At 33.4% G+C, this 70,984-nt stretch overlaps 6 protein-coding genes and 1 non-coding gene across 8 annotated transcripts in view; 3 read left to right on the top strand and 4 right to left on the bottom strand.

The window, feature by feature from the left end:
• The first annotated feature begins 14,405 nt into the window (after nucleotides 1-14,405).
• On the top strand, nucleotides 14,406-17,037 carry LOC21403084 (peroxidase 3). The gene is made up of 4 exons (XM_024162370.1): nucleotides 14,406-14,615; nucleotides 15,337-15,528; nucleotides 15,702-15,867; nucleotides 16,631-17,037. The coding sequence occupies exons 1-4, from the start codon at nucleotides 14,406-14,408 to the stop codon at nucleotides 17,035-17,037; spliced, it is 975 nt and encodes a 324-aa protein (XP_024018138.1).
• Nucleotides 17,038-19,940: 2,903 nt separating this feature from the next.
• TRNAS-CGA lies at nucleotides 19,941-20,021 on the bottom strand. Its single transcript has one exon. It is a non-coding gene; the product is annotated as a tRNA-Ser (tRNA).
• Nucleotides 20,022-21,626: 1,605 nt separating this feature from the next.
• LOC21403081 (probable inorganic phosphate transporter 1-7) lies at nucleotides 21,627-36,450 on the top strand. Its single transcript, XM_024162342.1, has 12 exons — nucleotides 21,627-23,225; nucleotides 32,754-32,789; nucleotides 33,143-33,196; nucleotides 33,320-33,380; nucleotides 33,501-33,577; nucleotides 33,814-33,863; nucleotides 34,242-34,324; nucleotides 34,548-34,618; nucleotides 34,700-34,859; nucleotides 35,191-35,333; nucleotides 35,746-35,844; nucleotides 36,100-36,450. The coding sequence occupies exons 1-12, from the start codon at nucleotides 21,627-21,629 to the stop codon at nucleotides 36,172-36,174; spliced, it is 2,508 nt and encodes an 835-aa protein (XP_024018110.1). The 3' UTR covers nucleotides 36,175-36,450.
• On the top strand, nucleotides 26,295-30,983 carry LOC21403082 (NADH--cytochrome b5 reductase 1). The gene is made up of 9 exons (XM_010093070.2): nucleotides 26,295-26,605; nucleotides 27,363-27,504; nucleotides 27,661-27,751; nucleotides 27,877-27,954; nucleotides 28,618-28,698; nucleotides 28,806-28,895; nucleotides 29,067-29,132; nucleotides 30,141-30,227; nucleotides 30,449-30,983. Exons 1-9 carry the CDS (start codon nucleotides 26,497-26,499, stop codon nucleotides 30,539-30,541), a joined length of 837 nt encoding a protein of 278 aa, XP_010091372.1. The 5' UTR covers nucleotides 26,295-26,496; the 3' UTR covers nucleotides 30,542-30,983.
• A 353-nt stretch (nucleotides 36,451-36,803) lies between the features above and the next one.
• On the bottom strand, nucleotides 36,804-39,673 carry LOC21403080 (E3 ubiquitin-protein ligase RZF1). 2 transcript variants are annotated; one of them, XR_002901733.1, is made up of 3 exons: nucleotides 38,624-39,673; nucleotides 37,770-37,840; nucleotides 36,804-37,081 (listed from the first exon to the last, which is right to left on the bottom strand). XR_002901733.1 is itself a non-coding variant. In XM_010093068.2 (2 exons), exons 1-2 carry the CDS (start codon nucleotides 39,642-39,644, stop codon nucleotides 37,933-37,935), a joined length of 1,056 nt encoding a protein of 351 aa, XP_010091370.2. In that variant the 5' UTR covers nucleotides 39,645-39,673; the 3' UTR covers nucleotides 37,905-37,932. The 2 variants fall into 2 exon arrangements, 1 of the variants encoding a protein (XP_010091370.2); XM_010093068.2 differs by lacking the exons at nucleotides 36,804-37,081; nucleotides 37,770-37,840 and adding an exon at nucleotides 37,905-37,967.
• Nucleotides 39,674-57,825: 18,152 nt separating this feature from the next.
• On the bottom strand, nucleotides 57,826-60,531 carry LOC21403079 (MORN repeat-containing protein 1). The gene is made up of 3 exons (XM_010093067.2): nucleotides 59,379-60,531; nucleotides 58,385-58,613; nucleotides 57,826-58,214 (listed from the first exon to the last, which is right to left on the bottom strand). Exons 1-3 carry the CDS (start codon nucleotides 60,263-60,265, stop codon nucleotides 58,038-58,040), a joined length of 1,293 nt encoding a protein of 430 aa, XP_010091369.1. The 5' UTR covers nucleotides 60,266-60,531; the 3' UTR covers nucleotides 57,826-58,037.
• Nucleotides 60,532-70,428: 9,897 nt separating this feature from the next.
• Nucleotides 70,429-70,984, bottom strand: part of LOC21403077 (methionine aminotransferase) — a 3,834-nt gene continuing 3,278 nt past the window's right edge. The window contains exon 2 of the mRNA XM_010093065.2: nucleotides 70,429-70,984. This exon is cut by the window's right edge and continues 1,015 nt beyond it. Coding sequence (XP_010091367.1) covers nucleotides 70,845-70,984 — 140 coding nt within the window. The 3' untranslated portion in view covers nucleotides 70,429-70,844.

Raw genomic sequence — 70,984 nt, 5'->3', positions numbered from 1 at the left:
ATTGTCGGATGAATATTGGAATGGGTTATCTGCTTTTATTGACGTCGCCAAAAATTATGCAACTTCAATTAGCCATATCAGTTGCCCTTGTGTGAAATGTATAAACCATGAAATGCATCTAGTACAAACTGTGAGAGCGCATATACATCGATTTGGTTTTGATCCATTGTATAGTACATGGACTCACCATGGTGAAGTAGAAGCGGTTTCAGGTGTCGACTCAATAGTTAATCAACCAGTAGACGAGATGTTTGCAGTCTTAGAAGACGTTGTTGGGATTAATGATGACAATGAAATGTTGGATGAGACGCATGTGGATCTAGAAGATGCACAGTATGCTGAATTTAAGGATCTACTTTCTGAGCTCCAGGTGGGATTGTATCCGGATTGCACTAAGTATTCATCTTTAAATTTCTTAGTGAAATTGATGCATTTAAAAGTGTTATACAAGTGGCCTAATGAGTGTATGGATGCTCTGTTAAATCTATTGAAAGATGCATTCCCGGATGTGAAGTTACCTTCTTCTCATTATGAGTCGAAGAAGCTCATGAGTAAACTTGGACTGGGTTACGAAACAATTCATGTATGTAAGTACGATTGTGCTTTAGTTTGGAAGGAGAACGTTGATCTACAAATGTGTCTCGTATGTAAAACATCCCGTTGGAAGAAAAAAAGGACAAAATGTACTAAACAAGTGCCATGAAAAGTACTACGTTATTTCCCGTTAACAGATCGGTTGAAGCGTCTGTACGATTCTCGTCACATAGCTAAAGATATGACGTGGCACCAGTGTGGGCGTTCAAATTATGAGGATTTAATGCGTCATCCGGTCGATGGTAATGAATGGAAGGAGGTAGATGAAAAGTATCCTGAGTTTTCACGTGAGCCGAGAAATGTTCGCTTGGGGTTGGCCACTGATGGTTTCAATCCTTTTGGGAACATGAGCCTCTCATACAGTATGTGGCCCGTGGTTTTAACGACCTACAATTTACATCTGTGGTTATGCACTAAGGATCCTTATAAGATGTTGACACTGTTGATTCCTGGCCCAAATGCACCCGGAAAGGATATATATGTCTTTTTAAGGCCCCTTGTGGATAAGCTAAAAGATTTGTGGAATGAAGGAGTAATTGTACGTGACGCAGTTTTGAATACATCATTTCAGATGCAGGCTATGTTGCTAATGACAGTTAATGATTTTCCTACTCGTAGTAGTTAATTTGGATGGAGTGGTCAGGGCTATTTAGCATGCCCAACTTGCAACGATTCAACCTCTTCAAAGAGGATAACAAGTAAGACTTGTTTTGTTGGCCATCGGCAATGGCTTCCTATGAAACATGGGAAGACAAAAAATAAAAAGTTTGATGGTAAGGTTGAGAAACGACCTCCACCGGCTCAAAAATCTGTTCACCAAATCTTAGCTCAGTTACAAAATGTGTCCCTCAGATTGCCTGGTAAACATGAAAAGTATGGTGGTAAAAAGTGGAAAAGATATGCAAGCGAGCTTAATTGGACAAAGCAAAGTATATTTTGGGAGTTGCCTTATTGGAAGTCATTGTCGTTACGTCACAACTTAAATATCATGCATATTGAGAAGAATGTATGCGACAGCTTATTGGGCACAATTCTAGACATTGACGGAAAAAGTAAGGATACGGACAGGGCGAGAATCGATCTGTAACATATGGGGGTGCGCAAGGAATTGCATTTGTACAAAGACGGTGATCGTTGGATGAAATCACATGCATCTTATACACTATCTCCAGATGACGGTAAAAAGTTTTGTGACTTTTTAAAATCAGTAAGGTTTCCTGATGGATTTGCTTCAAATTTAAAGAAAAACGTGATCGAATGGAAGAATAAAATTACTGGCTAAAATCACATGACTGTCACATCATAATGCAGCGATTATTGCCAACAAGGATATGACCATTCATAAAGAAAGAGATCGTTGATGCAATAACAGAATTAAGTAATTTTTTCGAGTTAATATGCTCAAGGTCATTGCGAAAAAGTGATTTAGAGAAAGCTCAACAAGATATTGTGCTTATTTTATGCAAGTTAGAAATAATTTTTCCTCCTGCCTTTTTTGACATAATGGTACATTTAGTTATACACTTGCCTGAAGAAGCCATTAGAGGAGGACCAGTTCACTTAAGATGGATGTATCTGTTTGAACATTTTCTTAGATCGTTAAAGAAATATGTCAAGAATCGTGCACATCTTGAGGGTACGTACTACAGAACTGTCCAGAAATTCAGCAGTTCATTGAGTAAGTACTACTTTCAGTTTTGTTACTTAATTTTTCAATGATTGTGTCGCATTCAATCGTGTCCCTTACTTTCATTCTCTGTTAAACAGTGACCATAAGAGGGAGATTGATGACGGCGGTCGAACCATACCATTGGATGAAATTCAATCGAAAGAGTTTCCAAAATGGTTTAAGAATAAGGTACATTTATAATTAATTTGCATTAACATTGTTAAGTCATTAAAAAAATTTGTTATAAAAAGAATTCATGTCTCCTTACAGATTTTCAATATTCGACAGCAGAATGACCCAGAAGCGAATGATCAAATACTTTCACTTTCAAGTGGTTCAAGCTTCTCATGTCGAAGTTATCCTGGTTGTGTGGTGAACAGTGTCAAGTTTATGATACGCGATTGGGATATGAATCGAAGTACTCAAAATAGTGGTGTTTGTGTTCGTGGACCTGATAACCTAACGTATTATGGAGTTTTGGAGGATATTTATGAACTGTCCTACTTGAACGACAATTCTGTTATGCTTTTTAAATGTCTGTGGTTTGACACTCATCCGGGGAAGAAAAGGATTCAACACTACAAAAATAGAATAAGTGTTTTTGTTAAAGACATGTTGTACGAAAATAAACCTTTCATACTTGCATCTCAAGCAGAGCAAGTTTTTTACGTAGACGATTTATTTAACGGTCCAAACTGGAAGGTTGTAGAACACGTTAGACATCGACATATTTGGGACATTCTAGAAACTGACATTGATGACGTGATGATAGTCCAGGATAAGAGTCTACAAATATTGAGTTAGTAGTTGAACTACCAGAGATTGACTCATTTGTATTGAATTGATGTATCGTCTAATGTTGTCACCTCAGATGTTGATGCAATTATGAAAGATAAGTCTCCCGTAGTTGATGATTTTATTAATGACGAGGACGATGAAACTTTAGAGGAGTACGTTGAGGAGGAAGTCATCGAATCTGAAGATGATGACGACATAAATGATGATGGGGACAATCAACAATGTAACAGCGACGATGAGTAGAATTTAAGAATAGTAATCTTTGTCCTTTTTCTCAGCTTTCGTTTTAATATTATGATCTTTTGTGAATTTATAAATATTGTTATTAATATGAATTTGTTCACAGGCATTGATGGCTAGTCCGATAGCGACTTACGCTGGCTCTTCAGGGGTAGCGCAGCATCCTCCCGATCCTCACAGAGTCCCCGCATTCTGTGAGTCTGGTATATTATTCTGACTTTTTTCTTGTTCTATCATATAGTAAATAAATGTAGTAGTACATGTTGATTTGAAATGCTTACATATGTTTACAGCACCTGAACCTCGACAACGTAGAGGTCGAGGTGGGGCTAAAGGTTATGAAATCGCCTAAAAGGTCCTTCAAGACGGAAAAATCACAGTAGAATTTGATGAGGCGGGAGGTACTTGGAAAGTGCTTGGTAAATATGGTCCTTGGTTTGAAAGTGCAGTTGGTATTCATACTAGGGACATATGTGAGCCCTTCCACGATACTTGGAAGGACATTAGCGACATGGACAAGAAGACAATTCAGAACCGGATGCTGGTATTTTATTTTATGCAATAATTTGTATAGATTATACTAAAGTTAACAATGCATTTTAACGATGTGAAACTGTTTTGCAAGGACTGGTTTAACATGGATTACAACTATAAGAACGGTATTCTGAGGTCCGTTGTTGATAGGGAGGCAACAAAGTGCTACAAGGACTGGAATAGTTCCCTGTACCGCCACTTCAAACGCTATGGTAGAAAAAGTCTCCCGAGTAACATAAGAAATCAACTTTATTGGGATCGTTGTTGCGATAGGTTCTCCGGCGACAAATTTCAAGTAATTATAGATTTGTTAGAACTTGATGGTTTTTTATACATAATTTCAAGTAACTATTACTTATTATAGATCTAAGCTTACATGGTCGGGTATCGTACTCTCAGCATCGCAATAAGAAGGTTAGTACTTATTTTTTGACTTCATTATCGTATTTATATGTTTGTGATGATTGTTCTGGGTGGCACATCTTGCATCTATGGTGTGTCGAAATCTTTTAAAATTATTTTTTTATAGGTTTTGATTTTTGGATCATATGAAAATAAAGTCGTATGCTGCTGAAATTTAGTTAGAATTTAAGAATTTTAACAAATATAATTTATTTGACAGTTCAGTACGGAACCCCAAGAGCCGATGTCTGCCATAGACAATTGGGCGGGCATGCATCGTCGCAGGGCCTCTTGGGTTAATCTCCAAGCGGAACAGACTTTTGTAAGTATTTTTACTTTTCATATTAAATTTTTTTATACTGAAATAGTGGTTTTATAAGACGTAAAAACAATTATAATGTCTTATATTATGTAGAACACCCTGGAGGAGGAGAGACAAACGCAGAGAACACAGTCTACTTCAAGCTCGACTAGACCCGCCTTTGACGAGCATGGGATTTTAGAGCAAGTTCTTGGCATGCGTAGAGGACATAAGATAGGAGTGGGTCCGAGGCTCTCCCAAAAGTATTACTCCGGGGCTTCCCCTTCATCTGCTGGTTCATACTCGGATGCAACATCATCGGCTCAACCTGACCCACGTGTGAGTTATTATTTAAAGAAATCATACTAGGAACAAGTTAAGATTCACAACAATCAGGTGAAGGCGTTAGAGTTGGTGGCTAAATTGCAGCCACACATCCAATTACCTACGATTGATCGTCCAGAACCAGTTGACCTAGACGCTCTGCTGCATCCTTCAGATGATGACAATCCTGATGATGATTCAGCTGTTGGCGATGCTGCAAACTTAGACGATTAGTTCTGTTATATGTACTATTTTATTTTTCACTTTATTTAGACTTTTATATTTTTTAAAACATTATATATGCACTTCATGTAGTATTAATAATATATTTTATAAATTTATTTAGATTTACTGTTTTTAATATTAATTTATATTTCACTTTTAATGTATCTTAATAAATTATATTCAGTATGTAACATAATAATTTTTGGATTTGTCTCTGGTCAGGCACTTAGAAAGTGTCTGACCAGAACGATAATTGTATAATTCTACATAAATTGTGTATATTTATATGTAAATCGTGTATATTTACATATAAAGTCGTGTATATTTAACATGAAATACAATAAATAAGCTAATATACATATTTTCATGCTATGTATTCACTAATTGCTATAAAAAATACATGTTTTGAGGATTAATATATATTGTCGTTTCTTATAACTTAACATGTAAATATACACGACTTTATATGTAAATATACACGATTTACATGTAAATATGCACGATTTATGTAGAATTATACAACTGCCGTTCTGGTCAGGCACTTTCTAAGTGCCTGACCAGAGACCTTACCAATAAATTTTAATTAAAATTATTAAAAATTAATTAATTACCATTTTTTAAAAATTATAAAAAAAAAATTTATTTCGGTTTTTTACGACTTTTTTAGATTTGTCGTCGCAAAAAAGAGAGGTTATTTGCGACGACAATTTGAAATGTCATTGTAAAAAATTATAATATCACGAGAATTTTACAACGGCGTATTAGCGACGCCTGTCGTCGCAAAAACATTCTATCGTCGCAAATACGGTTGCGACGACACTATGTCGTCGCAAAAAAAGTTTTTGCGACTAATTATTTGTGACGATAAATCTGCGATGACACGTCGTCGTAAAAATCGTTATTTGCGACGACAGGCGAGTTTTTGCGATGACTTTTTGTCGTCGTAAAAACTCCTTTTTCTTGTTGTGTTCTGAGTTAGAATATTTTATCATACGTATAGAAAAGGGCTATTGTTTATGTAGGTAATATAAACCTTCACAAGTTTGAAGGAAAAAAAAAAAAAGAAATGTGGTCTTAACTTACTAGCTAGATTGGTATTTGGTGAGATAACAATAAAAATGTATTACTCGTATTGACGTTTGCGCTAATTAAGGGTCCGTTTAGTTCGCTGATTTGAGTTTTTAATTCGAGTTGAGATGTGACTTTATGTGAGAGTTTTTTACTGTAACAAAAAAGTTAGATGTGACTGTTTCTAAGAGTTTTTTACTGTAGCAAAACTTGAATTCTAAACTCGAATCAATGAAATGATCAACAATGCCTAATATAATAACTTGTAAAGATTGAAGATGCACCTTAGTCTTGCATGCATCACATCACGACCAAAAATTGAAATCTTTATAATTTGAATAATGCTAGAGACATCAATTATAATCTTAATCTTTTTACTAACTCACGTAGTATGTGATCATTTGTCATTCTTTTATTAATAGTAGTTTAAAAAATTATCACGTCAGTTAATAGTAAATGACTACATTTACTAATGTAAAAATGACAACTTTATGCCACATAAATTGGTATAAAAAAGTTGACATTAGAGTTGGTATTCTTAACACTACTCTTATAATTTATATATGACATTAAAAGCCAGCCAAAAATTACATTTGTACTAGGGAATTCTTATGTAAGCCAGAGAAAACCCTCACGGTGAATCTTTAAAATAGTTACATTTTTATCGCAGCTCATTAATTAAACGTGCATTTATACATACATACATATAATACATATATATATATATATATATGTGTGTGTGTGTGTGTGTTTATAAATCCCATAGCATACGTGCCTATTTTGTTAAATACATATGCTCAATCCTAATACAACGAGACAGCCAAATAATACTACTGATAGGAGTTGTCAACATATAAGAGACGCTTTGAACATGTACGATATTTGACCTATCGAATTCACAAAAGAACAAAAGTCGAATACGTCATTTTGTAGCCAAATTTGGTCAATCACTGTTCTATTCAGTCGAAGATCGCACATGATCTGTCATTGAGTGAAAACAAAAAAGACAAAAAAAACAAAAAAATTGGATCATGAAAGGGCATGGGGTCCCGTTCTCCTCTGCTTACCTCCATTGTATTTGGTCAAATTCTCATTCCATTATGGGCCATACTTATCTTTGAATATATATGCATTGCTTTTTAGTTTTTTCATAGACAAATTAATGGACTCACTACAAAGTACTGAGAAATGAGCACCCCTCTATTATAATTTACAATACGAAAATAGTAAAAAATAAGTCAATATAAAAAGTTTAAGAAAGTATATAGGTCAATTTTTAGTTATAGAAATTAATAGGTCATAACTTATCAAGTTATGGTTCATAATCAGATAAATTATGAACAAACTTATCAAGTTATAGTTCATAGTCAGACAAGTTATGGACAAAAACCGTGAATTATGGACAATAACTTGTCAAGTTATGGTTCATAACCAAACAAGTTATGAACAAAAATAGTAATTTAACCTATTTATTAACTTATGTAAATTATTGACCTATTAATTTTAATTCATCTCAAATTTTGACATATTTTCCTCTTTTTCCTTTTACAATATCAATTTTGGGCCTCATGATTCAGGACCCACATTCACTTTTCATGCAATTGTGGAAGATGGATAAACCTGCTAAATGACAATTCGCGTCACGTGATCTTTGAGTTTGAGCATCAATTAGTCCGGCGCTAATTTCATGCAATACATAAACTAATGGCCCTAGTTTTGTCTAATACGTACTTGAGTGGTCATTGTTTGGTTACCCAACAGCCTGCGACATTCTTATTATTGGAAATATTCCAATTGTTTCTTATTATATTAGTATACAATTTTTTTTATTTTTTCTGCGGTTTTTACAGTGAGACGCTCTCTTCAACAAAATATTTATAAATAAAAAACGTACATAATAGTCATTAAACGTAACATTATTCTTAAAGATTTGTAACACTAAGAATCTAGTCATACAAATACTTTATAATATATTACTTTCAATTAATGTCGTGTTACGTTTTCATTCTATTATGTATTATGTTAAAGAGATAAAAGGGATTGTAGACAAGAAATTTGTTTCACATGATCTTTGTCTAATACTTGTTGTAAATTGATATAATGTAATCTAAACCAATCTATTATATATTTGCCCACTAATGGTGTGATTTATTTTATCAGAATGCAACATATAGGAGAAATTAATAATGATAACTTCTTCTTTTAATTATTACTATCATTGTTATAAGAATTTTGAGGTTGGAAATGGAAACGATTCTTGTGGTCGATCATGTAAATACGCAATGTTTTTTTTTTTTTTTTTTTTTTTCATGGATATGTAATACATAGAATAGTTTATTAATTTATTTTGTTTTTCATGGTGCCCGATTTGACAGACTTGTGGAACTTGATCCGATCCAACAATGAGCATGCTTGGCATTATTACGACATACAAATATAAAAAACAACTTTGGCAATCTACGTGTGTGATGATTTAGCATGGGAAATTTTATGGGGTTAAAATGTTTAATAATTTTGAATTTCTTGATAAGAGTTTAAGGGGATGTTTGGTTTGAGGATTCAAACCATGATTTGAATAATGGTTCATGGTTCGCTACAGTGTTTTCTCTCACAAAAAATACACGTAAATCGAAAATAATTCTAATCACTTGATTCTAATCCATGAACCAAACGTCTCCTAAATAATCTATAAATGCAATAGAAGAAAAGGTGATATAGACAAAGGAGAAAAGAAAACTTGCAGACTCACGTATTTGGGCTTTATATAAAAAGTCCTAACACCTAAGAGGGAGTATGAGTGGCATCCAGCTTTGGATTTCTACCAGGTTTATTGAAGTTTTGAATTTTTGCCACGCTGGAGGACCGATAAAAGGTCAACCAAAAGTGTTTTGCCGAAATTGCTCCACCAGTCAAAGGTTATATACCAGTTTATTACAAGTAATCTACTAGGTTTTTGAAATCAACACCAATCGTTGTTGGTTACCGATCGTCGGTGCGAGTAGGCAATTTAATAAAAAAATAAAAAAAAATCAGTCATAATTTAGCAAAACAATTTTTGACTTTTTCAATAAATAGTACAGCTTCTTCGATGTCGATTGTTGGAGAGTAGTCTATTAGAATATCACTGGTAATATTCTATCAGGTATTTAGACTTTTTCTAAGAGCTTCTAAATAATCTCTAAGCACAATAGAGGAAAAAGTGATCTATCTAAGCTAAAAACAAAAAAAACCAAAACCAAAACAAAACAAAAAACAAAGAAGTACACTTATCATTTAATTTTTTTGGCAAATTATTTTAGTCCATTTAATTAACACACTAGATATGCCCCCCATCTAAAAACTGGAAAACGATCTTCTTTATTTTGTTTTCTTTTTCCTTTTTTCTATATATGCACATTTAGTTACGTTACGTATTTTTTGGAGACGATTGTTAAATGCGTCATTCTTTGGCTTACCAGGGCACCCACACACACATTAAACAACTTATAATTATCATCATCATATCTCTTAGATATATAATGATTCATGATTTCATGGTATTTTTTAAACATCATTAATTAGTCTTTTAATGATGTTTAGAAAACATTGTTTAACAACGTTTCATAAACATTGCCGTTTCCTCAATTTCTATATTAACAGTGCTACAAGGCACTGGTAGGATTGAGTACCATTTGTTAATAAAAAGTAGTTTCCGTACGAGACTCACAAGTTGGATCAACATTCTATTAATAATGGTGCTTAGTACTGGTAATGTTCCTAAGCATTTTTCTTTATGTATAGACTATATAAGATTAATAATGACACCAAAGTAAGCAATTGCGGTTGACGTTTGGTTAATGGATTCAGAATCATAATTCAGAACTATTCTTGATTTACGTGTGTTTTTTGTGAGAAAAAACACTGTAACGAACTACGAACCATAATTCGAATCATGATATGAATCCACTAACCAAACGCAGATCCAATACATTTTTTAAGGAAAGAGAATAAGAATCTTTTTGAACTAATACATTTTTTAAGGAAAGATAACACTAATTTGTGAAGTCAAACCATTCACAGAATTATGGAACGGAGTATTGTCAAACCAGTTTTTTTAAGCACATATGTAGAAATTGTCAAACTAATTAGGTTTTTTTTTTAAATATTGTCAGACTAGTGGAATTACTCGGACTTTGTCAAATTAGTGGCTTGTTCACACCCGTTATTACACATTCCCTTAGCAATTGGGTCTTAATTAAGTTGGTATCAACAGGCCGGTGAAGGCCATTAAAACTTATTCAGCATTTGTTTATCCAGAACCGGCCTATAATAAAGACCAAAAGAGCACAATATGCAATGAGGACTTCCTGAGAAGCTAATTAGTAGAGATGAATATTTTGTTTTATCCCTAATTAATGTGTCATTTACAAATGATCAATATTATAATTCATTTTTATCTTGATTTGTCTCTCTACGTGCGTTCTCATCAAGACCTCTGTATGCAAAGGAAAGAATTAGCTTCCCTGTCAAGACATGTACACAATTCATAGATTATATTGATACCATTCTTTTGTTTTTGAATGTGACTAATCATCATTAAGGTAACTTACGTTCCTTTTGTTTTAACTTGAATTGTTTGATCGGTTGGAAAACATAAGAGTGCATTTAGAATTGATTTTTGATTATTTTAAAAAACGAATCTGCATGTCTTTTGAGGCACGAAAAGAAAAATGGTATGCAAATCCTATTTGTTTAATAAATATTTTGAAAATAAAAAATAGTGAGAATGGTTTTTGTAAAGGAATTAGATAACAATTAAAAGTTATTTTTCTTTTTCTATTTTTATTTTCTAGTACTTATCTACAATATTATAATATATTAATTAATAATTATAATCAAATACAATTTCACTTTTTATTATACTCAAAACAATCTCTTAAAAAACTAACTAAATGTAATTTCAAAATTGATTTTAGAATAATTCTCAAAACAATCTCATTTTCACTTTTATATTAAAAATAAAATCATTTTAAAAATATTACTAAATGAGCCCAAACTTTCTTTTCTCTCCTTTTCTTTCACCTCTTAAAGAAAATAAATAAGTGAAACCAAACTGCTAGAGAGAACATTAAAGTCCTCTGCGAAAGTCTTGTTAGTGCGTTTATTTTTTTCCCTTAAATAAAATGGGAAAGTATCAGTAGTATGGTTCTGACTTCTGAGGGGCTTGCATTTATAGATGTAATTCGGATTATTTCATCTTAGGAGTCTTCTAAAAGTAGTATTGGGATTAGAAAAACGCACATGCTTAGTAATATCTTCATGCACGGTTCTAGCTCTCTTCTCAAGCTCAACCTGCCAAAAATTAGCAAATTGCTTTAGTTTTGAAGGAACCTGTTTCTCTTTGTTCATTTTTGCAAAACCATACTAGTGCTATTTGAGTAAGAAAGAGAGAAGAAAAACAGCAAATTAAAATAATAAGCAAATGTTTCAAGTGTATTCTTTGCAAAATAAGTTTAGCACATAGAGAAAGCTCATAATGAAAACCAGAAAAATATTCGCAGGCAATTAATTATCAGACAAAAATATAGAATATTTTCAAATAGGTCACTAATTGCAAATCCATGATCAAGTACTTAGACAGTTTCTGCTTTATAAAGTGCAACACAACTCGTGTATAATGGAACTTACAACAGGAATTTTGTTTAGCACACCACTTTCAATTTTTTCCTGCAAATCCTCACATTCTTCCTGCCAATAAAGCAGCGGGAAAGTATCAGTAGTATGGTTATATATATATATATATATATATATATGCGCTAAATATAGTTCAAAAAATAAGGGATAATATGCTTTCTTTAACTGTCAACTTTGTTTTAGGGAGAATATAATAAATGACAGATTATTTTAAAATTATTCAAATTAAATAATAATTTATCGTGTAAATATTTTATTTACCACGAATAAAAAGATTTTTTTCGTAAATAAAGATTTTTCATCATATAAATTGGTTTTTACCAGTATCATGACATTTAATTGACTGTTTGTTTTCAATCACGTTTTGTGCTAGGAAATTACGTAAGTTTCTATTGTAATCATTTTAAATTTGATGTCTATTTTTTTTTCATTTATTTTTATTATTAGAGATGAGGTCACTTGATTCCGTTTGATTGGATGGTGTGGTGGTGGAATTTTTGGAAGATGGTGATTAATCGTATGTTGGCGAGAACATGAACATTATCTTAATGCCTTTCGAAGACGTTCATGTTGGAAACTTGCCAAGCAATTTTTGATATCATCATTAAGATAATGATGTTTGCTATGCTTTTAAATTAGTACCAACAACCGGAAAAATCCAGTCGAGTAACTAATAAAGGATAAATATATATGTAAGGAACTTTTAATACCGCAAAATTTTTTTAAGAGATTTGATCTGTGCACCTTAAGATTAATATTGAATTAGTAATGTAATTACTCTTAGGTTATGTTTATAATTACAATATTTGTTTATTCTATGTTCTTAATTAAATGTGTGAGTTTATATAAGGAACACTCCTATTTAAATATACACTACGCATCTTAATAAATTTACTTTTTACGCACCCTATTGTTTTAAAATTAACCTTTAACTATTTCATTAGATTGTTAATACTTTAGTATTATCATTTTTTTTTTTTTGAAACTTTAGGCATGAAGCAGTTTCCCATACATGAAGAAAATTTAGTATCATATTTTTTTTGAAAAATAATAAAGAATATTACTGTAGAAAACGAGGAAACATTTGCACTTTTTTTAATTTTTCAAAATAATAAAGTCTATTTTGTTTTAATTTATGTGTTTCCCTTTATCAAGTAGTCAGTGACCCATAGGTGCTTCAAATCTTTTAAAAATCTAACATTTTATTTACGGAAGTACCAATGTTGCAACTTTTCATAAGCTCAAGGGCTAATTCTATGTCATTTTGAACAATAAAAACAAAGTGAGACAACTCCTATTTTTCGTGGGCTCAATTTGAAGTTAACCATGCACAAAAATTATTTATGTTTATAAAATAAGAATAAACCCTTGAATGGTTAAATTTGGATAAATACCAAGATTATCCTCATTAAAATTCATTGGTACATTTTAATCATTAAATATTATTCCAAACATTTATTAAAATAAATTAGCTAAAAAATATTAAGTAAAATAAAAAATTGTTTCAAAAATTTCTTTAAATAAACTGGTTAAAGAGAAATAAATCATCAATATTATTTTTTGTTTCAGTATTTGGTTTTTAAATAACTTTTAGACCATTTCCAAAAGCACGAAATAAACTTCATTTTTTTTTTTGAAGGAATGTGATATTTTAAGCACTTATATAATAAAAGAGGAAAAGTAGTATTTGACTAAACACATAGGGTATTTTTTAAACCCACATTTTAAGAAATTTTGTTGGCTCGGTTATACTTTCAAAACTATCATTATGTTGTGTTCATTATAAGTCCTAATTTTGCTATTAGTAAAATATTCTGAAATTTTTACTTTACTATTGTGATTTTTTGCTATATATGTCGAGATCATTCTGTCGTTAATTAATCTGAAATTTTTTATAAAACAAGTAAAGATCAGAGATAGAGATACATATTCAGCACCAACCCCACCTCCCGTGAACAAAAACACATTTGACCAATGACCAGGCAATAGTAATTAGCTGGATTATGACTGTCATATTGTAATATTATATACAAGTCAGATCTTATTACACGAACTACTAAATCGCATAAAACATGTTTTTAAATTTTTGTTAGGAACATGCAGGATTGGTATCAATTTTTTAACTGGTCATGTTGGCGCAATTCGCGTATAAGATAAGCACATTCATTAATATTTGAAGATAATAAAACACTCTAGCACTATGTTTTCCGATTCCACAAGTAATTATACATACATATTATATATACATACACACACAAAGTCAGTTCGGTTAGGTAGCAGTACGTGGACCAAAATAGAATTATCAACTAGTTGATCGCTAATTTATATGTGTAACCTAAAAATTGTGATGCTTTTTAACGATTTGGTGATTAAAAAAAATATGCGATGCTTGATTCGAGCAATATTCAACTATGTTAAGCATTCAAGAGTAGGTAGTATAAGAATGTATATGCCTATAAAAGGAGACAAGTTTGTGGAGCTTTGCTGTGAAGTACTACTAGATTATACATAAAATCCTGGCCATTTTTCTTGAACAGGCTAATTACACAGTATAATTATTTGGTTAATTATATAAGCATGAAACTTAAAGTTCTTATATTTGTCTGTTTAGTTCTGAGTAGCGTTGTGGGGTTTTCTCATGGGGGTAGCCTCGTAAAAAACTTCTACAAGAAAAGCTGTCGTCGTGCAGAAGCCATCGTAAAGGAGGTTACAGAGGAAAATGTGGCCAATAATCCCAATTTACCCGCAAAGTTGCTAAGAATGCATTTCCATGACTGCTTTGTTAGGGTACGTGTAAAGCCATTTTCAAGTATATGAAGTAGTTAATTTCATTTTATGCATATATATATATATATATATGTATGTATGTATGTATATGTGTGTATGTGTGTTTGCGTGTAGTTATTTTTTTCTACGTATGTTTGCACGTACGTGTTCTGTGTACGCACGAGTGCATAAATATGTATGTATATACACAAATTACTCAGGTACTCGTACGTTACGTGAGCACATACACCAATATATGTGTGTGTGTGTGATTACTAGCTTGTTCTGTTGATAAATATATTTTTTCTTAATTGAAAAACAAATTAAAGGGGACAATTACTAGCATCAAGAGTAAGAAGGAAGTAAATTCAACTTAGATTTAGCCTCCTCTAAATACCCTTCATCCGTTAAGCTCCCAATCAAATTAAATTAAAATACAAAATATACAAAATCCAGTCACTGCCCAAAAGCAAAGAAAAATTAAATAGAAGGAACACAACCTGAAAATAAAATTTTAATCTGTTCATATGTGTTTCGTGAAAGTATGAGAGTTATATATATTGAATATATGTTACATTACGCTTTTTAATTCTATATAAATGTTATGTGGAAATATGGTTGTTTCAAAAAGAACCGTAGATAAGTCCTATATATTATTTTTAAATAGCGATCTATTTGACCTTAAAAGGATCAAACGTGAAAACTAAACACCAAGACAAATGGTGAAAAACTATTTTTTCAGGGATGCGATGGATCGGTTCTGCTAAGCTCGACGGAGAGTAACACAGCGGAAAAGGACGCAGTTCCAAACCAATCATTGGCAGGTTTCGACGTGATTGATGCCATCAAAGAAAAGGTTGAGAAGGAATGTCCAGGAATCGTTTCTTGTGCTGATATTCTTGCCTTGGCAGCTAGAGACTCCGTTACCTACAAAGTAATTAATAATTATATGATTAGTCAATATATTAACCAAAAGTTCTATTGATGAGATTCCAAATTAATTAATTAGCAATACGTATGTAAGCAAGTACGTATTTATGATGATCTACTTTCCATTAATTAATTAATTAGCAAGTACGTATTTATTAATTAGTAATTAATTTTCAGTTTAAGAAACCCACGTGGGATGTGCTTACGGGAAGAAGAGATGGCACGGTATCACTAATCAGTGAGGCATTGCTCAATATTCCAAGTCCTTCCTCCAACTTCACCAAACTTAAAAACACTTTTGCCCGTAAAGGTCTCAATGTCCACCACCTTGTGGTACTATCAGGTATAGTGATATATTATGAATTTAGAGCATTAATGCTCGGGATACCATCGATATCCAGCACCAAACGTTAATAAAAAATGAGATTTATGAGACGTTTAGATAAAACTAATTCACGCTCTATTAGTTGTAATGCTCAGCATCAGTAGCGCGTTCTCAATTATTTTCCTTTAACTTGAGCTCCTTTATATAGTTTTCACTCTTTTCTTTTCTAATTTCTTTTGATAAAATGGACTGGTAAGCCAAATTACAAAACCATGAATTTTGTCCTTTTACTGTTTATCAAAAGACTAAATATATTGGGGAAAAAGAGTAATTGTAGCTTCCAGCAATGAGTATTTCTAAAAAGGTTAGCAGTAGTTAGATAGATTATTTACCGTTACACATGCAGTTATTCTTTCTAGTTGATTGATGTATATTCTAATATAATATGACATAGTCTAATATTTTAGAAACCTATCATCCGATTATTAGTCCCATTAATTAGAAACATGCAATACAACTACAATATTATATGCTAGCTCCTTTATATTTAAATCTCTGATGCTTATTCCATTTTTGACAATTTCCATGTCAATATCTTGACCAACAAATATTTTTGTATTTTTCTAATTCCCTTATCCCAACATATTGTTAAATCTAATGTACTTTAAAATGTCAACAAAAAAAGCAAAAGAAAAAAAAATTAGGGAATCAGATTTTCACTAGAAATCAAATTACGAAATAGAAAACTCACTTGAATAATTATATAACAATATTCGTATAGGAGGTCACACAATAGGAGTAGCGCATTGCAATTTCTTCAGCGACAGGCTCTACAACTTCACAGGAAAAGGCGATCAGGACCCTTCCTTGGACTCGAACTACGCGGAATTCTTGAAGAGCAAATGCTCTCCTAATGACGCAGGAGCGACAACCGTTGAAATAGACAATAACAGCTCCCTCGACTTCGACACCAACTTCTACAAGATCCTTAAAGAGAACAAGGGTCTATTCCAGTCCGACGCGGCGCTTCTAACAAACAAAGTCGCTCGCAACACCGTCGGGGAGTTGGTCGACCGCGACACCTTCTTCAAGGAGTTTGCTCAATCCATGAAGACGATGGGAGCTATTGAGGTCCTTACCGGCACGGCTGGTGAGATTAGGAACAAGTGTTCGGCTGTCAATTCTTGATCCAAGGAGTAGTAGCACTCTTTCTTGCGTTGTTGGGTTGTGATTTTCATGTAATCCGGTAATTTGGTGATATAAAAAAAAAAGTTTAATAGAAATCAGTTTGGTTCTTGTTTAAGCTTAACCGTTGTTGTGTTTGTTGTAGAAAAGAAAATCGGACGGAGATTTCTGGTACATGTGATGTATGGACTTTGTGGGCTTATTAATTATTATCTTAGAGAAAGATATATATATCCCTAATTTCCACAAGTTATCGCACGCTTTTGTCGATTTCAAAAAATAAATGGAAAATGGGCAAACCGTTATGGGCGCGTTTGAAATTCGTTCGAAAAAGATTTTATTTTTTGTATCAAAATAAAAATAAAAACGTTTTCATTCTCAAAGAGAAATTATTTTTAAAAATGCGTTTAGTAATTTTATCAAGATATTATTTTCAGTATAAAAAAACCTATTAATGTCTCTGTCTCTTTTTCTCTGCTCGAGAGATGAGAAAACGAAAATAAAAAATGAAAAATGATTAAAAGTCGTTTTCATTTCTCTCTCATTTTACACTAAACCAAATAATCATTTTCATTTCTGTTTTTTTGTTTTCACTGCGTCAAACGCCGTTTTGAAAACGTTTTCATTTTTTCTTTCTTGAAAAACGTGAAAAATAAAAACGAAATTAATTTCAAACACGGCCTATAATTTTCAGTTTTAAAAAAATTTCTAATACCGTGGAAAAAGAAATGAGGTAATTAGGTGGGATGCCACTACTTCTTGGTGTGGATTGATTTTTTGCCACAAGGATAAAAGGATCATTTTAGGATACTAGGCGGTTATTGATCGGCTATCAACGGTTGCGAAATTATTTATATTGCGGTGAGACAACTTGTTCTGGTAGGATAACGGTGGTATTGGGAGGCTGTTGCCCAATTGCCAAATTTTTAGTTTCACGGTAGAATACCTTTTAAGTATCATCATGGTAGGATATCCACAATAACTGAGTGGTTATCGCCACTCCTTTACTCCGACGATATCTAGGATTCTTCAAACAATGTGATATCACATATTGAGTAAATCCTTAACCCTTCTCTCTAATACTTAAAGACTATAAAATGTTCTTGTAAATTACGATCAATATCATGTATATAAGCAGCGATTTCAAATTTAGAGGCGTACACTGTCAGCTTAACGTAATGTATAGTTTTGTTTTTTTGAGAGTGATAGTGGAAAAGTTAGAGAAAAAAGTCACCATTACTGTTACTCTCTACAGAACTGTGAATGAGATTTTTCATCTCACATGTCTCCTTGTTCAATTAGTTTGAAGTCATTGGATCCTTTTCTTCGTTTGAGAAGCTTTTCCCTTCTTTCACTCCATTCTTGAAGAGTAATTAGGATAAATTATTTTCATTCATTATGAATGTGGGCTCTTATAATTCTTTATTTACTTTACTTTTTTGTTTTATTACTTTTCCCTCTTTTCTTTTCTATTTCCTTCCTTTCCATCATTCCTTAAGTGCTATAAGTTTGATCATGTAGAATTTAACTCATTTTCTCATTGAGCCAAAGGTACAAAATAAATCAGATTGATTGTTTTTTTTTTTTTTTTTTTATCAAAAGTACTCCCATATTTTTGTATTATATAATTACGGCTATATTTGGACGTATTTTTAATTTGGTGACAAGACATTCTCTTCAAGAATTTTTTTTAGAAATCTTGACAAATATTTTTTAAAGTGTATGGATTTTGATTTTTTACCCCTTTCATTTAATTAATACCTTTTTTAGTCAAGTGACTGTACTAATAAAAGGGTATTAACCAAAAGTAACGGATAAAAATTCATATCTATACACTTTAAGAGTAAGTTTAACAATTTTCTCTATTCTCAAAACCACCCTTATTTCTTTTCGTTACAAAAAAAACATTATTCCTCTTCCCCCACGAAAAATAAAGGCCATGTTTGGAATTGATTTTGTTTTTGTTTTTCACATTTTTTGAGAAAGAAAAAATGAAAACGTTTTCAAAACGGTATTTAGCACAATAAAGATAAAAAACAGAAAATGAAAATAATTTTTTGGTTTAGTGTAAAATGAGAGAGAAATGAAAAATGACTTTTAGTCGTTTTTCATTTTCTGTTTTCGTTTTCTCCTCTCTCAAACAGAGAAAGAAAGATAGACATTAATGAGTTTTTTTACACTGAAAATAATCTCTTGATAAAACTACCAAACGCATTTTCAAAAATAATTTTTGTTTGAGATTGAAAACTTTTGCATTTTCATTTTCATATAAAAAATAAAATTATTTTAAAACGAGTTCTAAACGTACCTAAAAATTTAAATCGCAATTTCACAATTGCACTACCGATCAAGTAGAGCAAGAGTAAAAAGTATGCCAAACAAAGGAAAAAAAAAACAACATGCATATCAGAGGAACAACCAATGCATTGCATTAATTCTCTTTAACTAATGAATGTACCCGTTTAATACTCTCTTCTTTTTGTTTTTTAGTTTCTTCCCCTTTAGAAGACGTTTGGTGAGGGGATTTATATTATGATTTGAATCATAATTCATGGTTCGCTACAGTATTTTCTCTCATAAAAAATACACGTAAATTAAAAATAATTTTAATCTCATAATTCTAATCCATAAACCAAACGTCTCTTTAGTGTTTTCTTTTAAAATTGCGTCCCTCTTAACTTAAAAAAAAAAAACCCCTGAGAACATCTTTTAACTTAGGTGACTAGCGATCGATTTGCTGATTCGAGTTGAGATGTGATTTTATGTGAGAGCTTTTTACTTTAGCAAAAAAGTTAGATGTGACTGTTTGTGAGAGATTTTTACTGTAGCAAAACTCAAATTCTAAACTTGAATCAGCGAAACGAACGAGGCCTTAGTCTGCAGCAAAACGAGGAAAAAGAAAAAGGCGTCGACAGCAGGATTCGAACCTGCGCAGCGAAGCCCAACAGATTTCGAGTCTGTCTCCTTAACCACTCGGACATATCGACTTTGATATGTGCAACTGATATCTATACCTTATATCAATTGAAGCCACTATGTTATAAGTTGTAACGAAATTTTGTAATGTATTCAACCATAAAAAACAAAGATTTTTGTAATTTACCTTGAACCCAAAAAAAAAAAAAAAAAAAAAAAACAGAGAGAGAGAGAGAGAGATTTACTTGGTCGAACTTATTTTTAAATGAGTAAATAAAACTTAATATAGTAGTAATATTCAACCTATAATGACAATAATAATATCAAGTTGTAATTATCCTCTAAAATGTATGTTAAAAAAAAATATATATATATATATATATATCCTCTTAAATGTCATGTTTCATCAATTCTTTTTTTAAAAAATAAAAATTATCCCTTTCTTCTTTTGATTTTTTTTTTCAAATTTTAATTCTTCTTGATAGGGCTGTACATAAACCCAAACAACCTGTAAACCCAACCCACCCACCCCAACCCAACTCAAAAAAAGCAATTTGTAGCATCATTTTTTATTTTTTGGCCCACTAAATGTCTAGCCCGATGTGTTTGGAGCAATTTATAAGTTGGGCTTATAATAGCCCGCATACCCCAACCCAACCCGCACAAACATGACCTCCTCTAATATCTAACCCTAGGCAACTCAGTTATACTCTCTTCACTCTTTAGCCGCAGTCTTTCCTCGACCAGAATGTTTTCACTCTTCAATCCTTCTTCAACCAGTCGACCTAGTCACCTAGACCTTTGAGCTCTCCGGCACCGGCGGCTTTTCTCTGCCTCTTCGCCTCTCCACTCGGCTCTCTATGCCTCTCCTCTCAGCTCTCTGCCTCTGCTCTCGGCTCTCTGATGATGAACTTTGAATGTTAGAGTTATTATTTTTATTTGATGATAAACTTTGAATGTTTGATTGAACTTTATTCTTTGAATGTTGAAACTGACCACCCAACCTACCTCGTACAACCCCAACCCAACTCAAATATCATTGGGTTTTGAAATTTTTTTAACATCATTAGGATTAAATATGTACAACTCACACTCTTTAGGACAGAGCAAAAAAAAATCATATACCGCACCAACATAACCCATGTACACAGCCTTGAAATTGCTACTTTAATTTAAGAAGCCGAGTATTACTAAGATATATAGTAAAGATATCTACGAAGTAGTCTTAGCACTCCATTCGAAATTGTAGAAAGCAAAAAATTATCAGAACAAACGAACGTGTAGGTTGTATATAGCTCTTTGAAAAAAAAAAACAAAAAAACAAAACAAAACAAAAGAAAGAAAAAGAAAGAAAAGTTGTAGCTCTTAGATAAAGATAAATGGTAACACTAATAATAGCCAATGAGATATAGATAATGGCATGTGCAACTGTATAAGTATCGCATTTAGTATCAATTTTAATTATTTTTTTAATTTTTGAAATTTTACCTTCATATACGTGTGTGTGTATATATATGTTATATGTATATGTGTGTGTTGGGAATATCCCACGCACAATTTAAGATCATGATAACTAATTGAAGTCTGCTTCACCATTTAGGACCCTTTTCTTTACAAACTCCGACTTCCGCAAGAAGTCAAGGACTTCCCTAAGAGAAAAGCAAGCGACGATAACAATGGCTTCCGAGCAAAATCAGGGCTTAAATTTCAACGCCATGGACGCTGCGAAACTGCAGTGGTACCACTTGAAGGCCGTGGTGGTCACCGGAATGGGCTTCTTCACCGACGCCTACGATCTTTTCTGCATCTCCCTCGTCACCAAACTCCTCGGCCGCATTTATTATCACGTCGACGGGTCACCGAAACCCGGAAGCCTTCCTCCCAACGTCGCCGCCGCCGTTAATGGCGTCGCTCTCTGCGGGACTCTGGCGGGGCAGCTCTTCTTCGGTTGGCTCGGCGATAAGCTCGGCCGTAAACGCGTCTATGGGGTCACTCTCCTCCTCATGGTCGCCGCCTCCATCGGCTCCGGCCTCTCGTTTGGTAAGACCCCCGAGACCGTCATGACCACTCTCTGTTTCTTCCGCTTCTGGCTCGGCTTCGGCATCGGCGGAGACTACCCTCTCTCCGCCACCATCATGGCCGAGTACTCCAGCAAAAGCTCCCGTGGCGCTTTCATAGCCGCGGTCTTCGCCATGCAGGGTTTTGGTATTCTCGCCGGTGGCGGGGTCGCCATTCTAGTCTCACATATTTTCCAGAGCGTTTTTCCAGCGCCGGCGTACTCTGTTAACCCAACTATGTCGACCGTTCCGCAAGCCGATTATGTTTGGAGGATTATTCTGATGGTTGGCGCTTTTCCGGCTGTGTTGACGTACTACTGGAGGATGACCTTGCCTGAGACTCCTCGGTACACGGCTTTGGTCGCCAACAACGCCAATAAAGCTTCTCAAGACATGTCCAGAGTTCTCAACGTTGAAATCCGTATCGATGATAATAATAATAATAATATCCCAAACGCAGTTGCGAACAATAAGAGTGATAATAATCATAGCTCTTCGTTTGGAATGTTCTCTAAGGAATTTCTTCGCCGTCATGGGCTTCACTTGCTGGGAACAGCGATGGCGTGGTTCTTCGTGGATGTCGCATACTACAGTCAAAATCTCTTCCAAAAAGACATATTCAGCGCCGTCGGATGGCTTCCAGCGGCGAACACCATGAGCGCTCTCGACGAGCTCTTCAAGATCGCTCGCGCACAGTTCTTGATAGCTCTCTGCGGGACAGTCCCAGGCTACTGGTTCACCGTCGCCCTCATCGACTACATCGGCCGCTTTGCCATTCAGATGCTTGGCTTCTTCTTCATGACCGTCTTCATGTTCGCCCTCGCCATTCCTTACCACCACTGGACAATGCCCGGAAACCACGTCGGCTTCGTTGTGATGTACGGACTCACATTCTTCTTCGCCAACTTCGGCCCCAATGCGACCACCTTCATCGTGCCGGCGGAGATATTTCCGGCGAGGTTCAGGTCGACATGTCACGGGATATCAGCGGCTGCAGGGAAGGCGGGAGCAATAGTGGGGGCATTGGGGTTTTTGTATGCAGCGCAGAATCAGAATCCGGCGAAGACGGACGCAGGTTATCCGGCGGGGATTGGAATGAAGAATTCACTGTTAGTGCTTGGAGTGATTAATCTGTTTGGATTGGTTTTCACGTTTCTTGTGCCGGAGTCCAAAGGGAAATCGCTGGAGGAGATGTCTGGGGATCAGATTCAACAAGATGCTGCTAATATTCATCATCAACAACAAACCGAAGCTGATTCGTCTACTATGATTTAAAATTAGAGCTTTAGTTTTTATTTCTATTTTTTATTTATTTGTCATGTTTTATTCTTTAGATAGATTCCGTTATAGGGTTCGTGGAAAAGGGAAAACTTCTTATTTTGTTTATGATATATTGATATGTTTAACTTCTTAGGTGATCATATATATATATATATATATATATATATTCTTCTTTTTTTATAATTAAATTCATACTATATATTTTCTTAATTCTACCAGTTATTTTCTTTTAAATAAAGACAACAATTTAATTCATCTGAATATAATATAACAAAAAAGCCGTTATAATTAGAAAAACAAATAATATAACACATTCTCATTTTAAATAGCGTATTTTTTAAATGATAGTAAATTATAGTATATTTTCATTTTACTTTTAAAATAGAAATTTTCATTTCTAATTTTACACTCTACCGATTCTCCCCCTCATATTTCTTTTCTTCCTCAATCTTCACGACAACAACTCAGTCATTACTTTTCTCTCTCCTCTATCTGCCCAGCCTTCTATCTCTCCTCGCGCCACCGGAGTTAGGCCAGAGAACGTTGCACAAACGCCGCGACAGATAGCTCTACTCCGGTACGAGTTCGAGTTCTGATCCGGCGCCAGCGAAGACGACGTGTCCTAAACCGGAGAAGACAATGAGGTGTGCCTGGGATCTCCAGATCTGAGATCGCGCGACGTGTGACGGCTCTCTCTCTCACCTTTCGGCCAAAAATCGCTGTTTGCCGCGTCTGACAACGGCGAAGTCACTTCGAGCACTGCGAATGCATGCCGAGGTCTGGTGGATCTGTTGTTGCAGGCTTTGCAGTGGCGATTACAGACGGTGACGGCGATGGCGATCGCCAAATCCGTTACCGGTCGTGGTTTTGCTTCTCCGCGCGACGATCAGAGTCCGTCGGCGTTTTGTGAAATAATTTTTCATCTGTATTTTTACAGATCTGATTTGTAGTTCTTGTTCTGAGATTTTGATTTTGTATGGATCTGATTTTTATAGTTTCAAAAATTTTTGTTCGCATTTGTTTATGTCTCGAGATTAGAAAAAAAAAAATTCTGAGGTTTGAGAATTTATGGATACAATATTTTTTTAGTAATTACGATATTCATAGATAAATACGGTATTTATCTCGCTTCAACGGTTAAATTTTGAGGGCTCGTTCATTTACGGATTCGAGTTTTTAATTTGAGTTGAGATGTGATATTTTTTTAGAGCTTTTCATTATAATAGAAAATTTTAATGTGACATTTTTTTTAGAGCTTTTTACTGTAAAAATTTAAAATTGAAAACTCAAATCGGTGAAATGAACGAGATATAATTACGATATTTTAAAGTAAATATTGTATTTTCTTATAAAAATAATATTTTTTTACTAAATTATGTGTAATCATGATATTCATAGATAAATATAATATTTTTTGATAAATAAATATGATATAATTTACTTATTTTTTTTATTTTTAAATATATATGCTATAATTTAGTAAGATAAAAAAATTATAACTTATTTATTTTAAAATAAGAGTGATAATTCGTGTCACCGTATTAGATTCATGTCGTGTTAGATTCCTTAGGTGGCATTATAAGTCTTGGCACAAATAAGATCTATTTAATAATGAGAAAATTACATAATTTATCTTTAAAGAGTGCATGAGTATGAGTCTGAATTTTTACTCCTCAATAAATACCTTTTTATTAGTATAATTATTTGACTAAAAAGTTTATGAGTTAAAAATAAATGGTAAAAATTTTAATTCATATTTTTAAAGATATTTGTCAAAATTACCCTTTAATAATAACGTCAAAATCTCAAACCCATCTAATTTGATAAATATTTTAATGAGCGATATTGTATTTAAAAAAGGAAATAAATAAAAATATAATATTTCCCTCATCCTGCATTCTATAATTGTTGCGGAATATGCGAGGCAGATTCGGAACCAACTATGGAACTAATGAAAAGTACTTCAAGTCTTAAGCTACTATAAAAAGGTCATATTCGTTGTTACTTTGACACCACCGAAAGCGCACAATCAATGGTCGCTGCTGCCCTAGCTATTTCCCCTAATATTCCCTTAGTTTTCACCTTCATATTTGAGAACTATCCCCAACTTAATTTTGTTTCCCCTCTCTAAATCGGTAGAAATATACTCAAAACAACTTTTTTTCTTTTGGTGTCAATACTCAATGGTGCAAGGATTTAATTTGTCGAAGAAGAATTATTCATTAGCAGGCTGAGTATATCACATCAGTAGAAGATACGACGAGTTCAATTCTCCTGACGTGGTATTCGCGGCCTACTAAAATAATTCTTCGGTCTCCTCAAGAGTTTTCCGATGATGACTGTTCAAAAAAGTAGAGATTGAAGATTGGATATGATGTTATGTATTAGTTTAAGATACGGTGGCATTACAGTATCAATATATATATATATATATATATATAAATTTTCATTTTTCAAATTACAAATTTTAATAATAAAGTTAACAGTCATGCTCTTTACGTAATGTGAGCCTGAGTTTTCTGCATATTTACACGCAGTTTTAAACTGGTATCAAATATTCAAATCCATAAAAAGGCAAACGCCAAACACCAACAACATCGGTCATGATTTTCTTCCTCCAACGACAATACTTTCCCAACACTTATAATTACCCTTGCGTGTACATTTCCGTCAAAATTTTTAAATGAAAGTTGACAAAATGTAATGAACTGCTAATTTTTTAATAAGAATTTGGAGATTATTAATTAATTGTAGAAAGAGACAGAGATAAAATTGTCACTCCAAAAATGTTTGAAAGCGAAAAACTTTTATAATTTTTTTTATAAAAAAAAGTAAAGTAGGTATACACAACACACCTAAGAAAAAGTGCTACAAATCCTTTTTTTTCCTAGGTGGGATAATATGGTATGGGGTAATTTGGTAATTATGTAGAATTATGGTTTAATACGACACCGTTTAAGGGTAGTAGGTACACACCTAACACCATATCCAGTAAAACCCATATTTCTCCCGTTTGTTGCGTTTTCTCTGTCTCTGTCGTGCCCATTGGTTTTGGTGAAACCGAGGAAAATATAGAACATAACCAAACCAAACCAATTTTCCTTAATTTTTGCTCTTCTTTCTATCTACCCAGCAACCCATTTCAATAGAGGTGAAAAAAAAAAAAAAAAAAAAAAAAAAAAAAAAAACCAACTTTTATTAGGATTTCATGGAGTTCTTAGAGTCAGTAGATCCGCAGATTCTTGTGGGTGCTGCTGTAGCTATTGTTGCTATTGGTGTTGGCGCTGCATTTCTCTTTTCATCAAGGAAGGCTAAAGGTTTGTGCTTGGTTTGGAAAATTAAGGTTTTGGGTCATTTGTATTTCTTTTCAAATGTTCCTTTACTTTTTGCTTATTGACAATTGATGATATATGTGTGTGAGCAGCTATCGTCGTGATATGTTATCTGGGCATGCCATCTTATGATTCTGTGTGTGTGTGTTGGTTTTTTTTTTATATATATTCTTTAATTTTTTAAATAATAATAACTGTGCTAAAATACATGTTGATTCTCCATGTATTCTTTGATTTGATTTTATTTTTTCTGGGCTAATACAGATATAGTTATTAAACTGAAATCCAATGATGAAAAAAGAATGTTCATGAATGAATCTGTGGTTTGTGAGAAAACTTGAAATAAGATTTGTCTGTAAAGATGTTTTTTATCAAGCTTTTGGTAAAATATAAAGCGGAAGCGTTATCCAAGTGCAATCTCTACACATTAATTTGGTCAATGCTTGTGTTTGATGGCTTCCTTGTAAGCCATGTTTGTTGTGCTACCAATTGTTTAATACTTGATTAGTTTCTTAGTCAAAAATTCTGCGCTGAACCAAGCTGAAGTTGCAATAGTTAGCACTCTAGCATTCGTTAAAATCTCTGTGTCGATAATCATCTATCATATAGATTTCTCGGAGATTATCTCACTTGTTTCATTATTCTTATTTTATTTGCCCGGTTTCTATAAATTGTGTTCTTGTTTTGCACTTTTTGATGTCAATAAATCTGTAATTTACATCATGTCTTGTTGTTTGAGTAGGATGCTTGGACCCTGAAAATTTCAAGGAGTTTAAACTCGTTAAGCGCACTCAACTCAGCCATAATGTGGCCAAGTTCACATTTGAACTCCCTACACCAACTTCAATTTTGGGACTTCCAATTGGGCAACACATAAGCTGCAGGTTCGATTCATTGTTTTGCACCTTGTTTCGTCTTCCCATGGTGGATATTTGAAATGGTCATTGTAGGCACAAATTCTATTAGATGATAATTAGTTTACTTTACCCCTTTTTTTGTGCATTGTTTGAACCATTGCCTCAAGCTACTTTCTTATATAGGGGCAAGGATAGCCAAGGTGAAGAAGTTATCAAGCCTTACACTCCTACTACTTTGGATTCGGATGTTGGACACTTTGAACTAGTTATAAAGGTACTGAATTCTTTGGGTAGTGTATGGAAACACATGGAAATGGGAAGCATATAGAATTTAATTTCATTATGCAGCATTTCTGGCTATATGGCATTGGACTAAATTTTGATTTTGAATTTCTATAGATGTATCCTCAAGGAAGGATGTCACATCATTTTCGTGAGATGCGTGTTGGTGACTATCTTGCTGTAAAGGGACCCAAGGTAAAGATTAATTATTTGATTTTTTATTTGTGTAGTTCCCTATAGTTCCATTTCCTTGAGCCTGCGAGCCTGATGTTAGATTTTGTTTTTGTTCCCACAAGTTGTTTCGAATCTTCCTACTGCTAAAACTGTTAATCCTTGCATTGTGGAATAGAATTATAGAAGTTGTTAAAAATGCAATATTGTGAAAGTGCACCTACAACTTAAGTAGAGAATTCTATCCATAGACTTAAATTTGTATAAGAGATTCAAAAACCAATGATGGCGGATGTTGTTTGATAGTTGAAGTGCCACATCTTTTGTTTCTGAATAATGTTTTGAGACATGATCTGTGCATTAAAAGTATAACTAGCGGTAGCAAAAGCGATGCAACATATCATTTACCAAGTATGATTTTCAAATGGGGAATATAAATTATTTTTTCCCCACTATGATTTTTAGTATTGGAGAATGGAAAGCAGCAATGATCATACAATTAAGTCTTAGCTTAGATAATTAACTCGTGAACCGAAACATGGGCTGGCTATATGCTATCTACCCTCTGAAGTTCTTTACTAATGCCTGAGAAAATATTTTCTGCAAGTATTTCTAGTACAATAATCTTGAATTTATACAATGAGATCATATCTTTTTAGTGTTGCTTTGACATGTTACTGCTACCAGGGCCGTTTCAGATATACACCTGGTCAAGTCAGAGCATTCGGGATGCTTGCTGGAGGCTCTGGCATTACTCCAATGTATCAAGTATGTACTTGGGGAACGTATTTTGATACATATGCATGATTTTGTCTCTTTTGAGATCTTAGCTTAATTGATTGACGATGTTTTCCTCATTTATGTTCCTGCTTTAGGTTGCTAGAGCAATTTTAGAAAATCCTAAGGACCAAACAAAGGTGCATCTTATTTATGCCAATGTTACGTATGAGGATATACTTTTGAAGGTAATTCCCCTGTGCTTTTTTCCTTAATTTCGTGGTGAAATTTTATAATATAATGACTAGACAAATAAGAAGTAAGAAGAATGTTTGGAGTAATTCGTATTTGAATATTCACTTTATGTAATTTGATCAGTTATCAAACTAATCCAATTTGGGGAAAAAAAAAATGTGCAGGAAGAGTTGGATGGTCTAGCTACTAACTACCCTGATCAATTTAAAGTGTACTTTGTCTTGAATCAGGTTCGTAACGTTTCCTTTTGCATCATTTACTGACTTATTTTTCTCTAAATACTTTTTATTGCCTTTCTCTTCATTGTTAGACACTTTTCTTTTTCTTTTTCCTGGAAAGTATCATATCGTTCCTTGAAAATTAAAATGTGATCAAATTTAAGTGTTCTTTACAACTTGAGAGGATCATTATGGATTAAAAATATCTGTCATTTAAGAATAGTAAATTGGTAATTAACAAGAAATTGATCACTAATATCCCCCGTCCATATTAGAGTATAAGATATGAAGGTCTTGAGACTTCACATAGAACATTAAAAGGTGAATGTTGACCAAGAAACGTGAATTTTAATTTCATCTGTGGAAACTGTTGAATGAAATTGAAAGTGGGGCTATAATCAAGGTGTTTTCCATGAGAATTACAACCGATAAATCACACAGGCAATACACTTTGGAAGTATTCTTCTAATTACTGCGTGAAAAATTCCGTAAGACAATCTCTCACTTAAAATGTTCCTGTAAAAAAGAAAAAGAAAAGACATTAAAATCTATTTGGACGTAAGCTCCCCACGTATATTTTACGAGTTTTTCCTTGTGCTATATCAAAAGTTTATATGCCGCTTTCTTATGTATATTCTGTTGTTGATAAAGGTTCAACTCTTGCATATTTTTCCAAATATTCTTCACACCATGGATGAATTCCCAAAGGAAGTTGTTTCTCCTGTATTGTGTTAGCAATGTTATCTTGCTAGATATTTCATCCGGATAGGTAACACTTAATTGTAAGGTTCTCTAGTGCTTTGAGCTGAAAAGGGCACAAGAAAATTTCTTCACTGCTACTTGCCTACTTCTCACATGTCATTAAACTGCTTAATCAGTGTCTGACTTGTTCTTTGTTGCTTCGCATTCATGTCGGGACGTATTGATCTTCCTTACCTTCACCTTTGTTTATGGTCACTGTTTTTTGTGGTCCGACACATCGAATGGAATGCTTACTTGTGTTATGTTTTCTTTACTCAGCCTCCAGAAGGATGGAATGGTGGTGTTGGCTTTGTATCAAAGGAAATTATTCAAACCCATTGTCCTGCACCAGCACCCGATGTTCAGGTATATTCTTTATTGGTCTGTTTGGTTCATAGGTTTGAACAAAAATGTTTAAACAAAAATTTGAATTTTACGATAGAAAACACTGTAGCAAAAAGGTTTGAACAGTAATTCGAACCTATGAAACAAACGGATGCTACATTTTTCACTTGTGAAAATGTATTATCCTGAATCTTGCCCACCGATTTCGTTGATTACTGATTTTGGTCTCGGTTTATCTGCAGGTTTTGAGGTGTGGTCCGCCGCCAATGAACAAGGCTATGGCCGGTCACCTCAATGACATTGGTTATGCTCCTGAGATGCAGTTCCAGTTCTGATCCTCTCGTCTACGCATACTTTCAGCACTTGACCAAGCTTTCTCTTTTCTCATTCCGAGCAAAGAACAAGTTGTCGTCTTTGTTAATTTCGTCTCATATTGAGCGCCATTAGACATTGGAGCCTACTTGAATAATAATTGTTGTACGATAATTTTACATGTAGTGCTACATCTTTGGTTGGACATCACCTTGAACTTCTATTTTCCTTAAATCTTGTGTAGCGAGGTGGGAAAAGAATTTTTCTTTTTTTCTTAGGCTGGCTTTGCATTTTCCTATTTTTTTGACTTCAAATGTGAGGAAGTAAAGCAAGCTAATACAGTTGATAGAAAAAGAGTAATAGATGCTTTCTGACTAGGAGATGCTTAAAAATATAAAAGTGCTTTTAGAGGAACCGTCGATATTAAACATCACAAGTAATAATAGAAGGAATGTTTCGTTTGCAGGATTCATATTTTTTATTAGTTTGTGGTGCTTAACAGATCACTTTTGTCGTCTAGCATTGTTTTACATACACAAATATAGCGATATCTGATATGGACATGATGATACAAAACTTAACATTACTAGTTCCCCAAATTTAAACTCTACCTTGCTATTTTTCTTTTTTCTTTGTATTCATTTATCTTTTATTTTAATTTGATTTGAATATTGGATTGTGGATTTTGACTATAAAAAAAAAATGAATAAACACGCATTTAAAGCTTTGACCATATGTCATATTTATTCTCTCTCCCCCAATATTTTTTTTTTTAAATTAAAAAAACTATCACCATAAAGGAGTTGAAAAACAATCCTAACTAGCCAAAATGATAAAAATGCTAAGAATGTTTTCAATAATAAACATCTAAGTATTATCAAGCACAAAATATTTCCCTTAAAAAAGCAGTTTTTTTTTTAAAGAAATAAAAATAATTTTAAGCTAAAAACAGAAAAAGAAAAAAAAACCAAATTGAAAAAAGCAAATATTACTAAAAAATGACAAGAAAAAGTAACACAAAAAGCTGTTTTAGTTTCTAATTGCTAAAAAGTTGAATAAAAAATTTTAAAACAAAAAAGAAAACACAGTTTTTTTTAAGTTTTTTTCTTTTAAATTTTAGGTTTTTTTTTATTCTCTTGCTTAATGTTGAAATAATAAATAATAACAATTATTGCAACTAATCTGGATACTTAAAATTTGACGTAAAACGTGGACACGATATTATTTTTAGCTTGTTAAAAAAAACACACGGGATAAATGTGGTACATTTAGGGAATGAGAAGGGGTAAAAGTGATATTTCGAGTAAAAATGAAGGGTGTTTAGGGTACTTAAAATGCTTATCATACTTAAATGGGAGAGGAGGGGTAAAAGTGAGATTTCGAGTAAAAATGAAAGGTGTTTAGGGTACATAAAACGCTTATCATACTTAAATGGGCCAAACTTACCGGGCCTCGGTCCGGTCCATAGAGAAATTCAGTCGCTCTAGAAAGGGAAGACCATCTGGCTTTTACGTCCCCAAGCTGTTTTCCGTTTCGCCAAAACCTTTCTTTCTTTCTTACTTGTTTGGATTTTCAGTTTTGCTTTTCGCTTCGCACTCCAAAACTCAACTGAATATGGGTGTTACCAAGGACCAGTTGCTCTCCCGTTTACAGGTTTGCCAAACAAACCTTTTTCAAATTCCCCAGTTCGTTTTGCTCACTGGGTTTTCTTTTTCTTTCTCTTTGGTAATCTGATTCCATGGAGTCTTTATTTCGCAATGTTCAATGTCATAACTAACGAAATTATGGTTCTTATTCTGCTTTAAATGTCCTTCATATTTTTGTTGTCAGACCTAGAAGAAGTGAATGAATAATTGTGAAAAATATTACAATTTTATGCTTTTTGTTCCGCCCATCAATTGAAATAGAATCGACTTCAAGAAGCAAATTCTTGTTTTATTCGGTGTACATTATTATTATTAATATTTATATATTTATTATTATTATTATTATTATTATTATTATTATTATTATTATTATTTCTGAGTTTCTTCAGTTTGAAGATATGATCATGTATGGATTAAGTTATGCCGGATTTTGTTGAAGCTTCTAGATTTTTTGTTGAGCATTAAATCCAAATGGAACTGATACGAAGTTATAATATCAGTGCATAGAATTTTTTTTTTTTTTCTATTTATTTGAAAAGTAATGTCTTTCCGTTTAACTATTTAGGAGCTTCAAATCGATTATTCAAAGTTTGAGCATCCTGTGGTTTTAACGGTTGAAGCTCAGGTAAGTGAGTGAAGCTCTGAAGATATGTATAGAGCGGACTGTTATATTACTATATGCGTTAGGCACTTACAGTCCGACCAAAGAACTCCGTTCCTGTTCGTGCTGTGTAATGTTTTTTCAGGAGTTGGATGATGGTAAAAAAAGATCTCAACCGTTCGAAATTTTCTGCGTCTGAGAGGAGCAGCCTCAATTTTAACGGCCCAGATTAATTTTTTCCATCATCCGGCGCCTAACAATTGCTTGCACAGTTCGACCAGAAAAAGGCTGGTCGTACGGTAGTTCTGGTCTATATTGTACTCTTTAACTAATTATCTGTTTTGTATTCTGATGTAAGAATCTGTCTTTTTAATCAGGCGGAACATGTTGGGGATTTGGGAGGTGGACTGAGTAAGAATTTATTCTTGAAGGTAAGGCGCCTCAAATCTTGAAAACCAGCTTTTCCATTTGAGAGCTACTAAACTTGATGTTTTACTTTTTCCTTATAATTCTCGTATGTCAATTGGGCAACACCAACTGTTGCTTTTATGTAGGATAAGAAAAGTAGATTCTACATTGTTTCTGTGTTGGCGGATACTAAAGTAGATCTAAAAGGTATGCACTTTTTGAAATATAAGCGATGTCAAAGCAACTACTTCTAAATGGTTTTCAGACATTTGTATCATCTTCTAATTTTTATGAGTGCTACGTGTGGCATTAAAAATGATCGAGCAGTATTATCGGCAAGGCTTGGTTTGGGAAAAGGGGGTCTGAGGATGGCTCCTGAAGAAGCGCTAGGAGAAATACTTCAGGTTTGTGTTTGCCGTGAATCCGCTTTTGTCTGAATGTATCATTTTGGACCATCTGGCATTGTAACATTTTCTTGAATGCGTATGCATATCGTATATTGGTATAAACTACTAAGTGCTTGTCTCAATTGTGATTTATGGCTCTTTATAAAAGATCCAATAAGAATAAACTTTATATGTGCAAACCGTGAGGAACCATGAATCATAATCTAATTGTTGGTTGGTCTTTTGTTTGCAAGGTTCCATTGGGTTGTGTTACACCATTCGCATTGGTGAATGAATCAGCACGGTAGTAATCTTTATTTCTGACATGAAACCATTGTTTATCGCTCATTTTGCTATTTCATTTGCACATATTGTTATTTTATTTTTATTTTTATTGTTTTAGTTTCAACTTAGAATTACATGTTTTCCCTCTTAGTGACTCAACTTCTTTCAGTTCTTTCTTACCTTGTCATTGACTAATAGACATTGTGCAGTGTATAAAATGGTATTATGATACTATTTGTACAAGTCTAATTTTCTGAATTACGATATCAATTTGCTCAGAAAAAGAAAAGGTTATGTATCTCCATGGGATATGTATCACCAAATAATGTGTATATACTTATTGTGCTCCTCTTCGTGAGTTCTCATCAGTTACTGTTTATCTTCTATTATTGTGTAGACATGTATCTCTATTGTTGGATCAGGGCTTTAAAAGTCAGGAGCGCTGTTTTTTCCACCCATTGTCAAATGACGTTACAATCTGTAAGTGTGAAGGTTCTGACTGTTTCTTTTGTACATTTTTTTACTTTCATTTACTCACTCTTCTCCTGAACTTTTTGGTGCTTTTTAACTGTCTGCTGCTGTAATCTACCGAGCCTTGTTTGCATTATGCAGAGTTTTCATATTCTTAATCTCGATGCTTTCAAACCTCTTTCACCTTTCTTATGAGTAGTCCCTGATCCAACATATCTATTGTTGCTTCTAGCTCTTAAGGCCTCTGATCTTGACAAGTTTCTTAAATCAATTGGGAGAGACCCTGCATACGTGGACTTGGAGGTGATTAAGATTTAAGAAGTCTCTTTGGTAAATTTAATTAGCACTGGAATATTTCTGGAAGTGTAATTTAGTTTCTTGCAGGCAAACCCTTCCGTGGGAAAGGATCAACCTCCTGATCTTGCTTCCTTTGTCCCCTCTGGTTCAATAGCTATTCCAGATCCTACAGAAAATTCAACTCCCTCAAAGGGCCCTTCTGAGAAGTCTGTTGCCTCTACAGATATCAAGTCCACAAAAATTACTGGTAAAACTCTGCCTGTTCAATAGTTAAATTGTTTTGACTCGGTGTTATCTAGTTAGATTTTAGAAGATAATAAAATGAACCCCAACACCAGTAGTGTTGTGGCCTAGTGGCATTAGGTTCCCTACAAAATGCAGGAGTTTAAAAGTCTCTGTTTATGTTTGGTGAGCAGGGATGGATTTTAGTAGAGAAGCGGCTTACCCGTTACTAAAGTTGGCAAACTTAGCACTTTTTTTTTTTTTTAGCATTTGCCATACTTTCTACTTGGTGCCCTCACTCTCTTTTGATAAGAGACGAATGAATTATTTAATTATCTTTTAATTTTCCATTGCAGCAAATGCATCAAAACCTTCATCTAGGGCACAAAATGCCAAGGATAAACCAGTCAAAGACGTCAATCCCTCTGGCTTAACAGCAAACGTTGAGAGATTTGTGGAAGAGATATTGGATAAAACATCCGCACTTTTGCTTTCACAGGTAGCTGATGCTTTGTTTGGTTTTGAGCACTTTACCTCCCTGAATGTTTCATGCTTTAACAAATCTTGAACTTTTAATTTTGGTACTTAACCTCCTCAACTTGTCAATCCCTGACCCAAATTGATTCGTCGTATTTACTGGTGATGGAAATCATTGCGTTTTTGGCACTTTACACCCCTGAACTTCTCTTTGCTTAGGCCTTGGACTTTTAAGTTTGGTAACTAGCCCCCTTCTTTATGTTACCAATTTATAGCCGGTATCAATTTTGGTTGCAGTTGTTTGACAAGATTTGGCGGTTTACTAAAATTTAAAAGTTCTGATGGCAATCTGCTATCAACCCTTGTTAATCCCGAGTCCAAATTAGTGTTGTTTCTATGTTTGGCTCACGGAATGTTTTTCTTTTTGGTCACAGATTACGGAAGAGACTATAAAGCAACACGGAGCACAGCTGGGGACGGTATTGTCAAATAGCATCAAGAGCTGTCTTAGCTCAGAGTTGAATAGCACCACTGTGAGTTTTTACTTCAAAATTCTTTAAGATGAAATCTTGCTCTATGAAGATGCAACAACTACTAATATTGTATGTTTCTCGTTTATTAATCTTGGAATTTATAAAAGAAAACTCTCCTTATTTTGACTACTTTTCTTTTGAAATGAGATCTCACCTTCAGTGAAATGGGTCCTATTATTACACCTTTGATTCTGAAACATTGCTGGTACAAAATCATCTTATAAACCGATAATTACAAATTCGTCTTCTTTGCAGATGACATTCAAGAACACGGCATACACCGAAGGATTTCATGCTGGTATTCACCATCATCCAAAGCCCAAATACTGATGACTGGTTTGGTTTTCTCTTTTCTGCCTCCTAAATAGAAGTGGGATAGGGAGTGAAAGGAAATTTTTTTTAAAAATGATGATCATTGTTCGTCCCATTTAAATAGATATAATGTGATAGGGTATGTCGTTTTTAAGACTGATCCTGTTCTCAATTATGCTGAGTGGGTTTATTTTGGTGTCGTCCGCTTTCTTAACAATGCTGCACAATGGCAACGCAACAACATTTGGATAGTGGATTTTGATAATTTTACTTGTTACCTTCTCATATATTTAACACGTGATTCCACCTTAAGATGAAAAGTTCGAATCCCTCCATCCCAAGTTCAAAAAGTATCACCATTCAGCCTTTAAAACAAAAATTGCATTGCATTTTCCATTTGAGTAATAATAAAGCGTCTTAAACTAGCGTACCTACTAGCTCTACTAAGCATAAAAAAAAAAAATCTTGGATTGATTTGTTTTTGGCCAGAGTTAAATTGCTTTTGTACGTAAGGAGATAATATATTTATCAATTAAAATTAACAACTGAATTAGAACATAAAATTTGGTAGATAAAACTCGAAACCTTTGCGCTATCTAACAGATACATTTGCAACCTTACTGGAGTCAACATTTGAATTTTATTTAACACCATTGCTTTCCAGAAACATATCTCGCAAGAATGTCTTATCTCTTTCTTACTTTCAGTTTCTTTTTGGATTAATTCAAGACTTATTGGCCTTTTAAGGGAACATATTTGCGTGTTTATTCATAATACATTGTAGATTAATGCAGAAGTCTCTCCACAATGGAAATAGGGCGTTTTTTGGCCAAATGTTATTTCTTACATAAACAGATGAGAAAAGCCACAGAAACTCTTTTTTTTTTTTTTCCATGTTATTTTTTACAGAACCAACCTATACATCCTGCAAAAGGCAAACATTGTGCATTCTAGTTAGTAGAGAATTCAAAATAAGATTCCCAAGTCCAAATAGATTTTTGAAAATTTGGTCAAGGCAAAATGATTTTCAATTATTGATGGCACAGTGTATAATAAATTTACTAAACTATCCAACTCTATTATGAATTGAGGATGTAATAATTTACTAAAAGAAAAAATATATATATTTCACGAATAACATTCTTAAGTTTTGATTATTTTTATTTTGCCACTGTCGTGTCAGATTATTCATAACCATAATAATGACATGCGGCGATTACTGTTTTGAGAATAACACAAAAGAAAATAATCAAAACTAACATTATCAATGAAATACTTTTTATTTTTATTCCTATATAAAAAATCGACCCTATAATTTAAAGTGACATATTTATTCAATTCTATGGGTGTGATTTTAATGGCTATTTTAATATTTATCCATCAATGGGTATTAATTTTTTAACTGTAAGATATTAATCCAACGGTTATAATAAATTAGACAGTTGACTGAAAAAAAATTTATGATAATTAATGGAATTGAATTCTTATCGCGTCAGGTTATTAAATTTTTATATTTAGTTGTGATCATCGATGGAAACGTAACTATTGAAAACTCGTTCATTTATTCTATAACTTGTTCAAGAAAATAGAAAGGGAAATTACACAGCACGTACCAAATTACTCCATACATCTGATTCCACAGCAATCCCCCATGGCGCCAGTTAGTTTACACACAGTTAAAATCCTATAGAGAGCAAAAGATTTTCAACAATAAAAAGTCCATGTGAAATGTCTTCCACCATATTAAATCAGCATCATGTATGGTGTAAGTGGTAATTAGAGAATGAAGCAAGAATGCCACCATGAGTTGGCTGTTGAAACAAACAAGAGCAATATAAATAACACAAAGCCTAATCAGTAGTAAACAACTATTTAATTTTCGAGCTTTTATACTTTTTTAAAAAAATAATAAAAATAAACTATAAACGTTTGGACAGTTAAATCCATAAATCTAGTTTGATGTTTAGTATCGCTTTAATCTGAAAATAGTATCACGTATCTCATTTTTAAATTCAATTTTTGTGACAAATTTAAATTTAATTACGCCCCCCTTATTTCTTTCACAATTTTTCTCGATCTATGTTCTCCATGGATTAAATTTTAAGCTCCAGCCCTGAATTTATATTATACAAAAATTAGTATTAAGCCATGGCCACCGCATGATTTTTCTCTTTTACTCTTTAATCTTAACAGAATTGGTTAGTTGTATTTCAACTTTTAATTGTGACAAATTAGAATATAATACCAAAGAGTACTCATAAACGAAATGAACGATATTAAAATCGCAATTTAAAATTCCAATCTCTTCTTTCAAATGAGCTCACGTGAGCGTTTATGTTCCAAATTTAAACAATCGTCGTCCATTTATTGCACTCTATAAAATTTTGTAAAATTTTATAAAAGAAAAATCTGCCAAAAATAAGCAAACAAACGAACAAGAGAATTAAAGCAATTTGTAAAAACTAACCAGGTCGAGAGGTGGAGTTATGATCGTCGTCACCCTCCGGAGCAATTTGTCGATATCTCGGCCGAAAAGGCCAAAGAGACAACAACCGATTCCACCGCGACCACCGCCGGTTTGCGCTTCGACCGCCGGAGCTAACCGGCAACTCCTTCCGACAAACGGGACAGGAGTTGTGAAGCCTCAGCCACGGCACAATGCAGTCCGAATGGTAGATATGCTTGCACGGCAGCTCCCTCGCCTCGCCGCCCACCTCGAACTCCTCCTTACAGACCGGGCAGTACTCCGAGTCGTTTTTCAAATGCGATTCCGTTATCTTCACCGTCGGAATCGCGCTTATCACCACCTCCGGCACCGGCGCAGGCCCCTGCCGGTCGTTCTGCGTCAGCTCCTCGATCAATTCGTTCAGCCCCGGCCCCCAAAAGTAGTCCCGGACATTGACCCTCGGCGGCGGCGCCGAATCATCCGATGACCGGAAAATCGGTGCAAACGGGCTGGCCGGGTCTAAAGGCCGGAGAATAATCCAAGTCCGGGACCCGTTTCTAGTTCCGTCAGCAGGCTCCGGTTCAGCGGAGATTTCGGTTCCGTCAAAGCTTCGGCTCCGGCGTTGTCGCCGTCTCGGATGAGTTTCCGATTCCGTGGGGTGCAAGGTATCGGACCGTTCTGGTACTTGGTGGATGCCGGGGAGTCGCCGGAGCCAGGGGAAGGTTTGGGGATCGGATTCATTCTGGTAGTGTGAATCGGGGTTGAAGCGGCGGATAGGCGGGTCGAGCATGAGGGAGAGAGCTTCGAGAAGACGGGCTCCCGGCGAGGGATCGAAGCCGGCGTAATCGATGAGGAGATTAGGCCTTTGGAGGTCGATTTCACGGACAAATTGCCCGAAACAACGCGGGCAGGCGATGTTGGAAGGGTTCGAGGAAGGCGCAATCCTGACCGTCCGCTGGCACTGGTAGCACCAGTAAGGCTGGTACGTTCTTTCGCCGCCATTGTTCCCGGCAATAGGTAGTGAAGTTAGATTTTCCGACATGGATTGATTCAAATGGTTTGGTTTTCGGAGTTTTGTCTCAATTTCTTTGTGTATTTATAAAGAAGAATTTTTTCCTTTTCGAGAAAAAAAAAAAGGGAAAGTGTTTGATTCAAAGATGAAGAAAAGGCAAGGATCTTTGTGTTTGGATTGAAGAGCTTTTGAGGTGGTTTTTATGGGTTTTGGAGTTTTTTGAGTTTTCGTTGTGAGGAAGGAAAGGATGAGTGGGGATTGGTGCAAAAGATTATTAATGAGAGAAGTTGTGTGAAAATTTGAATTTGGAGGGAATATTTGTATTAACGGCTAACTTTTCGGGGAAGTCAATGTTAGCATATCTTTAGTTTTCAGTTTTGCTTTTCCATAAAACAGAGAATGAGTATTGAGTAAACATGTTAGTTTTCGCTTGTTGTTAATAACAAATTTTGATTAAATCACGTTTGATTTTTCATTGAGCCACCATGCTAAGGGCCTGTTTAGTTCGCTGATTCGAGTTTTTAATTCGAGTTAAGATGTGATTTTATGTGAGAGCTTTTTACTGTAAAAAAAAAGTTAGATGTGATTGTTTGTGAGAGCTTTTTACTGTAGCAAAACTTAAATTCTAAACTCGAATCAGTGAAATGAACAGGGCCTAAGTTTTTAGGCTGTACTGAACCCTTTTTTTTTTTAATTAAATGATGAGAAAGGACGACCAACATTAACATGGTTAAAGACATTCCAACTATGTTAATACTCTTTTAACTACACATCATACCAAACTCTTGACTCTAATTTATTGTTTAAAAGAAAAAAAGAAGTCTTTTTTCCAAGCAAAAGCAAAACAAAAGAACACACAAGGATGTCGAAAATAAACAAACTTGTACACATGCAAGATAAAAAAAAAAAGAAAAAGAAAATAATAATAAACACTCAAGAATGCATTTTTATATAATAGACACTCAGTAATAATAATAAACACTCAAGTTGCGCCATCGATATTGATTTTAATCTAGTAATCTTAGAGGCCTCAGGAACACGACCTTTCAACTTGTAACTTCTAAAAATGGTTAATAAGAAAAATAATTGTCGTGTTTGGAATTGATCTCGTTTTTATTTTTCACGTTTTTTGAGAAAAAAATGAAAAATATTTTCAAAACGGCATTTGGCGTAATAAAGATAAAAAACGGAAATGAAAATGATTTTTTTCATTTTTTGTTTTCGTTTTCTCCTCTCTCGAGCAGAGAGAGACATTAATGAGTTTTTTTATACTGAAAACAATCTATTGATAAAACTACCAAACACATTTTCAAAAATAATTTCTATCTGAGATTGAAAAAATTTTCATTTTTATTTTCATACAAAAAATAAAATCATTTTGGAACGAGTTTCAAACGAGCCCATAAACACTCAAGAATGCATTTTTATATAATAGACACTCAAGAATGCAATTGTGTAATGTGTATTCGTATTTGTTAAAAAAAAAAAAAAACCAAAGTCATTTCATAAACTCATTTTCCGTTAATTAAGGTGATTAAATTTGTGTCGTTTTCGAGTTGTGTCGTCGTGTCGTGACCCATATTGTCGGCCCTAGTTAGTAGCGCACTTTTAAAAATTTTATAATTTTATTTTTCCTTTTCTCTATGAAGAAAATAAGGAACTTTAGACCTTTTAGTCTTCTGCAATTTTTTTATCTAGTATTTTGCATCTTAGTATTAAAAAAGAGAAAGTGAGTGCAAAAATCATGCAGTGTAGTGCTGAAAGAAGAGATAAATACTCATGCTCCCTTATTAAAGGGGCATTACTCAAAATTTTCCTCTTCATTTCACTTCGAAATTTTATAGCATCACCTGTTTTGTGCATCCAAATTAGAAGATGTCAAAATGATTAGGACTTGATGAAGCGGCACACCAAGTGGTAGTGTACTAACCGAGAAATTAATTAGTATGAAACCCTGATATAAATAAAAATTTATACAACCCGTTCACTTCACCGATTCGAGTTTAGAATTCGAGTTTTGCTACAGTAAAAAGCTCTCAGAAACAATCACATCTAACTTTTTTGCTACAGTAAAAAACTCTCATATAAAGTCACATCTCAACTCGAATTAAAAACTCGAATCAGCGAATTAAATTTTTGTTAAGCCAATTTAGTTGTGATTATGGTTTGGATTAAATAAATTGTATCACATCTTTGCTAAATTCTAATTTTAATGACAAAGTAAATGTTGAAAATTCTTCAAGATTTAAACGATGAATTCCTTGTAGCTGTTGAATTATGTCAGCAATATTTTATGAAGATAATTGAAGAAGTTACTTCATTATGGTTATTGAAACTTTATTGGGAAAACTTCATTGCGTACGAATTTAAGAGTGAACATAACGAAATTTCAAAAAAACAGAGACTCCGGTAAATTTCAATATAAACGTACGATGTAGAAGAGGAATTTATAAGATTAAAATTGAAATCACAGATTTCCGTCAAAATGACGAGTTGTCGAGAGACCAAAATAATTAATCTGAAAGTTCGCGATTAATTATGAAGCCACTTAGAAGTGTCAGTAGCAAATATGTCCCCGTTGCAACAACTTTAGTGACAGTGATCATGATTGTGCCACAGTCAATATTTTGATTAAACATAACCATGAAATTTAAGGTTTAAATGATAAGAGTTAAACAAGTCTTACACCACATTAGATGATCAATGGTTAAGATTGCATCTAGAGCAACAAAATGATGTGGAAATTTGGAATCAATGGATAAGATTTTAGCACTTAGAATATTCTAAGGATTTAGGAATCAATGGTGGACATCAAAAAAGAGGAATAAAAGTCAATGGTGGATATACTAGGTCACAAATCAAAGGTTAGGATTTAGAGAAGTTCAATCAAATGGTTAAGATGGAATAAGACAATTTTGGGGACCATTTCTAAAAGGGGGCTGATTTCTACAGCATTTTTGGGCCAAAGAAAGTTTGAAAACCTAAGCTAAAACATTAAACATGTACATGGAGCATGCATAAAGTAGGAAGAAGTGGTAGCACCAAAACAAGTAAAGATGGAGACATTTGGTTCATGTAACTTGACAAGTACATGTAAGAGCCTTAATGGCTCATGAAGGACACTTATGAGGACGTTTTTGCTGCTGGTTTTGGACCAGAAATTTGTCCAAAACAGTTCTTTCCAGTGACCAGCCACCAAAACGTCCGTTCTTGGTTAAGCTAACCTTTGAATATGACTCTTAAATTTTTAGGATAGAAACTAGACATTCTGATCTTTCCAGGAAGATATCATGTTTCTTCAAATTATTTTTGCACAATTAGTTATGAATTTTTAAAATCAGGGTTTTGAATCTGTAGATTCACAGTGTAACCTGAGGCTAAAGGCTCCAATTTTAAGAGACAGAAACCTTAGCTTGTAAAACTGCTTTAATAGGTAGAAATATGATATGTTAGAAGTACAATACCCAAATTTTAGAAGATTTGGAGTTAAGATAAATCCGGAACACTAATTTTAAGGTTAGTGGTTGAACCGATAAATGTAGGTGTAGAAATGTGAACTTAAGGAACTTAAATGATTAGCAGCCAAAATTTTGAACTCATGAACATCCTAAACCCTGTATGAGGGGTTATAAATGCGAAAAATAAATCCAAGTGTGAAGGAAACACCCTAATGGCATGTTTACTTATCCGTAATAGAGTGGACATGATTCGGAGTGAAAATGAATCGGAGTCAGAATAAGATGTTTACTTAGGTTCTAGGAATTGGAGTCGGATTCAGTCTCAATCCCATTTATTCGTTTACTTACACATAGAATCGGAATAAACTGTTATAAATTTACTTACCTGCCCTTTTAGTAGATTTTTGTGTGTTGAACTTTAAAAAAAAATTATATATTATGCTAACTATCTTAATATTAAGATAACTAATTAGTAATTAGATATTTTTAATCACGCCTAATTACACCTAGATTTTTTTAATTAATAATTAGAAATTGTAATGGTCTGGATCTCCACGAATCCTTGAAATGATGTTGTGCAATCAAGGGGCAAACATGGTTTGATAATAGATTTAACAAATAAACACAAAAAAAATAAAAATAAAAAAACAAACTTGCGATTCAATAAAAAAGAACCACAGTGATTTATGTTATTGACTCACCTTGAAGAGAAGACGGATGCTCTTGGTTGTTGTGGACGCAATGCTGTGTTTTGAGGAGAAGAAAATATCAGAGGAAGTGAGTAAGGAGATACGAGAGGCGTGAAAGTAAATTATGACATTTTTACTTTTTATTTTTCTATTCACAAATTTGTTAGTAGAATTAAGGGTTAAAATCGTAAATCATATTTACTATCAAGGTTGGGATTTGGGAGTGCTAATCCGGTGAGGGGTGGGGGGAATGTCAATCCCATTCTTCAACCCCAAAATGGTGTGGGACCCACACATTCTCACTCTCATTTCAAAATTAAAATAGGTAAGTAAATATGAGGTTGATTCAGACTCTCAATTCTCATTCCCCACTCCTGATAAGTAAACATGTCATAAGACTAAGACTAAGAGCCAAGAAAAGGGCAAAATTGTCCTTTTGACCTTAAATGGGGATAAAATGGTCATTTTGACTTAGGTCTGTAGTTTTAGGCTTTGGACCAGAGCATGAACTGATTCTAAGGTTAGAATAATAACCCAAAAGTTTGGGATAAATTGGATGTAAATTGGCCGATTATCTATGGTTACCAACCAATGGCCAAGCCCAATTTAAAATTTAATAATCTTATTGTCCCTTATGAGCCCCTCACGTCCAGCAAGCATAGGCCCATACCTTTCTTCATGGGCCAATGAGGTTAAAAGTTAGGAAAATAGTAGAAAATATGCCAAATATGAAAAACTTAAGAAAGTATATAGGCCAATTTTTAGTTATAGAAATTAATAGGTCATAACTTGTTAAGTTATGGTTTATAACCAGATAAGTTATGGATAAATTTATCAAGTTATGGTTCATAGTCAGAAAAGTTATGGACAATTATGGACAATAACTTGTCAAGTTATGGTTCATAACCAGACAAATTATGGATGAAAATAGTAATTTGGCCTATTTATTAACTTATGTAAACTATTGGCCTATTAATTTTAATTCATCTCAAGTCTTGACCTATTTCCCTCTTTCTCCCTAAAAGTTAATGTTGTTAGGCCATCTAATTAAAGAGATCGATCCTTCATTAACTGACGATTCAGTTAGATAACGAGCTAGTGACACATTTACATGGATTAGTTAACAGTAATTGGCACATGATTGATAAACTCTCAATTACCTCTTTAGTCAATTAATTATTGATTGATTAATTAATTCAGTATCTCGTAGTTAGTTAGAGATCAGTTAATAATCTAATTAATAATTAATGATTAATGATTAATTCTTCATTGATTGATAATTAATAAGAGAGTAATTACTAATTAATAAAGGTTTACATTAATTAATAAGAAAATGATAATTAATTAACTTTAAATTAATTATCAACTTAATCTGGTTAACGATTAAAATTAATAATTAATCAGGGAGTGTTCCAAAAACAAGAGAATAAAGCGAGAATTATTCTTAGTGCAACTCTGCTTAATCAGGTGAGTACAAACTTCAGCTACAGTATGAATGTGTTTTTTTATTAAAAAAAAATATTGAAAATTTTGCCTTTTTGTATTGTGCAAATTTTCTATAGTATGAATGATGAGTATGATGCAATGTATGTCCCTTTAAAGGAGTTGCAATTTTATTAGTTTGTGACATGAATGATAAGTGTAATATGATGTTGCATCTTAAAAGTATTTGTAATGATATACTCTCATGACATGATTATAATCGCATGTTCACTTAAATAAGAGGTTAAAGTATTCATTTATACATAGTATGTTGTTTTTTTTTTTTTTTGTTAAAAATAATTTTATTATTTGTATTCATTCTTTTTTCTGTTTGTTTTCCTTTTTTTTTTTATTGGGCATGCTATGGACAAGATTAAGGCACTAATACATTTTTTTTATTGGGCATGCTATGGACAAGATTAATTCACTAATACATTAAGGACACAACGAGAATATAAATGTACTGTAGAAAGGACCTGATGACATAAATTCCAAGCTGGAGAAAATTATGAAATAGATCCCTCTTAACTCACCTCTTAGTTTCGTGTCATTTTCTGTGAATTTTGTCCATTTTGAACTAATATATAAATGGCGAATATTATTTTATAGTGTTATAAAAAATAACATAAAACTTTATGCACCTTTACTAGAGGGCATTCTTTCAAAAAAATTAGAAATCAACACCGAAACGTTTTACATATCTGCATCCACATATCAACCAAAATGCATTATACTAGCCTGAGAGTTAACTAAAACTAAAGCAATAATATGTCAACTCTGCGGCTAATATGATGCAAATGCAGGGATGGATTTTGATGGTCTGAGTGAAAATTTTGAGCTGAAATTTAAATTTTTATAAAAAAAAAATTATAATAAAAAGATTAAATTGTAATTGGAACCTATAAAAAGAATGGAGTCTTAATTTAACCTTCATTTTCACTGTATTGAAAGCGTAAAACGTACAACACTACAACGGCCTTCTTTTGGGCCCAAGAACGGAGCTTCAGTAAATCTAAAAAGGCCTAATAAAACGACAATATATAACTACCTGAAACTTAACCCCAGTCAAACATGACAGCCCAGATAACCTGATCCGACAATGCCAACCTCCTATCTCAAATTTTAGGGAGGAAAAATACAATTTCAGGCCCTTCATTTTCTGTAAATATTTTAGCAGTTTTCTTAGTTGTTGGATCTGTCAGAATCATATAATGCAAAACTAACAAAATTTAATATAGATCCAATGGTAAAAAAAAAAAAAAAAAACAGAACTATATTAGTAGATCATTATTGTTTTTTCACACCCTACGGTAGAATTGTTATTTTTCTTAGTCTTCTGACAAACTGATATAAATCCAATGGTACAAAACAGAACTATATTGGAAAAGTATTGTTTTTCCGTACCCTACTGTAGAATTGTCATTTTTCTTATGCTTGATCTTTATATTATATATATATATATATATATATTTAGATATTTATTTAAAAGAAGGGTACAAGAAGTAGAAAAATATGATGTGTGTCAGAAAATGGTTGGAATTTTTTTCCCTATTCCTTTTCATACACTGGAAAAGGTGGTAATGAATCTAATGATATTCCTTTGAGAAGAAGCGATTGTATTTGTTTAACTCATGCATACTATTTATTTAATAATTTTGTTTTTAAAGGACGTCCAAAGGTTAAGCCTAGCAATAATTTAGGCTCCAATGGATATATTTATATGCTAACATGATGGGCTGAGGCTTCTCTGGTGAAATATTGACCAACATTATTGATACATATAGGCCCCGTTCATTTCGCTGATTCGAATTTAGAATTCGAGTTCTGCTACAGTAAAAAGCTCTCACAAACAATCACATTTAACTTTTTTGCTACAGTAAAAAGCTCTCACATAAAATCACATCTCAACTCGAATTAAAAACTCGAATCAACAAACTAAACGGGCCAATAATAGTTTTTAGTAACTGCTCCTTTTGGGAAGGACAAAACGACATAATTAGTTTTAAAGTTCAATTTTAAATTAAGGCTGAACTGTTTCCTGTTTCTGCTCTGCTTTACTGCATATTGTGGAAATTAAATTATATGGTTTTAAGAAAGACACAGAGATTCCAAAATTGACTTAATTTCCAACCCCACATCTCTAATTCAATTTTTTTTTTATAAAAGATCTCTAATACATTTTAATTTAAAGGAGTTGTTCGCAATCATTTCATCTTTATTAATTTTTTGGCAATATTAGGAGCACATCTAACTAATTTGTTCACTTCTTCAAAATGTTCATGATTCTAACTATTTTATTAAAAAAAATGCAATATATTTCTCCAATAACGTGGTGATCACATGCTTAACACCTTAGGCAACATGATTTTGCATGAACTTGTATTTGGTTAAGATTTTTGGTCCATTGTGCATGATTAAGTTTAGGGCTTCAGAAGTCCTTTTATTTCCTTATGAAGAGAGGGGAAAAAAGTAGGATTACCCATGAGCAATCAGTAATGAATATAATAAGCACGCCTCACAACATTAATTATTATTGGTTGTAATTATTATTATTATTGATGGTGAAAATTCGTTAACAGAATAATAATGAATTTTTTTACGATTAGGGCTGAGTTGTCATTGATTATTTAATGCACTTATTTAGGACGTATGAGTCTCGTGTAAGATTTAATTTAAGATTCAGCATTTTATTCTCCTAGTGACAATATGAAAGATCATCATAATAGTAAAGAAGCACAAACAAATAGGGAGAAAGAAGAAAATAGGTCAAGACTTGAGATGAATTAAAATTAATAGGCCAATAGTTTGCATAAGTTAATAAATATGTCAAATTACTGTTTTTGTTCATAACTTGTCTGGTTATGAACCATAACTTGACAAGTTATTGTCTATAAATCACGATTTTTGTCCATAACTTGTCTGGCTATAAACCATAACTTATCTGGTTATGAATCATAACTTGACAAGTTATGGCCTATTAATTTCTATAACTAAAAATTGACATATATACTTCCTTAAGCTTTTCATATTGGCCATATTCTACTATTTCCGAAACAAATACAGAGTTATTCAACTTTTTTAGTCTGTATTTTAGTGTTATTCAAAGAATATCTTTTTTTTTTTTTCGTTGTAAAAGCCACTATCATATTACATTTAATAGGCAAGCACGCACTCTTGTCGGTCAACTCAATTTTTACTACAAATATAACCAAAATTGATTCACTGTAAAAAACTACGGTTAAAAATTACTTAAAACGTCGGATTTTGTACCAACAACGTATTTAAAGTGATGTTGAAATTCAATATTTTTTAACAACAATTTTTTATGGACGCCAAGTTAAAAATCTCGCCATGCATTTTCCACTATTTTAGATGCCTAGTCACCAACCGAAGTTAAAAGTGTTCAAAGAAATCAATCAACCAATAATTGTTAAAAATATTGAAAGAAATTCGTTTTTAACTTAAATACGGTTGAATAACAATGATCTATATCAATTATTGTTATAAGTAATTCGGTGATCACTCAACCATAAAACATATTCAGTAGTTTATTCTTTTTCATTCTTTTTCTAAGAAAATACAACTATTACACATAATTCAATAGTACAAAAGCCATTGATAAAATGCTTATAATTGCACTACTATGATTGTGTAATTCAATTGATTATGAGCACGTAATAGGCACATGGTCCCCCTAATAGCTTCACAATTCAAGAGTAATCAGAAACCAAGTGGTTGGCTCAGATTTGTATACATTACTGAAAATGGACATACTTCGTTCTTACCTCTTTTTTTTTTTTTTTTTTTTTTTTTTGGGATAAATAATCTTCCCCTTCCTTTTAGTTGATGATGATGTTCACAGATTAATGATGAACTTGATGAATCGGCTTTTGATCCCATTCCCCACTTTATCTCGTTTTGACGATTGCTTCTTTTCAGTTGTACTTCCCTATTTGGAAAGCTATTTGTCAATAATTCAATAGCTAAGTGGATGACTATCCTCTCAATAATTTTAATTTTTTTCCATATATAGGATCATCAAAAGAAGTACGAAATTTCAGCCTCAAAGAATTTATGACAACCGCGGCATTAATAATTAGAGCGTGTGACAATTTCAGCCGTGAAAAATATTTTCCCTTAATCGAAAAGATTATTATTCATGCTAATTGTCTTTTTTATTGAAGGGGGTCAAATTAGATATTTTAAGTAGCCTTAAAATGTCAAGAATGATTAATGATTCAACATGCAAACAAATACAATAATTAAGTAACATGGTCATTATTTTATATAATTAAAAAAAAGTAACATATTCATAAAGAATAAAATACTACATGAATATTGCAAGAAACGAAGTGATTTTTTTTTTTTAAAGTATAGAAGAAGAAACCAAGTGGTCTTATAAACACGAGATTTAGACAGGGATATTTAACATGTGTTGGTATGAGATTTTTGTGATATATGATTTGAGTGATGACAACAACACCGAAGTGAAATATGGAATTTATGTGGTATGGGATAGGTCATGTTGAAAAAGAAAATGAAAAGAAAAGAGAATAGAAAAAGATTTAGGGCCCGTCTAGTTCGTTAATTTGAGTTTTTAATTCGAGTTGATATGTAACTTTATGTGAGAGCTTTTTACTGTAATAAAAAAGTTAGATGTGACTGTTTCTGAAAGCTTTTTACTGTAATTTTAAACTCGAATCGGTGAAATGAACGAGGTCTTAATGTGGTTTAACACTGTTGGTATTGGACTTTAAAGAAAAAGTTTCACTATGGCAGAACATAGAATAAAGGTTGTTAAAATTAAAAATAAAACTTTCATGTTCACATAACATGACATGACATAACATAGAATAAATGTTGTTAAAATTAAAAATGAAACTCTCATGTTCACATAACATGACATGACGTATTTCACAATTATCACATGAAACTTTAGTTTCCACTTTCAAACAAACTGCATAATCACATCAATTTAGAGATACTTTGCAACAGTTTATTAAATTCATGGCTAGTTTACTAAAATTAAAAGTTTAATGGGAAACTTGTTAAATTATAAAAAAGCTTAATGGCCAAAAGTATCAAATACTCCAACGTTTAATATGAGCGTGCTAAATCTAGGATATTCGATCTTCTTCTACTTTTTTCCCCCATGTGGAGGATACATTAAAACGTAACCCTACAACAAATTAACTCCTTTAATTAAATTATGCCTTTTGATCATTAAAATATAACAACTGTAAATTGTTGATCATTAAAATATAACAATTGTAAATTAACTCTCACGAATTACGGCTTGCTTTGGAAGTTCATTAACGTGATATATATATATATATATATATATATCTCTAGAAATTTTAGGATCACAGTTGAGGATGTGCCAATCACTGATTCAATTTTTAAATGACTAGGTATAAAGCTTCCTAGTTTTTCTTCTTTCTTTTTCTTTCTTCTCTTCTCTCTTTCTTTCCTCCTTTTTATCCTTTTTTTTTTTCCAGCCGTAGTTTTTTGTTAATCATGTAAAAACACGTCCCTACACAATTCATTTAAGAAAAAACAAAAAGAAAAGAAAAGGAAAAGTGTCCCGATAGAGCAAATAAAGGTTAAAAAAGTTCTCAGAAGACAAATGAGTTGGATGTCCAAGAATTGCCTTCGAAGTTCAAACTCAAAGGCATCTTCTCTACTCTGATTTTTGAATAATCTCAGCGGTCCAAAGCAAGTACTTTAGTTGACAATTTCACTTCAAATGTCAAAGTGTACCCTTCTTTGCATTTTTTTTTCAACCTTTAATAATTATTAGAGATTTCTACCGCAGGATTTGTAAAAATTAATGTGACGTTTGGTTCATGGATTCAGAATCATTTTTAATTTACGTATGTTTTTTGTGAGAGAAAATACTGTAACAAATCACGAATCATGATTCAAATCATGACACGAATACACTAACCAAATGCACTCACTAATAATATATCTTTATTTTCAATTGTAATATATGTATTAAAAACTATATATTTTACACATTTTTTTTTATTTTGATGCGATTATAACTAGATCAAACTGTCATAAGTTTCCACGGTTGGGTAGGAACTCCCACCGTTGAAGGGTCCAAATTACTAACTCTTGAAAAGAAGAAAAAAGAAACTTGTTAGAGTTTTAAGCGTCGTTTTTTAGTACCGCATTTGTCTGATCTTGAAATTTGAGTAAAATCACATGAAAAAATATCTATACAAAACAAGTGAGAATATGATATAGATTTAAAAACTGAAAAATAAAGTAAAATCAATAATGCATTTTTTTAGGTCTTGCATCAAAAGTTCATTAATTAATCAATTACTTATGCAGTATGAACGACATCTGCAATCCATTATTCGGCCAGGCTCAAGTACCGTATCCACACACAGCTAGGTAAAAAATGTGTACTATATATATACTGGATACGCAAAGGTATCAAAACAAAATTATTGGTCAATTTCAATAATACACAAAAGTTTATTGCCTAATACAATCCCTTCATATAATTCTACGTTGTTGTTGGGCATTTGAGTTTAATATGTATTAGCCTAAAGGAGGTACCTAAGCTTTCTTTGAAGACCCAAAAGTCAAAGATGATAGATATTAAGTGCTCGTTTGGTTGATATCTTTAAAAATATGATTCTGTTACAGTATTATCTTTAAATAAAAGAAAATTTTACTATAATTCTTTGACAAAATTCTTACTAATAAATTAAAATTACCGACTTAAACGGACCTAAAAGACTTTCTATTCCTCTATCTACCCGTTTATGTATGCATATTTTGTCTTGGGATGTACTTAATGATAAATAGATAGTAGGGTTGTAATAAGAGGATCTCAAGTCACCCACTCCCAACCCCTTTATTGACTTCACGAATGGGATTTATTGCTTTTTTTTCATTAGTTTGTGGTGAGTTTGATTGGTTCAGAGAAACGGCCCTATCTATCTATATCGGTCGCATTCCCTCCAACGTTGCTGCTTTTCATGGCACCAAATTCCATTGTTTAGTCGTGTCACGTTACAAAAAGCCTCCATGTGAGTTCCTCTACAATCATCATGACATAAAACTAAAAGGCTATTAACTAATTATGAATGGTATTGTCTTTTAAAAATATCCTGCAGTACCGTTCGTGGGTAGAAATTCGCCCTCCAATCAAAATAAGACATGTGTAACGGGTTGTTCAAACAAGTTCAAATGGGGCATAAAGTTGGGATTCATGGAAAAGAAATTAAGACGCTACAAATGTTTAACACCGTCACTAATAAAATATAAATCCTGTCTATAGATTCTATCACGGAACTTATCTTAAATTAGTGGACACGACAGCAGAAAGGAAGGGAGCTTGTGCCCACTTGGAGCTCAAAACCCTCTTGACCAAGTGAACTCATTACTCTCTCCCAAAAATATATATATATATATATCATATATATGTGCTAATTAGGAAAATTCTCTAGAAAAAAAAATAAATAAACAAACACGCTAACTACGCATATAAGACAAACTTATTTATGTCAATATTGCTCAAATAATTGTTAAGAATTAGGCGCGTTAATTTTATATTATTGAGAGTAATAAAATCATGAAAAAATAAATCGAAAAAAATAAAAACTCAAAATTTATAGAAATTTATTTTAATGCGAGACTACATTCCTTTTCTGAAATTCAATTCCTAATTAGTAAACACGCCAAAAGTTAGGATAATTAGTTTGTGTTTGCTATTTTTCAAATTTAGATTTGATTTTATTATTTCAATTTATTTTCTTGAGATATTACTAGTTATGTTGTTGTATTTTCTAATTAATTTAGTGAAACTTTTTTTTATTTTTTACTTTTGATAATATTTTAAGAACTTTTTTATTTTATTTTTAAAGGGTAAATAGATAGTGTGTGGAAATAGTTTCTCTAATGGGAAATCTCCGATCCCAAACTCGACTTAAATTAGGTGATTTTTAAAATTTAAAAAAGATAACCGTATATCCATTGAACAATAATTTGAAATTATATATTAATAATTATATTATGAATGAAATGTTTTCTTCACTACTATTAAAACTCATTAAAGTTACAACATTTTGCACTTAATGTCTCTATTTATTTAAAATTGTCAGTTGTTAGTTGATATTGAAGTGATATTATCTATTTTACCAATCAATAAGCATTAAATGCTAAATTTTAGCATATGTTTGTGGAGTCAAATTTAAACATTGTATTAGACAATAGTTTTCTTCTCAAAATATCAAATTTCAAGCTTGACATAGAAATTTGACATTTTATTGTATATACTCTTAACAGCTTCTTATGTCAAATTTAATTACTATACTAAAAATGGCATTTCGGCAATCATTTCAACAACCATATAATAAGGCCGAACCACGAAATTAAAGAACCATTTTGTAGTTTTTGCGATCAGAAATTAAAGAACCTTTAATACGCCTCTATCTTGGTCCAATAGTTTACCGTGAGCCATTGACTTTTGTATAAAATCAAACCCTACGGCGTTTGCCATGACGCAAGCAAGTTCTTCATGAGAATCCCATGTTTAAATGTCAAAGTTTCCATAAAGTTAGTTGAAACTATTCAAATATCATAGTTTCTAATTTGCTTAAGAAATATCGAAGATTATATTGGTGTTTCCTTGATCAATAATTAAGCCGAAGAATTAATTAGTCCAGGAAAACTAGGTAGTTGGCAGTACTGTTATGGACTTAAATATAAACTCTTGAGAAGATTATTTGATTCAGGAACATAACAAGATAATGTTCGACAAAGGAACTATATTTGTGAATTAATTATAACTAACATTTACAAATTAAATGAAAATCCACTCCCATACTAAAAATTACTATGTCGGAACTGATCGAAATTGCTATATAAATCCCTTCAATTCAAAAGCAAAAAAAAAAAAAAAAAAAAAAAAAAAAAAAAAAAAAAAGCTAAATATAAATTAATTATATTTCCATTTGTTAAGATATTAATCCTCCATAAAAGATGTGGAACCAAATTGTTGTTCTTTTCAACGTTAAAATATTTGATTATGACTTTATTTTATACTGTCGTATATTGTGTTTGATTAATGTGGTATATTAAATTATTATTGTAGTAGAAAAATCTACAAAGTATTATTGTATTGCCACATGCAATACAAACTACAATTAGGTGCCAACAAATTAGCCTATATCACCATACTTGGAGAGAGAGAGAGAGAGAGAGAGAGAGAGAGATTGCAGCAATTGGGAAAGAAGGGTGTTTAATAATGTATAGATCTAGCTCGTATATATATATGTTTTCTAGTAATTGTCCGTTTTGCTTAATTTGTTTATTCTCCTTGCTTTTTTCTCTCTTGATGTATATCTAGCAAGCTATAGGAGTTTTTTTTTTTTAAATATATATATATATATATATATATATTATTGGAAGTGATCCTTTTTTTTTTTTTTTACTTTTTGTAATTTCACGGTTGACGCTGTCCTATAGCTAGGAAAAACAAGTAAATTAAGTCTAAAAATACAACAATATTGAAGCAAAGGTGGACTAGCATATAAATTTAGATAACTTGTAAAATGACTTGGCAAAAAAAAAAAAAAAAGAAGAAGCTATTTAAAGTACTCATGCAACAATGACCAGCATCCAAATATAATTTCATTTTTCTTGGAATTTCCTTCTAAGGTAGAGTACTCAAATAAAGAATTAATTTCCAAACTAATATCTTACCCAATCTCTTATGATCTTATCATTTGTTTTTTATTATAAGTAGCCATTTTGAAACCCACGCCTGGTAGCTTAGTTTTTAGCAAACATTTTTATGGGGATTCAGAAAAAATTTGACTGGATCACAAGTTCAGATGTGGGAAAGGAAACATAGACCTACTAAAGAAATATATTTTAAAACTTCTCTCGCCTCCCCCACTGCTCAGAAATTGAGCCCTTTCAAGGCGACCAAAAATTGTAAACCGTCTAAAATCTTCAGCCAATAATGATGGCCAAATTTGGATGTCCATGCATTAGTGTTACGCAAGGACATGCTTCAAGACATTACCCAAAAAAAAAAAAAAAAAAAACATAACACATGTTAAAAGAAGGGGAAAAATTAAAGGACATCTTATATGGTTATATTCTTGTTCAATATCTCCCCCTCTCTCTAAGGCTTGCAAAAACAAAGGATGTAATATATACCTTGTAATAATTATTTTGTAAATGTACAGAGAGCTTCTCTTAATAAAAATGAATTATCGGTAATTTTTTATTTTTTTAACTGTAAATTCTATATTGAAAACGTCCGTTCTACATATTTTTCAATCTGATATGACTATAATCATATTCAACGGTCAGAAATTGACCTTACCGATAAGAGAGCTTATTAGAAAAAGTCCAAATGTATGATAACAAAGTTTATCCATCGTAAATCAATGTTACACATTTTTAAAGTACGCCAACTTTTTAAATATTACAATGCAGGTAGAATTCAGACTCAAACTATATATATATATATATATATATATAAATTCCCATCAAATATATATATATATATATATGTAAGTATATAATATATTTAATGCAATGCATTAACGATACAAGAGTAGTATGATGGGAACAAGGCCAGGTCAGACCATCATCAGTGATGAAAAAGATCCCATCTGATACCTGGATTTTTTAACCAAACCACCACCAAGAGGATCTGGGAGATTTTAGTCAAAGGTGAGGAAACCAGGTATTATTTTAAAGGAAAATAGTAGAAAATAGGTCAATATGAAAAGCTTAAAAAAGTATATAGGTTAATTTTTAGTTATAAAAATTAATAGACCATAACTTGTCGAGTTATGATTCATAACCAGATAAGTTATGGATAAACTTGTCAAGTTATGGTTCATAGTCAGACAAGTTATAGACAATTATGGACAATAATTTGTCAAGTTACGGTTCATAACCAGACAAGTAATAGACGAAAACAGTAATTTAGCCTATTTATTAACTTATGTAAACTATTAACCTATTAATTTTAATTCATCTCAAATCTTAACATATTTCTCTCTTTCTCCCTATTTTAAAATACCCATCTAAAAGAGTAAACCTCAGTACAAGAGTCCATGTCCTTTTCTTTCTTTTTTTTTTTTTTCCCCTTTTGCTCCTTTTATACAAACAGTATCTTTTTCAATCTTGGACTTTGCTTTTGAGAAAATGCATGTGGGACTGGGAGTGGTTGGAAATGCTTAACCTTGGTTGGATAGAAGATTTGAATCTCGGTAATAATCTTATGATCAAATTAAGCTGAAAAGTTTAAGGAAAAAAAAAAAAGAAGAAGAAATTTTTCTTTATTATTGGCCTTTTATGAAGTTCCATGGAATAGGATTGTAGATCCAGCAGCATGGTGCATGAAAAGTTGAAATTTTTTTGCCTCAACTAGAACCCCACCCACCACCCCCACATCATGTGCCCATTATATATTATTTATATTTATACATAATATATATATATATAAATATGTATATATAAGAATCCTGACCATTATCCTAGATGAAGAAGGAAGGTAAGGCACATGGTTCCCCAGTATAAATTAATTGGAATATCATCAACTTCCAAACTATATTAGAAAGGGGGTCCAATTTAAATAACTTATTTTGTCACATACCACTTGAGGAATTGCATAAAAATGTCGTCTGCATGAATATATGTTCACAGAGGCGATTTGATCTAATTGTTTGATTAATATTGGCTGCTTTTGGCCATTTGTGGGGAGGTGGTTTGTTGATTAATGTTATGGTCTTCAGATCTTTCACATCTTCTCACCTTACCCATGTCTACCTTATGTATGGAAAAAGGTTGAGCAATCGCCAACTATTTGTCCGCATAGATACCACAATTTGGTCTTTGTGTACTACAATATACAAATTTGTCTTTATAGGCAAAGTTTAACGCTAAATTCACACCCAAATTAATTTATTATTGAGGCATAATTTAACGTTAAATTTACACCCTTCTAATGTTAACGCTTAAAATTTAAGTCCTGCTGCTCTAATTTATAAAAAATAATGATTACAAAAAAAAACATGAATCTGTTAATCTCTGAAAAAATTTAAATTTTAATCATCAAAATCAAAAACCATGATTTAAACGCATAAATTTAATAAATCCTTGGTCTTTTCATACTGATTTTGAAAGAGAAAAAAATCTGGATCTTAATTAAAGTTGATTTCTTCTAATGAGCCTGAAAGAAAGGTTGTTTCTAATTTCGCATTTTCCATAGCATAGCATGTCATGTGCTTTTCAAGATAAGGTTATTTTATTTAGTACAAATATTCATAAATTCAATGAGCTAGTAACTCAAGATAAGGCTTTCAGAGAGTTCCTTTGTTGCTGATGACAATGATGATGACGATGGATGAGAGACAAGCTGGGAACAAAAACTTTAATCTCATTATTGCAATCCAGAACACAATAATGGGAATTCATGAGGAACCCCACAAGGGCGTCCCCAGTTTTCAAGTGGAATGGTAAAAGAAACAGGAATAAGATATACAAAATAATAATAATAATAATAATAATAATAATAAAATAAAAAAGAAATTGCCTTGGAAATTCCATATTCCATTGATTTACATGAGTGTATGTACAAGTTACAGTTTGGTGATCATCATGGAAACTTCAAACAAACTCATTCCCTCTCTCATTGCTCAACCTCCGATTAGCTTTTGCTGACTGGGGTGACATTTCCCAAAGTACTTAAAAATTAGTTGGAAAAAGAAAAAAGAAAAAGAAAGGAAAATTTACAATTGGAAACAAAGCTAGTCTTCTCCTTGGACATTTGTATCACAAAATTTCCCGTCCATCCGGTTTTGGACAGCTTTCACAGCTGCGACTCTAGCAGCGGTGGCGGCTCTATTTGCGGCCATGACTGCCTTGTTCACTTGTTCATCTACCCGGTGAAGGTTAATTGCATTCTCTGCTGTTCTCCTAGCAGCCTGAGATTTCATTTAAGCCATACAAAAAGAATTCAGTACCTCGCATAATGATCCAAAATAACACAATAAACTTACTAAAACAGAAGTGGTACTTTTATGATAGTGCATAATCATACAAATAGTACGCATTTTTTAAAATCTGAAGGTTAAAAAATGCGCAAGCAAACTACCTGAACCGCTCTAAGAACTGCATCAGTTAGTGGAGGTAAAGAGTGCTTCAGAGAGCCACCATCCCATTCACCGCATCTGGTGTCGCCGCTTCTGAAAGTGTACATGCCATAGCCTTGCTTTCGGCCTTCATGCCATGACCCTTCATAGCAATGGCCATTGGCAAAGTGATACACTCCAAATCCGTGGATTTTGTCACCAAAATATTCCCCTGCGTACCTATCTCCATTTCTACATGAAAAAAGGAAACAAAAGAAAAAGGGATTTATTTACTGCCATCGGATTCCTTCCTAAGAATATGTACAAATTAGGCAGATGCATTAACTTCTCTTGGTACCAAGCTTTTAATACCACAAGGAAAAGGGCCAATAACATTGAGCTATTCAAATAGAAAAGAGCAGTAAGATTTGAGCTGAAATTAAATCTATGAAGCACTCTAGTGAAACTATCCAAGCATAATTCAACTAAAGAATAAAAGTACAGAAGTTTCTCAGTTTGCTTTAAAATAAACATTACTTAGGAATCAAAATTAATACCCAACACAAACTATAAGGAGAAAGAAAGATCTTTCAACCTCCTGAAAAATTTGAAATCTTTGCAGCATTAATAAAGCAGAACATAAAAGTTATAAATTAAAAGGACAAACAAAAAAGGGCTGAAGAAGTGTTGGTATTTGTATACGTGCACAAACCTATAAAGATTCTTCCTTTCATCCAAGTAAGAAAAAGGTAAAAACAATTCAGAATTAGATCAACTGTTTTATTCATGAAATCAAAAGAGAAACTAAAAATACATGCAAAAAAACGATGGTAAAGAATCCTTTAGCAACTCAAGAAAAAATCCAAGTAAAGCTCAAGAACAAGAATTCATTCATCAAATTAAGCGAAGAACGATCCAGTGTAAGCATAAAATGAATTCCAGAGCAAAATTCCCTTTAAAAAAAAACTGAAATTTCCTTAAAAATAGAAAAGGAATTGAGAAAGATCCAGAACTGACCTAAAATGGTAGCATCCAAGGCCGTGCTTGACGCCGCACTTGAACTCCCCAACATAGCAGCTCCCATCGGCGCAGCTCTGAACTCCGACGCCATGGCTCTGGCCGTTACACCACTCTCCGGCGAAGGAATCCCCTGTGTAAAACCTGTAAACTCCATAACCATGCCTCAACCCCTGCCTGTACTGTCCTTTGTACCGACTTCCTCTCGCCCAGCTCTCAATCCCGTAGCCGTCGTACCTCCCATCGATCCAATCCCCCTCGTATCTTCCATTAACGAAGAAATTGTAAACTCCGCTGCCATTACACCTTCCTTTGTGGAACTCTCCCTCGTAGAAATCGCCATTGCCGTAGAACTCCACTCCTTCTCGAATAATCCGCCTCGAATTCGGCGACTCCGCCTTCGACTCGCCGATGAACCACTGGACCGGCTTCGAATTCTTGCTGTGCTTCGAGATCAACGAGTGCTTGATGATCGAGATGCTCTGGTTGATCAAGCTCTTGTTCTTGTTCGCCAAGAAGAGCGTAACGGCGACGAAGATTAGGGCTAAGAGGAGGTTCTCGGAGGTCGAAATCTCATCTCTTCTGAGGTAGAAGAAAATGAAGAAGATAAGGGTTAGGAGAGAGAGAGAAGCCGTGAGGAAGAAACTGCGAGTGAACCGGTTTGGACCGGTCCGGGCTCTCAGGGTAGCGGTCGAACCGGACCGGACGGGTTTTCTCTTCTGCTGCTTCTTCTCCTCCTCCTCGTCGACGTCGTCGTTTTGGGCGGCGATAACGTCCGCCTCGTTAACGGAGGTAAGGCTGTGTATGGACGATCGGATGGTCGGCGACGACCGGAGGAGTGAAGATTGCGTTCTCGTGAGCTTCGCCTGGCTCATCTGGCCGTCCATTGACACGAATCCCGTTGAATCCCCGCCGTCCGATCTTCTTCCTTTCTCTCTCTTCTTTTTAATAAGTGTTCCTATAACGCGAGATTCTTATCAGCAACGTCGTCGTTTCGGACGCCTCCGGCGACATCTCAGGCGGCACAGGATAAGCAGTGTCCCCTCCTAGCGGCGCACGTTAGCTGCAACTGAAAGAGCGCTCTCTCAGAGACAGAAAAAAATAGAAACTCAGAGAGAGAATTGGACAGAGAGAGAGAGAGAGGGGGGGGAAAAGACTGAAAATCTGTGTGAGAGAATTGGACCTGGTTTTGATTATTTATCGTGCAATAAGGGAGAGGGACTGAGATTCAATCTCCGCCGTCGGATTGGAATTTAGACGGTTGGACCGAGCAGAGACTTTTAAACCGTTGGATTTACGTGAGGAGAAAGACGCGACCGTCTGAACTGGGGCTCGGTGCCTTTTTCGCTTTACACTCACTGTGCAGGCCCGGCACGTGCCACGATTCAGTTTCCTTTTTTTTTTTTTTTTTTTTTTTTTTTTCCAATTTTTAAAATTTGGGGCGCTTTTGATTAAAAGGGGAAAGAGGCATCATAGTTAGACCTAGACGGTCTTAAGCTAGCTTCTGAGGTCACATCAAACGTTGGCGTCGCGTCCGACGGTCGTCAGAGGCCTCGATCGTTCTTACCCGCTTTGGGGCCCACCGAATTTCTCTCAGAGATAATAAAGGCAAACACCAAATTAATAATTATGCAATGCCCTTGGGAAATTTCTGTGTCCCCTTCAAATCCGTATTATGTCCTGTGTTAGGAGAAGAATTTGATTTTATCTCCAACTTCATCTGGTTTCTACGTTTGTCTGATTTCTCCTGCTTATTATTATTATTGTTTTGAATTGATTATAAAAAAGTCTTTCTGCAATCAGGCCTCGTTCACTTACGAATTTAAATTTTTAATTTGAGTTAAAATGTGATATTTTTTTAAAGTTTTTAACTATAACAAAAAAAATTAGATGTGATATTTTCTGAGAGCTTTTTACTGTAAAAATTTAAGACTGAAAACTCAAATCGATAAAATGAACAAAGCCTTTAAAACTTAACATATATTTATCTCTTTAAAACTTAACATCTATTTCTCTCAATCTGTGAAAAGTTAAAAAAAAACTCTTTCTATTACAGTTTTTAACATAAAAGAACATGTATATCAAAAGAAAAAGATCGTTGAACGATCCCCGTTCACTTCGCTGATTCGAGTTTAGAATTCGAGTTGAGATGTGATTTTATGTGAGAGTTTTTTACTGTAGCAAAAAAGTTAGATGTGATTGTTTGTGAGAGCTTTTTACTGTAAAAAAACTCGAATTCTAAACTCGAATCAGCGAAGTGAACGGGGCCAGTGTACAATTACTTGGCTAGTTCTTTCATATGCAATTATAAAGAAGTGAGATGCAATTATCATTTAAAAATTTTTAGGTCTTTGATTTTTTTGGTATTAGATAATCATTAACAATTAGAATTTTAAAATAAGAAACCTTTTGAATTCAAATTAGATTTAAAGATAATATAGTGAGCAAGATACCTCTAAATTTTGTAATGTGTGCCAATTATGTGTAAAGCTCCGTTCAAAATCAATGGCACATTATTATAAGGGTTATTAGTCGAAGAGAAACTTTTGTAATTAATCATATTAATTTTTTCACTTTTTTTGTTCTAGAATTTCACTTTTCTCTCTTTTATCTAATTATATGGGGAAAGCCAAGCATTATGGCATTTTTAAAGGTCTTTTGCACTGTTACCTCTTAAATTAGTGTGTTTGCAAGTTTGTGGGTGCAATTTTTTGTTCAACACAAAAGATGCATCATTGACCTTAAACATTTGGATCAAACAAGCTCTTGATTAAGAATTCGTATGAACTTGTATAGGGATTGATTGGTGTCATTCTTATGCTTAAGTTAATAAAAATGTATAGATATTTAAAAAAAATAAAATTAACAATGTTATAAGACATTATTGAACGATCCTTATTAATAGAAGGTGAGTGCCCTAATATGAGCCGGATATGCTTTCCTCACCTCATATTTTATTCTTGTTTTGTTCTTTGTACTCACATCCATAACCGTCTAATTTAAGACAAGATAGAGATCAGAGAATCTCCACTAGAGGAGCTATTCCAATACCCTACTCATTTACTTATTAAGAGTTTAAAAAACATTTATAACATTATCAAACCTCAAAGAAAATTTAACTAAATTAATTAGAAAATTAAACGACATAACTATTATTATGTCATAAAAATAAATTGAATGCTTATTTCGCCGATTCGAGTTTTGTTACAGTAAAATGCTCTCAGAAACAGTCACATCTAACTTTTTTGCTACTGTAAAAAGTTCTTACACAAATCACATCTCAACTCGAATTACAAATTCGAATCAGCGAAGTGAACGGGCAGTGTCAACTCTAAACTCTCCAAAGTCTAAAAACTAAATCCAAACTCAAACATATGTAAGCAGGTTGAGGACGAGAGTGGGATGGAGACGGTGGAGCTTCTTCCATCCCTATCCGACGTCAAAATCGAAGGCTAATTTGTATCCCCATACCTTCTTTCGCCCTTTTATAACATTCTTCATACCCGCTCTATTAAAAGCGGATAGCCATGTGTTGTGTGGAAAAATGTGAAGGACACGTGAAAGAACCATAATATGACACGTAGTCTTAACTACTCCCCCAACCCTTGATGCCTAGGGCTCCCTCTGATTCTGTTATAAAGAACCCAAGTGAAAGGTCCAACTTGGGGCATCAATTCCTCATGGCGTCGACAATTCGTACCGTCGACTTTAGGACATAGAAATCCCCCGACGGTGGAACCAACAGCCAAGAAGGACAGTTGGGTTAAGCAACACTGGCGACGAGGGGAATGCTCTTTGAGGAAAGATCTGACCTAACAAGTTGCGTACCAAAGTGGGGATGACTGCAAGGCAGGCATTTATTGTGAACCCTTAAACTGCCCCACGGGGGACAGAATAGGGTTACAGGAGCGCACATAGCCGTAATAGAAGACTAAGTGGCTGAGTGAACATTGCTCTAAGTGATTAGTGGGCTACGACTGGACCTAAAAAGAGAGAGCACTTGAGTGTTTCTACCTACGAGGGAAATCAACCTAGCGAAGGAAGCTCCCAATATAAAAAGGGTGAGACCCCATACAGGGAAGGGGTTGAGATCCGAGAGAACATAGCACAATTGATGTAAATTGTAATCCTCTCAAAAGAAATATACAACAACAGTGGATGTAACTCTGATTTTATAGAGTGAACCACTATAAAATCCCTCGTGTTATTACCTTGTGCGTGTCCCTTTATTAAAACACAATACATCCCACCATCAAATTCTCACACACTTTTATCACTAAGGTCAGGTCGGTAATCAAACAGGAAATCCGGAGGTAACCCGGCATGTTTTTATTAACAAGAAATCACCGTCAACACTATGGATACGGTGTTTATGGATAAGATTGTCATTTTTACATATGCGACTTATCTACCATTAGTAGTAATGCGACGGTGCCGCGAACATTTTTCAGTGTTTTAAGGGGACATTTTACAGTCATCGTAGCCCAACCGATAATAATGTCGGGGTTGACCTGTAAGTCAACGCGGGATTACTTTTCCTCTTTAGCCTCAATAAACAAGCCAACTATCAGCGGAAGAGTATTTCGCGGGATCACTTTTCTCACCTATGAGCTGTCGTCCATGGAGTTAATGCACAACATTACTTGTTTGATTTGGTCGCTGTTCGCGGGTTTGTGAATGGCATGCTCAATTCTGGAAGACGAGTAGAAACTCTTGCTCAAGTGGAAGAGGAGATCATGCGTATTGTGCGGGTGAAGCTTGGGCCGTGGCACATATTAATGCTTGTTTTGACAAAGTGGGTCCCTAAAAAACAACTTTTTGTTCATGTAAAAATCTTCCCAATTGAAAATCTTTGACAAATGCAACTCGAACAGCTGGTAATAAAGGAGGAACATTTTGCATCTCACGTGACCGCTTGAATAGCATATCTTCCCGTGAGAAAAAGAGAGAAGAATTGAGATTATCAATTTGGTCAAATTTCCTTCCTTTTTTTTTTTTTTTTTTTGAGTGAAAGACGTACTTTTTATTCAAGAACTGCTAAATCAGCCATTACAAAGCAGCTTATGAATCTCGGACCAACAAACATTTGAAGAGCCAGAAAAAGTAAAAGCAGCTAACATATAGGCTACAAATTCTCAAAACGAGAAATGTAACGAACAGAATCATAAGAAGCAGAGAAATTTGATGAGATATCACCGATTACATTTGAGTCATAATCGCAGATTTTATTGCATCAGTCTCTACAACCCAATTGAGAAAGCCATTTCTACTAATTATTGCATTAAAAAACTAAGGATATGTTTAGAATTGATCCCGTTTTTATTTTTTACGTTTTTTAAGAAAAAAAAATAAAAATATTTTTAATACGGCGTTTGGCGCAATAAAGACAAAAAAAAGAAACGAAAATGATTTTTTTTTAGTGTAAAATGATAGAGAAATGAAAAACGATTTTTAGTCATTTTTCATTTTCTGTTTTCGTTTTCTCCTCTCTCGAGCAGAGAGAGAAAGATAGACATTAGTGAATTTTTTTACACTGAAAATAATTTCTTGATAAAACTACCAAGCGTATTTTCAAAAATAATTTTTGTTTGAGATTGAAAACGTTTTCATTTTCATTTTCATACAAAAAATAAAATCATTTTTGAACGAGTTTCAAACGCACTCTAAATTATCAGTTTTCAAGAACTGATTTGTCAACTAATAAACGAATTCTAGGGTCCTGAGTGTTAAAATTTAAAAAAGCTCATAGTACAAGTTGCCAACCAATAAAAAGTTTATGGTGTATTTTAAAAAAAAAAAAAAAAAAAAAAAAAAAAAAAAAAAAAAAAAAAAACATTACTCAATATTCTATTCATTAATTGAACTTTGAGTATTGTTAAACTATAATCTTTCTTACTATATGTGTGTATATAATTGCGACATATTTGTTAAAATTAAAATCTCAGAGTTTAAATTGTGAGGTGGACCATAGAAAGAGAAAAAAAAATACAATTAAGAGTAATTCCAACAACTCTGACCCTTTAATCTCTGAACTCTTTGGTCATCGGCGAACAACCACACAAATTGCCATTTATGGCTATAAGTGGTCCAAACCTAGTACCCTTGACTCTTTTTATTTCTGGGGAATAACATGTTTTATGTTTACTGTTAGAAAGCAGTAAATCCTAGTATGTGAAATCAAAATAAGACAAGGGTCAACCTTGTAGAGGTAACTTTAACTTCAATATTACCGACGAAAATTAAAGCAAAGAAGGGAGAAATGTGAATGTCTTTGAACAGTTGACGCTGAGAAAGTTGTTAAATTTGGGTTTTCAGTTTACAATGTTTTTTTCTAGTTTTTTTTTTTTTTTTTTTCCCTTCAGAGAAAGGACCAAAGAAGAGAAAATTAGTTATATATATATATATATATATATATATAGTGGCGGAGTGTGGTTATTGAGGCTGCTACTAAGACTATTGTAGATTTCTTTTCCTCGTTGAATGAAGTCGATTAAGAGATAGACATTGTTGATGTTAGAGCTAATGGATTTGGCTCAAGGTTCTCTTGCATTAAGAGCCCGTTTAGTTCATGGATTAGAACTATGTGATTAGAATAATTTTTTATTTACGTGTTTTTTTTGTGAGAGAAAATACTATAACGAATCACGAATCATGATTCGAATCAAGGAACGAATCCTTTTACCAAACGGGCTCGAGTTTTGAAAATGTTGTAGCTCAAAGATTAGTAGATAGGCGCTCACGCTACCCTCTATACTAGTAGGTCTCTTCATTCTCTTTCGATTCTAAATTCACGTTTTTAACTTTACTCTCTTTAATTTTGTTTTGTTTTGGCCTTATGTTATTGTTGGTTTGTTGGGGGTTCTTTGTTGATTTTCATTTATTTTCGTTGTTGATTTAATAAAATTATGAAGCTATAAAAACAGAAAAGCAAAAATGTACAAGCACTCAATTCTCTAATTTAGAAATTAATTTTCCGTAAAGTTTACTATTTCTCCTTCTGCTTTTCTCTTTTCTAATACCTTTTTCTCTTACCTCTATATGAACCATATTTTGCTTAATCTCTCTCGACACCAAATGTCGATGTAACAAAATACAAAATACAAAAACAAAATTGGACCTAAATTCCAAGAAACTTGAGGAGTTTGACATTTTTTTATTCGAAAAAAGGAGTTAGCCGAAGAGTTAACAAAAGAATTTTCGGAGTAACTTTTTTAGAAGTATAGTCTGTAGAGACCTAAAAGTAAATATTTAAAATTAGAGGCTCAAATGTGAAGAGCTCAAAAACATTTATCCTTTATAAGGTGAAATTTTTTTTTAGGTAATATGAACCACCAAATGGCCAAATACCAATACCAAACTTAAAGGTGAAAGCTACAATGACGGTAAAGTAACTTTATAATTTATATGTGTGTATATATGTGTGTGTGTGTAGTTATGTTTGAAAAAGATAGAATTGGTTCGTCAAAACACAGAAGGCACAACACATATAGACGAATATGGAATAAATAGACACAAGTTTGTATAATAAAGTAATTCACTAATTGCAAGCAAATGACGTTGGCTAACAAGAAGTGCGAGTGGTATATCTTCTCCCATTAAACAAATAATAAATTTTCAATTGTCACGTATTGTCAAAATGCCTTCTCTATGATGTAGTGCATAACGCCCACAAGTGGATATCTCACATCTTCTAATCAACAAATTACGTCTTGTTTTGGGCTCTTGGAAAGCCGCAATGTTTTTTGTACACAAATTGCTTTAAATATCGCCTACTTTGGATATACATCTTTGTTGTTGTTCTAAAGTTGATAAATGATATCGATTTTTGCCTCCTTATCTTACTTCTGGCAAGGAGATTAGCTCATATAAATAATTATTCTCTTAGCTTAAAAAAAAAAAAAAAAAAAAAAACCTCTTATGAGAAAAAAAAATTGATTGTACTCGAGATTTTTTCTTGAAAAAAAATCGTTGTTTTTCAAGTTTCAGCAAACAGCCATGAGAAACTTATTCAAGTTCCAATATGAGAAAAATAAGTCATAGACACTTTAGATGACCCGAGCATCAAAATCTCTACTTGAAATATGCTTTAAACTAAAATAAAATTATTGACATCTTTAAATCGGGTTATGCTACGTAATTATTCTTAAAAATGTTATAATTTTTCATTTTAATTTTGATTGAGATGATTTTTTTTTCTATGCGTTCACAATGAAGAGACGAATAAAATCTCACTCATACATCCTATTAAAATTTTTCATCATCATTGAGTTTTTTATTAAAATACTATCTAAATACAAATTCAAGTTTTGACCTACCCAAACACAAACTCAAATAGATTCTCAATATAAACCATAACTCAAAATATGTACATTCAAATACAAACTCAAATTAGAGTCATAACTCAAACTATACTCAAATACACCTTAATTCAAATCAAAATTTGAACTTAAGTCATCCTAACTCAAAAAATGTAAATGAACAAACTCAAAGTTCTTCACGATCTTATCTCAAGAAATGGGAAAAAAAAGGTACTTCATGATCTTCAAAGATTCGATCAATGAAATTCAAAAGATGTTGCAGACTTGAGACTTTAGTAAGATTGTACGTGAAGGTCCATGCCAATATGTTAGAATTAGAAAATCATTTGGGTAATTTTGGAATCTTGGCAACAAAAGCAAGTTCCATACTACTTTCCCCTGACTAATATCTTTGGATGTACATCTTTGTTTTTTTGTTCAAGGTGGTTTTTCTTTAGTAGGTTTTCTTATCCAATCATATATATATATATATATATATATCGAAACCCCTACAGAGAAACTAGGAAGATTTCACCAGAAAGGCCAAGATTCTCCGTTCCACTGGGATCTTGCATTTTGTTCACTTTCTTAACTATAGGCCAATAGCATTGGGTGAACTACTACTTTGTTTGATTATAGCTAAGTATGACACTTCTTTAAGGTTAATAATAGTTACAATTAGCTAGTGACTTGTTGTCAAATTAATTATACAACAATAAATCATATTACAAAGAACATGGTAAACGTAATAATCTCACGGATAAATTACGTTTTTGCCCCCTTAAATTATTGACGTGTTATAAAAATGCTCTCTAAATTTTAAAAAAATCAAATTTTTCAATAAAGTCACGTTTCTCCCTTATTTACCCCCTCTGTTAAATATTAAACAGTAAGTGTCATATTTCTGAGACTCAATCACAGGACAAATAAGTAATTTGGGTGAAAAAAAAGAAACAATTAAGGAAAAAAAATAATAGCCTAAGCACAACTATTTTTGCTGAATAAAATAAAATAAAATAAATTCGAAGAAGAATAATATTAATAAGTCCCTTCCCCTCCGACCAACCCCAATCAACGGCCTGCCCCCGTCACGCCCAGCCACCGTGGCCCCATCTCTTCTCCCCACGACGGCGTGAAGGCAACCACCTTCCGACGGATCGAGCCTCCGGCATACGATCTCCCCATCCCCTTTCTCAATGGCCGCCCACCCTCACAAGTCTTGATGAAAATCAAAACACCCATCTGACAAACATTGAAATTTTCTATTGGGTTTCTCTGTACAGATCAAAGTTGAAAAATACTCATAATTTTTTTTTTTTTTTTTTTCAATTCTCATTCTGACTGCTCCTGATATTGTTGGATGGGTCGGTGGCATCTGGGAAGGGAGCGCATGGTGGTCGGGGATGGCGCAGGTAGTGGCGCTTGTGCGGCTATGGTGTCGCGAGTACCGGCGAAGGCAGAAAAGGATTTTTTTTTTTGGGATGTTTTCTTTTGGTTTATTTAAATCAGGTGTTGTAGCAAACTACTGCTGGCCGCCATTGATTAGGGCTGTTCATGAGTTGGGTTGGTGCGGGGTAGGATTTTTTTTTCTCCGCTCTGAAGGGTGTGGGTTGCACATATTTAATCCCAACGATGTTAGAAAATTTCACAACCCAACAATCTTCGGGAGGGGAAGAAGAAAGAAAACTGAAAAGGAAGAGGCAAAAAGAGAGGGTTCACGGGAGGGGAGACCGAGAATGAGATTGTGAACCCTAATGTTAGCGAGCCTAGGGTAGAACTTAGGCAGTTTGGCTTGGGCCGAAAGCTTGGGGATATGTTATGCGGGTTGGGTTGGGGATTGCGGGTTTTTATGGGCCCAACCCGCAATCCGCCCCAAACACTTCGGACCAGAGGTATAATGAGCCGCAAATTTAAAAATAATGCTGCGGGTTACTTTTTTCGGCTTAGGTTGGGACGTGGTGGGTTGGGTTTGCGGGTTGTTCGGGTTTATGAACAACCCTACCATTCATGAACTCAGGCAAGGTGGATTGGCCGAGAGCTGTGACTCCTGTCAAATTCGGCCAAAATCAGGGAGTTATGACATGAATGATGACAAATGGGAATTAGGGCAAAAAAATATAAATGGCCACGAAATGTAGAGAAGGGGATTATTGTATGAACAAAATAGTCATTTCATATTATATTAAAAATTAAATGCTTTAACGACTGTCACCTTATACTTACCGTTTAATATTTAACCGATACGAGAAATAAATGGGAAGCGTGCTAACAATGATTACTTCAAGAGAGTTTGATATTTTTAAAATGTAGGGACATTTTTGTAACACGTTAATAGTTCAGAAGGCACAAGCTTAATTTGTCCTAATCTTACTTATCAAATCCAATAATTGATGTTTTATTCTCTCAAAGGGAATTTTTCCGTAAACAGTGACTAATGTAATTAGTTTTTGTATTAAAATTACCAACTAATATAATATTGTTTATTATGCTTATCTGATATAAACTTCAAGATAGTAGTGTTTCTGATAAGGGTTAAGAAATCGTGTACTCGAATGCTATTAAACATCTCCTCCTTGCAAGTTGAAGCAATGTCATGGCCGGCCCTAAACAGCCCGAGTTCTCTATCATGACAATAGGTTTTCAATTAGACGTAATTACATAAAATGTCTACTATAAGAGTTTTGAATCTAAAAATGTCTACTATTATGTCAATTGTCATCATTAACGTAGTAATGGTAAGATACAACAGGTAATATGGAAGGTTACCATTGATATCACATTAAGCTACAATCGTTCACAAGACAAACTGCCATCAACACCTGGTTATTAGTGGTAATCTAACGGCAGTCTATCAAAATACAACATAAACTTGGTACTTCAGCAATCTTGCGGCTTCCAATGGATATTAGTAGTATTCCTAGTTCTGTTCTGTTAGATGGTAGGTGTTGGCCTAAGCCAATGATGGATACAAAGTATTCATAATATCTAATACAAAGACAACTCTGGAATAATCATAAAAAGATCACTCACTAATCCAGATTATTTTGTCCATGAATTTCCTGGAATAAAGTCTAATTCACTCTAAATGCTCTGCTTTGACAGCAATGTTAATATAATTGAGTTCAATCTCAACTTATTCTGAAAAAAAAAAGAGCAAAAAGGAATCTCCTTATTTTCCCAACAGTTTCTGCTTCATCCTCTCTACTGCAGCCCTAAGAGTTCCCTCATCTTTGCAGAAGGTAAATCTGACTAAATTCTTCCCCTCTTCTGGGTTCAGGTAAAATACACTAGTTGGGATTGCTACAACCC

The sequence above is a fragment of the Morus notabilis genome, unplaced genomic scaffold, assembly GCF_000414095.1.
Source record: "Morus notabilis unplaced genomic scaffold, ASM41409v2 Scaffold570, whole genome shotgun sequence".
NCBI classification, from domain to species: domain Eukaryota; kingdom Viridiplantae; phylum Streptophyta; class Magnoliopsida; order Rosales; family Moraceae; genus Morus; species Morus notabilis.
Note: the sequence above shows the minus strand (reverse complement) of the source record. Positions and strands in the feature narration are given on the sequence as shown.

What these genes read in the sequence shown, in the direction of transcription:
- LOC21403084 (XM_024162370.1), top strand. Translation starts at nt 14,406, where the DNA reads ATGAAACTTAAAGTTCTTATATTTGTCTGTTTAGTTCTGAGTAGCGTT. An exon ending in GAGACTCCGTTACCTACAAA is followed by an intron (nt 15,529 to 15,701) that starts GTAATTAATAAT and finishes ATTAATTTTCAG; the next exon opens with TTTAAGAAACCCACGTGGGA. An exon ending in CCACCTTGTGGTACTATCAG is followed by an intron (nt 15,868 to 16,630) that starts GTATAGTGATAT and finishes ATATTCGTATAG; the next exon opens with GAGGTCACACAATAGGAGTA.
- LOC21403081 (XM_024162342.1), top strand. Translation starts at nt 21,627, where the DNA reads ATGGCTTCCGAGCAAAATCAGGGCTTAAATTTCAACGCCATGGACGCT. An exon ending in TTGGTGAATGAATCAGCACG is followed by an intron (nt 33,864 to 34,241) that starts GTAGTAATCTTT and finishes ATTATTGTGTAG; the next exon opens with ACATGTATCTCTATTGTTGG. An exon ending in GTCAAATGACGTTACAATCT is followed by an intron (nt 34,325 to 34,547) that starts GTAAGTGTGAAG and finishes TGTTGCTTCTAG; the next exon opens with CTCTTAAGGCCTCTGATCTT.
- LOC21403082 (XM_010093070.2), top strand. Translation starts at nt 26,497, where the DNA reads ATGGAGTTCTTAGAGTCAGTAGATCCGCAGATTCTTGTGGGTGCTGCT. An exon ending in GGGCAACACATAAGCTGCAG is followed by an intron (nt 27,505 to 27,660) that starts GTTCGATTCATT and finishes TTTCTTATATAG; the next exon opens with GGGCAAGGATAGCCAAGGTG. An exon ending in GCATTACTCCAATGTATCAA is followed by an intron (nt 28,699 to 28,805) that starts GTATGTACTTGG and finishes TTCCTGCTTTAG; the next exon opens with GTTGCTAGAGCAATTTTAGA.
- LOC21403080 (XM_010093068.2), bottom strand. Translation starts at nt 39,644, where the DNA reads ATGTCGGAAAATCTAACTTCACTACCTATTGCCGGGAACAATGGCGGC. An exon ending in TAACTCCACCTCTCGACCTG is followed by an intron (nt 37,968 to 38,623) that starts GTTAGTTTTTAC and finishes TTGTTTCAACAG; the next exon opens with CCAACTCATGGTGGCATTCT.
- LOC21403079 (XM_010093067.2), bottom strand. Translation starts at nt 60,265, where the DNA reads ATGGACGGCCAGATGAGCCAGGCGAAGCTCACGAGAACGCAATCTTCA. An exon ending in CTTGGATGCTACCATTTTAG is followed by an intron (nt 58,614 to 59,378) that starts GTCAGTTCTGGA and finishes TTTTTCATGTAG; the next exon opens with AAATGGAGATAGGTACGCAG. An exon ending in CAGTTCTTAGAGCGGTTCAG is followed by an intron (nt 58,215 to 58,384) that starts GTAGTTTGCTTG and finishes ATGAAATCTCAG; the next exon opens with GCTGCTAGGAGAACAGCAGA.